This window comes from Haliotis asinina, chromosome 15, assembly GCF_037392515.1.
Source record: "Haliotis asinina isolate JCU_RB_2024 chromosome 15, JCU_Hal_asi_v2, whole genome shotgun sequence".
NCBI classification, from domain to species: Eukaryota; Metazoa; Mollusca; class Gastropoda; order Lepetellida; family Haliotidae; genus Haliotis; species Haliotis asinina.
Window position 1 is genome coordinate 16,259,118 of NC_090294.1, and position 72,089 is coordinate 16,331,206.

The 72,089-nt window shown below is 41.3% G+C and overlaps 4 protein-coding genes across 4 annotated transcripts in view; 1 reads left to right on the top strand and 3 right to left on the bottom strand.

The window, feature by feature from the left end:
• Positions 1-23,490: 23,490 nt before the first annotated feature.
• LOC137265477 (nucleoplasmin-like protein ANO39) lies at positions 23,491-40,542 on the bottom strand. Its single transcript, XM_067800882.1, has 10 exons — positions 40,381-40,542; positions 38,538-38,635; positions 37,622-37,744; positions 36,460-36,556; positions 35,505-35,668; positions 34,655-34,702; positions 29,506-29,588; positions 28,795-28,813; positions 24,355-24,411; positions 23,491-23,636 (listed from the first exon to the last, which is right to left on the bottom strand). Exons 1-10 carry the CDS (start codon positions 40,409-40,411, stop codon positions 23,598-23,600), a joined length of 759 nt encoding a protein of 252 aa, XP_067656983.1. The 5' UTR covers positions 40,412-40,542; the 3' UTR covers positions 23,491-23,597.
• Positions 40,543-44,307: 3,765 nt separating this feature from the next.
• On the top strand, positions 44,308-57,266 carry LOC137265476 (nucleotide exchange factor SIL1-like). The gene is made up of 10 exons (XM_067800881.1): positions 44,308-44,582; positions 45,150-45,338; positions 46,003-46,107; positions 47,059-47,175; positions 47,743-47,843; positions 48,335-48,523; positions 49,799-49,920; positions 50,495-50,762; positions 51,715-51,782; positions 53,849-57,266. Exons 2-10 carry the CDS (start codon positions 45,185-45,187, stop codon positions 54,135-54,137), a joined length of 1,413 nt encoding a protein of 470 aa, XP_067656982.1. The 5' UTR covers positions 44,308-44,582; positions 45,150-45,184; the 3' UTR covers positions 54,138-57,266.
• A 1,529-nt stretch (positions 57,267-58,795) lies between these two features.
• On the bottom strand, positions 58,796-59,830 carry LOC137264896 (uncharacterized). Its single transcript, XM_067800255.1, has one exon. The coding sequence runs from the start codon at positions 59,828-59,830 to the stop codon at positions 58,796-58,798; it is 1,035 nt and encodes a 344-aa protein (XP_067656356.1).
• Positions 59,831-65,809: 5,979 nt separating this feature from the next.
• Positions 65,810-72,089, bottom strand: part of LOC137264898 (uncharacterized) — a 19,235-nt gene continuing 12,955 nt past the window's right edge. The window contains exon 7 of the mRNA XM_067800256.1: positions 65,810-67,030. Within this exon, the coding sequence (XP_067656357.1) occupies positions 65,810-67,030 (1,221 nt within the window). The remainder of the gene's footprint in view (positions 67,031-72,089) is intronic.

A 72,089-nucleotide genomic window follows, 5' to 3' on the forward strand; every position in this document is an offset into this window, starting at 1 on the left:
GGGGGAGGGGGGTAGTAATCAACAGTCTGCACACACAGGAGGGTGGATGAATAACACACCCGTATGTACCACCCTCGTTGCTCTGCAGGAATCCAGGGAAGTCCTTTGATGTACCGTCAGAGTTAAGAAGTCTGGAGGTGAACTCCGTGCGCTGTTCGTGAGTGGGTTTAACGCCACTACATACACAACTGTTTGTTTTTTTGTTGTTTTTTTTGTTTGTTTTTTTTGTTTTTGTTTTTTTTTGGGGGGGGTGTTTTTGTTTTTTGTTGGTTTTTTTTGTTTGTTTGTTTGGGGGTTTTTTTGTTGGGGGGGGGGGTCTGCTGGGCGTTTGTTTGTTCACGGTGAGTGAAAGAGAGTATTTTCTCTTCTTGGTGAAGAAGGCGAGTCTGAGATTGGTGAAAGAGCCTGAGCGTTCTGGAACTGACTTTGCAGTGTCTTGAGTTACCGCTCCTTCTTCATACCTTGTTAACAGTTGAACAGAAGCAGCAGAGCAATTATTAGGTCTGTCTTTGACGCACCGAACCTCAGTTGAAATTTGATGTCCACTCCGTGTTCAAACATGGCCACAAACTGAAGAAGTGTGATCCAAATGGATTGCTCGATGCATCCCTCCAGGGATGCTCCGTCCGGTTTGGACTTGTGGTCTTCTCAAGATGTTAACTGTTTTGCCAATAGCTTTAGCTTTACTATAATAACCAGAAGCATCTGACATAAAAAGCACACATCTTTCTAGAAAGCCAGAATAACTATCAACATTGGGTGACAACACACTCACTGAAGCTAAATGGAGAGAAAACGAAAGTTCTCATCATTACCTCAAAGCGAGTTGCTGAACACCTTCCTCTACCTGACTTCCATATTGATTGCCCCAAGTCTTTGACTCCCACTTATCTCTGGATGTTCTTATTAGGTCACCTTGCAGCTCGGGTATTTGTGACAGTTTTTCTTTCAATCTCGTGGAGTTGACAGCACGTGCACCAAAACACGCAGTCGCTATGCATACGTGTCTGCAAGTCGGAGGACTACAGGACACTCCCCAGATTAGGTGGTCTCCAGGCATCCTCTTCGGGTGAAATCACCTAACGAAGGGGCAAGGGATAGCCTTGCCCCATACAATATACAAGTTGCCATGTACATTTTTTGCCTTTTACTTCAATACCAACTTCTAAATGCCTCTCAAGAATCTCGTTTTTTAACGTTTTTAACTCGATACGGAAACGTTTCTGTGTCAGCTGCCCTATACCCTTCGCTGCAAGTCTCGCAACGTCCCCACCCTGCATCTTCTTGAAACTCGTGGTGGCTAACAGCAATCCCCCAGGTGTATGTGTGCACAATTTGGTACTTTTTCCGGAAGTGAACGATTGTTACAGTCATCTGCCCCAGTAGTAGGTCTAGACTTGGCTGATAGAACTACACTCAGGCGCAATGATGACTCAGCATGAAGAGCTTGCCTCTTGGAACCCTGGGTAGGAGAACGACCAGAATCTTGTGAGACACTCTAACTGTTGTAAAATTAGGGCGAGCGTTAAGAACCGGATTGATCTCCACCACACCGTATGATATGAGTCAAACACGTGGGTTTGAATAGTTTGAATGAATCTTGCATCAACTGCCACTTTTGCGGTCGATCATGCGATCAGCTATGGCCATAATCTGTCTGACGTAGACGTTAGACATCGGCAGTTTGTCGCCCACTACCAGTTACTCTTACATTAATCTTTGTATGTCATTTTAATTAATTTAAATATGAATTATATTTATGGATAATGGCCCTTTCGCAAGTATCACTAACACACAAAGCGAGCAAGTGTTGAGTATTTACTGCAGCCAAGGGGAGTGTGTGAATTTGAAAGGTCATCCTACTATTAAGTATCACGACACAAGTGTAGGGGTCCGCCGTGCACGAACGACGCCGTTCCTACAAAGACCCACTGTAAAGCTTGTTGTAGACGTCAAGGTACATTCAGTCGCGTAACGTGAATATAAGGGCATTCCACAAACCGAAATGCTTGGTCTTTATTGTAAGACATTCTACCATTTCTTAACGGAATGTTATTCAATGCACTATCGGTTCATTAAGAGACTACCGTATTTACGCAGTACCTCTTGCGATAAAGAACCGGTAAATGCCGAAATACGCGCTGAATTTACGACAGTCTGCATCGAAGAACGGGTACATACATTTCTTCAACCAAATTCCGTTCAGACATCCGCCTCGTACCCCCTACACTTGAAGGGACGGGTATACAGTAGTGAGATTTTCCTCTAAAACGAAAATCACCTCAGACTACCGCCTTGTAGACCCTCCCTCCCAGTATACAGGAAGCGGGCATGACGGGGTGTTCATACACAACGGAATTGTAGATCTGCTCAGGCTGCCGTCTCGCAGTACTTTCCCCTTCCATTAAGAATACAAGCAACAGTTTTTAGTTAACAACGAAATTCCACTGAGAAATCCGCTTTAAAGTCCATACCCTGCTTCCAGTTTACAATAATAAATTATTATATCTCGATGTGTATCAATAAGTATAAGAGGGGATGAGAGCGACGACGATGATGTTCGTAAAATCATCCCAAAGTGTCCCCCGCCCCACTGAGACAGAGGACACAGGTTAATGTGGACACCAAGGAGATCACCTGACCCTTTGCAATGACCCCTTTCGGATCATCTGTGAAAAATAGATTTTCATATGAGACTAATTATGCTCGCATAAACTTCGTCGAACATGAGAACATGGCGTTTTAGTGGACAGTATCCAGCTGGGCTCGGTCTTTCGTAGGTACGAAGTAACAGCAGGGTCAGTGGCCGAATTTGTTACATTCCAGCCCGCGACGCGACTTGCTGTGAAACGACTAGAAGCAAACTGCGCAGGGCTGCGATCATGAATCGTTTTATTGGACAATATTAACCTCCAGCAGCGGAGGTGACCGTTGGACTGGACACTGGTCTGTCTCTGTTGAGACGAGCCTCTCAGAATATACAACGCATGCATCCTGCGGTGACTCCAATGTTCAACAGACAATGCACCGACCAGTGAATGGACAGACCCAGGTCTCCTGTCCATGTCTGTCCAATCAAGTGTGGACGACGCCCACTACAACGATAAACAAAGATGACCAGAGCTTACAGACGCTGACAACAATCACCCAACGCAGGACAATTGAAGATTCGTTACGAGGTATAGACACTGGTCATATTTTTTTCACGGATGCGCAAATCTGTTGACATCAACGGAAACTTGGCACTAATGTCCCATTTCAGTGAAACGCCTCTGCCCTCTCTACCCGCATAACTACCTATATGGTGAGAGGGGTATACAGCGTTCTTCGACCGTCCCTCTTTGCCCCATTGACCTCAATGTGCCTCTTCTCCCTACCCAGGGGGATATAAGGTTGATTAGCGCCCTCCGACCAACCCCACCAGACATTAGTTCCACGCACTTGGTCCATCTCCGCAAAATTGGGATATTTCATATAAGTGTTAATAGTATCATTATCAACATTTTTATAGCCATAATATCTGTCAAAACCACATACGCATAAAATGTCATTCAATTGGCCGTGAATTACAACGGAAATTTAGTACTATTTGAATACAAACATGACACTTTGATGTCCGTGGAGACAAGTCTTGGAGGTCTCCCTCGACAGAAAGAGATGTATGGGCAAGAGGATAGGTGTGAATCTATCCAATTACAAACAAGATAATGGGCTTTCTGTGATAACCAGAAGCTTTATAATAACAAGTTGTACCTCTTCTCTCTGTAGACAGGGCCACGGTCTATCACGTCATATTACTTTAACACTGAGCGTTCAGACTGCAGGTGCGCGGATAGCACGAAGCATGTCAGGTATTCCGTTTTCACAGCGTTTAAATACAAAAGAATAATTGTAGAGCCGACAGATGCGGTAATTTTCTCAACTAACATAATGCTGTGTCGGTTGTAAATTGTAACTTATTGCATATTACGTGTTTTAATTCTAGCCATTTGTGGACCGGGTTGCACATTTTCTGCCTCATCTCGACCACACACAAGTGAACATATCAAAAGGTATTTTGTTATGGATTCTGAGCATGCAACTGTACTAGACATGCATGCATGCAGTATGACGTAAGTCGCATGCACTCGCAGCCCTCTAGCAACAGGAGTAACCCTTAAAGGGTTTATCTATATCGTGAAAACGTTAAAATGTGTCTCTCTTTATATTATAAATATATTAATATCATGTGGAAAATCATATTCATCACTTACTCACTTACTCGGATACACACATCAGCCATGGTGCCTTACTAATCACAATACGACAATACAATCTTTCTTCAACGTAATGAAAAGTGAATTTCGCATTACACTAGAACGCAAAAATCTTTTTTAAATAGCACATGTATATTTCTGCGTCACTTCGGAGACATATGGCGCAAGGGGTTGTGAGGTAGCCAAGTGGTTAAAGCGTTTGCTCGTCATGCCGAAGACCTGGGTTCGATTCCCACTTGGTTACAATATGTGAAGCCTAGCATTCGCGGTACTTTCAATGCATTATTGCGATAAGAGGGGAGGAACTTTTGTGCAGTAGGTGACCTGGGAATAACCGGGAATAACTAGAACATGTTTTCTATGTTAAATGTTATTGGTGGTATTGTCATTGAACTGCCATTCCCGAAATATGTGTATATAATATAAAACGTCATATTTCCTTAAATCAAACAAGTTTCTTCTCAAAAAGAAGAACACCATCAGATTACTCTGTACTACTGTATATTTCATTTGTACAGTGGTCATTCCTAAACCGCCATCGTAAATGTACATACATGGCTGACTACAGCTCATTTGTCCTGTCCTCCCCAGCTACAGCCTCGGCCTCTCCCTCACAACATCTTCCTCTCCCAAGCTGGTGTCGACTTTCCCCAAGCTATAGAATCATCCCACTAGCTTCAGCGCCTCCCTAGCAACACTGCCCTGTCCACCCCGAATGAAACGTCGGCCTCTACCTTACATCATCCTCTCCCCAGCTGGTGTTGACTTTTCCAAAGCTACAGAATCATCCCACTAGCTTCACTGCCTCCCAAGCAAAACACTGTCCCGTCCTCAACAATTGCAACGTCGGCACCTTCTTTACAACATCCTTTCCCCACCTAGTATCGACTTTCCCAAAGCTACAGAATCATCCCACTAGCTTCACTGCCTCCCTAGCAACACTGTCCCGTCCACTCCAAATGCAACGTCGGCCTCTCCCTTACATCATCCTCTCCCCAGCTAGTATCGACTTTCCCAAAGCTACAGAACCATCCCACTAGCTTCAGTGCCTCCCTAGCAACACTGTCCCGTCCTCAACAATTGCAACGTCGGCCTCTTCTTTACAACATCCTATCCCCAGCTAGTATCGACTTTCCCAAAGCTACAGAACTATCCCACTAGCTTCAGTGCCTCCCTAGCAACACTGCCCCGTCCTCTCCAGTTGCAACGTCGGCCTCTTCTTTACAACATCCTATCCCCAGCTAGTATCGACTTTCCCAAAGCTACAGAACCATCCCACTAGCTTCAGTGCCTCCCTAGCAACACTGTCCCGTCCTCAACAATTGCAACGTCGGCACCTTCTTTACAACATCATCCTCTCCCCAGCTGGTGTCGACTTTCCTCAAGCTACCGTGTCAGTCTGTCCCCAGCTATAACGCGGGCCTCGTCTCCGAGGGGCCAGGTTTCAGAGAGCAGTCTCGCCACTCGAGTCCCACAACTAGAGGATGACGACGGGGACAACAATACCAGCGTTGACGGTAGATGTGCATCATGGTCGCTCCCTGTCTAGGGTTTACTGTCGTCAAGCCGTGAAATCCATCAAAGTTGGATTGTAATGTCTACACTGTTATTATATGAAATTCTCCTCCCGAGGTTGTGACAGTGTCATCCCAAGGCGATTGTGTTCCTCATCTGATTAGTTAGTTATTATTTACACGACGTCACTTGTCACATAAAGCATGTTGTGTGTTCCTGCACCGGTGTAGTGTTACCATAGAGTGAGATATGAAGGCCTGCTTTCGCCTCGGGGAAACTCGGCAACAGTGATCCCGCACCTTGTAATTGGTCTGTAATTGATAAAACGAGAAGCTGACAACTCATGGATATACTCACCCTCGAAAAAAACGTTGTTTTTATGTGTTTTGTGGTTTTTTATGAAAAAATGTCAGGGGTAAAGTTACTGATAGATGTTTTTGTTATGGGTGCCAAGGAGCGGGGAGAACGTTGACTGTAGCAAAAGAAAAGACTAACAGCGGGGGTAAAAAATCTAGAAATGTTATAAAGCCGAGGGACGCTGCTGTAAAATGCGTTTGAAAACTAAATTTATTACAGCTGTTAAATATATGTTAATACTCGTGAAACTTAAGCCATTGATACCATATCGTTTGCAATTGATAAAAACGTGCTGGTTGCGTCGCGGCGTTAAAGCCAGAGTCCAGTGATCTTGAAGTGGTTTCTACTTTCTTGGGTGTCATTTCTTGGCGAGTTCTTTGTGTGTCTGTGGGACTCCGAGATGCTTGTCTTCTATAACAGAAATACTGTTTATGAGGCCTTACGCAACATTCTTTTCTTCGCATTGCAATTTGCAGAGCTGGTTTGTCTGTTAGAGTGAGTGAGTGAGTGAGTGAGTATGGATTAACACTATTTTTTGCAATATTCCAACAATATCACGACAGGAACACCAGAAATGGGGTTGATACATTCTACACATGTGGGGAATCGAAGCCCTGTCTTTGCTTTTAACCAGTTTGTTGTGAGTATACCTGACTGGACCTTTATATCATCCGTTTTGTTTGTTTGTTATGCAACAACGCCCTGTACAAATGTACGTGTTTCTCACTCACAGATCGGGTGAAGGAAACCTTTTAAAGAAAACGGTTCTTGGCCTCTAATGTCTCATTCCATTAATGTGTCCTTTTGGATCTTACTTTCCATTGCAGCCTCTAAGATCTTACTTTTCATCAATGCAGCCTCTAAGATCTTACTTTTCATCAATGTAGCCTCTAAGATCTTACTTTTCATCAATGCAGCCTCTAAGATCTTACTTTTCATCAATGCTGCCTCTAAGATCTCACTTTCATCAAAACAGCCTCTAAGATCTTACTTGCATCATTATTGCCTCTAGGATCTTACTTTTCATCAATATAGCCTCTAAGATCTTACTTTCCTTTAACACAGCCTGTAAGATCTTACTTTCTATTAATGTAGACTCTAAGGTCTTACGTTCCTGTAATATAGCCTCCTCTAAGATCGTACTCTCCAAGAATGTAGCCTCGAAGATCTAACTTTCCAACAATGTACCTCGAAGACCTTACTTTCCAACAATGTAGCCCCTATGATCTTTCTTCCCATCAATGTACAGCGAAGATCATACTGACTCTGTCAAAGTACTCCAAAGATTATTATTCCTTCCAGAAATGTACCCTACACCATTGTATCCCCCGGGAATATACCCAATACATTCCAGAAATGTACCCCACACCATTGTATCCCCCGTGAATATACCCAATACATTCCAGAAATGTACCCTGCACCATTGTATCCCCCGGGAATATACCCAATATATTCCAGAAATGTACCCTGCACCATTGTATCCCCCGGGAATATACCCAATACATTCCAGAAATGTACCCTACACCATTCTATCCCCCGTGAATATACCCAATATATTCCAGAAATGTACCCTACACTATTGTATCCCCCGTGAATATACCCAATATATTCCAGAAATGTACCCTGCACCATTGTATCCCCCGGGAATATACCCAATACATTCCAGAAATGTACCCTACACCATTCTATCCCCCGTGAATATACCCAATATATTCCAGAAATGTACCCTACACTATTGTATCCCCCGAGAATATACACAATATATTCCAGAAATGTATCATGTACTACTGTATACTCCAAGGCATGCACCGTCAAACACTTACCTACTTACCTCTTTCAAATGTTTCTCCAACACTTAACCTCCAGGAAAGCACTTTCCACCAACGTACCCCAGACAATAGAAACTATAGAACAAAGTCCGCATCAGTATATCCTTCAGTATATGCCTGCTTTATCTACAGAACTAAGTAGAGTTACATGTCTGGATCAACTGCTGTTCTTGAACCTTATTTCGGACAAGATATGGTTACACATGTGCCAAACACGTGTACAATTCCCCTAATGTGATTATAATATCTAGACAGACCTAAAGCCAACTTCTTGCATTACATATTTCAAGGTTACAACTGAAGGTGTTTCAAAGAATAATGACAGTTTCATCAAAAAGGATCCTTTTCAGTAAAATCAGATATGTTTGTTTAGTTACCCTTTGAGAACATATGTTTATATCCCTGGATTACAAAATAACATGATCGTAATCAGAGAGGGATGAACCCTCAGTACCCCCTCCCTCTTGTCACAAAAAGTCGCGTTGTAGTCCCAGTTTACAGTGTATGTCACACGGGGGTCTCAGAGAGCGTTGACCTTCCCCTACCTACATATCATCCAACATGGGAGATCACTGCGGACTCATCCACCAACACCAAGCACTGGTTGGATCATCCAGCACAATCAACCATTGGTGGATTCAACCATGCATTGCTGATGAGATGAGTCCCTGTCGCTGTACCCGAGCCCCTGCCCCAAGCCATGTGTCGTCCTCCATCACCACCCTCAGCATCACCCTCACTCTAATAAAGACATACTCCATTACCCATTCCACAAGGCAGCAAGTTTGTATAGCTGACATAAATATTTACCGCGATTTGCCCGATTGTCATCTATTTTGCAAGCTGTTTGAAAACCCTTGGTTTTATAAGGGTCGAGAATGGAGCGGCACAAAGACAAACTGTTTTCATGTGTTCCCAGAAGAAGAGGCAAGCCTTGCAGCGTTTCGAGTGATACTTACCAGGGCAGTTGCTGTCTACCCCTCACTTGTGCATTGCTGAGGGACAATAAAGAGTGTTTGGCAATTCAGCAATGTTGAAGGGGAAGAGGAGGGCAGACTCGGAGCCGGAACACTGAATACCAGAGGAGATAACTTCTGAAATGCTTTTCTGTCGAGAGGACACTCGTTCTTAATTACAAGTCTTTCACAAGATGTTTCGAGTATGTTTTTCAGAGTATCGAAATGCCAGCTAGTTCTCATGTTTATACACCTATTCATGATCAGAGATGATGGCTCAACGAGGAAGAAAAGCTTTAGCTAACGTGCATATTTTTCTTGAGCCCGGTATTGACCAGTGTGAAAAGAGGAAGACCATACTTGCCCACAGCGATACAAAGGTTAAACTGACAAAATGAAGAAACTTCCACTATTCAACTAACGGGTCACGAAATTCACACATAAGATCACAGAAATCATGTAAGGATATTTGCAAAGTTTACAAGATGTTGAATCTGAAAACACACGATTTGACAGCAACCACGGTTACCCTTCTTCGTACTCTTCTCAATAAACGCCTCAAACCATTTTGACTTGTGATAGGCATTTTTGGGGGTATTTTTAGTGAGTCCTCCAGTGAGGCGTTGTCACCCACAACTTCATATGGTATTAAGGTATTATCATGTTAAGTATTCACAGTGATAGTAGTTGACTGATTCAACTTAAAGCTTGTGACTGGAATCATTGCTTGTCAGACTTCAATCATGGGAATTCGGCTAAATGAGGTAAAAGACGAAAATTCAAGCTGAACGCTGTCCCAGCATGCCCGGCGGTTATGGTGAGATTGATATATAACATGTGATACATGTACATTCAACTTCGTACATGCAATACAATGGCGCCTAACAGATCTGCGTCAGTCGAAAAAAAGCATTCAAAAGAAATTTTATAACAGCTTCATTTTATTATAATTTAAGCCACCTGACATAAATTTAACCACTTCCATTTATCATTATTTCAAACAAGAATGACTTGCTGTTATGATGTAGGATTATTCATTGCGTAACAATGTTTCGAGTGTAACACCTTGTTTCTGTTGACATTTCGCGGGCAGTGGCGTGCTATATATAGTACTCAATCTGACTGAGAGTTCTGGAATGTACTACGAAGCACCACTTCATTTTTTTTTTATCAACACAGTATAACCAGAGCATTATGGACATTTTCTGAACTATTACACTTTAAATAAGGACACTCTTTTACCCCCAGCCACTTCACTTTACCTCTCAAGTTACACAGAGTGAATTAGTAAATGAGTATGTGTGTTTCCGCCGCTTTCAGCAATATTGAAAATATATCACGGCTTGGGACAGAGGGAATGGGCGTCGCACGTTGTATTCATGAGGGGGATCGAACCCCCGTCTTCGGTATGACGAACTGACGCTTCAACCACTTTCAACTGGCTACCCCATCGCCCGCCACAAGAAGACCAGCAGTTTCCACATGTAATACTCAGCCACGGCCACTGTTGCAGCAAGACATTGTTCATATAATCACTGCTTATATATTATGCTTTTCAATACCATTGTTCTGATATGTAATGATTGATAAATTTAATCAATTTTACAATATAATTGTTAATTGACTCGTTTTTTTATGGTTTCACACTAGAGTTAACTGCATAGTGAGCTGACCTGTTTACATTGATACGTGAGGTAAGTCTGTAAATTATATCATCGTCATTTGCATGATGACTGCCAGATAATACTTCTTCAAGACTTTGAGAGTGAGTTGGGTTTTACGGACTTTTTACATACTCCGGCAATATCACGACGGGACGTCACATATTGTATCCATTTTGGGTCTTCAGCGTGACAAGCGAACGCTTTAACCACTATTCTACCCCACCGCGCACCTTTCTGCGGAGGAACGAGCGTCATCCTACAGTGCTGACACCATGTCCAGGAAAATTTATACTTACATAACTCTGATGCCTCATTTGGTTCCGACGCCGGCAACAAGCATGAAGATAGTGAAAAAAATGCATGCAAACAGTTAATGCAGTCCAACGCCATTCTTTTCCGCCACCCATGTCGGTGTCCGGCCAAAACAAGCGGCTCTCTACATTGAGTGAGTGAGAGAGTTCAGTTTTAGGTCGCCTTTGGCAATATTCCAGAAATATCACTGAAATGAGCCTCACACTTTACAAACATTTGGGCAATCGAACCAGGGTTTTCGGGTTGACAAGAGACCGATTTAACCACTGGGCTACCCCACCGCCCCTAAAGAATTTTTCGAAAACAGTAGAATTAAATACGTCGGGATCGATTGTGTTTTCATGATATACAGCGTATAATGTCAATAAATACATTATCACTAATTTATTGCTGCGGGACATGGCATCTGGTTAAATGACTTTGTCGAGTGGACCATACCAGTCAACAATGTTTCTAACAAAAACTGTTTCAAAACTGAAGGGCGAAAAATATCAATCTGAAATCAATGTGAAGTACCAAGAAGAAATACGATTATATTGCAAACTGATAATGTGTATCGCCCATGTGGTCACTGATATGATGAATAATGCCAACTGCAGAATATGGTTGGTGAAGATACATTTACTTGTGAAGATACAAATACAAACTTTTTAAGTAAGGTGCGAGTTGACATCACTGTTCACAAACATCGTGTGATCCTTGTCAAGGTCTGCAACTGGAGACCTGGACAGAGTGAGTGAGCTTAGTTTTAAGCTGCACTAAGCAATATTCCACCTATATGCCGGCGGTCTGTAAATAACCGCGTCTGGACCAGAACAACAAGTGATTAACAGCATAAACGTCGATCTATGCAAATGGGATACGATAACGTGTGTCAACCAATCAGTGAGTCTGAAAACCCGATCCCGTTAGTCGCCTCTTACGACAAGCTTGGAATTACTGACGATCAGTTCTAACCCGGATCTTCACGGGCGAGGAGACCTGAACACATCCTGGGTTGATCATTATCATTATCAAAATAACACTGATGTCAAAAATAGTTGTCTAAAAAGAGCGTAAATAGGGCGTTTCACTTGACAGATACACACAACGGTGGAGGTACAAATTAAGACATTTGAATAGCCATCACAGTCGGGATATCAGTCTCGGAGGCCATACCTCAAATACTCCGGAGATTATAATATCTTCCGTTGGATTGACAAAATAAAATATATCTGAAAGCTACCTTTTTTCAGTCTCTTTGGGATATGTTAGTCAGCTCTTTGCATAACATCAGGTCAACCAGAAATGAGAAAATAATGGCGAGTTGGTAACTAGAGTGACTTCCCTTTGACAAAGGGCCATTACTCAAGCGGGCTGACCGATAGATTGCCGCTAAAGGAACTGTGTGAAGGCAAACGTGTGACGTCACTATCGAAAAGTGAATGAGAATCCTGTTACGTCGCTTTTAGCACTATTCAAGCAATGTCACGGCGGGTACACCAGAAATGGGCCACCGTCAAAAAGGCAAAATTCAGAAGCAACTATACTTACTGTTGCCATTGTCATCAATGTCTGTAATCAGTCTGTCATGTAGGTAATCAAGTATGGACCAGACAATCCTGGCTCAACATCATGAGCATCGATCTACGCATTCTGGGATACGATGGCATGTGTGAACCAAGTCAGCGAGCCTGAGCAACTGATCCCGGTACATGGAGTGCTGAAGATCAATTCCAACTCGAATCTTCATTCAATTTGGTAAATGTTTCGGTGCTGATAGGGAGAAATGAAAATGAAATGAAAATACAAAAACAAACTCTTAAAAATCAGAAAGATACGGAAAATGGAGATGACATCGTGCTTGAGTGTTTCTGAAAGATTGTGATGTCCAGGATCGAACATGCACACTGTTCTTTAACAGGTCACACTTGCAGATAACATGATAAACTCCGGTCTAGTGTGTTATCGGGTTTTAATAGCGTGATTGACACCAGTGTCCCAGAGGTGTTCACGAAGTAGGATGTACTTATGATGCGTGGGCAGTGGCTGGGTAAACCGACACGGCCCAACTCGGGATTACCTCACCCACAGAACATGCCCAGCTGACGGGGATACAGACGGGGTGTTTGGCACGTGGGGATGGCATGCTTATGTCCCCCGTGTCCATAAACCTTCCACAGAACAAGGGGGGCTATTTATGTCCCATTAATACTACCCAGATCGTGAGGATTATGAAGCTGATATGGATTTGTTCTGAACCCTGTGATTAAAGGCTAGATTGTGGTTCTCCGAGTCTGGTCGACTATATACGGATCAAGATCATACAAAATGTCTCATGTTTGTTTGTTTGTTTAATAAGGCTAGAGCAGTAGTCCAGCTAACTGACGGCTAACTGGGTCAGAACCAGACAATCCAGTGAGCAGCGACGCTGCGTTCAGACACGATGGCACCCATTCGACCGACATACCAAACCTGACCATCCGATCAATCCGATGGACACTAATTTACAAAGGCCTCATCTTATTCCTACCAAAGAATGCGTAAGTGTAGCTGTACTTTGCTTTTCCCAATATTCAAGTAGTATCGCAGCGAGGGACACCAGAAACGGGCTTCACACATTGTACCCATGTGGGGAATCGAACGTGGGTCTTCGGCATGACGAGCGAATGCTTTAACCACTAGCCTACCCAACCAACCCTTCTACCCAGGATCAGTACATGTAACATCGCAACAAGCTGAATAAATCACAATTACTTAGTATGAATTCCTATTGAATGCTGTACCGCTTGTGACATGAAGCAGTTACGTTCCAAGGCCTCCTTTCACAAAGCACTAAGGTGATCGTAAGTCACTAACGTTACGTCATCACAATGTTAAAGAATGGGTGTTAAGGTTAACCTTAGTAAAGGGAACTTCGTGAAAGGAGCCCCCTGTGAGGGAGGGTTGATCGCATTTCGAGAAACACTCATTCGTTTGTAATCCCTGGTTTAACAGCGTTTAACTTATGCTCTTTAGATTAACAGTTTCCCGCGTTGAACATACATTCCATATGAATGGAACAGAAATAACATGAATCATCCGTCTGTCAGTGGCCACGGTCTTGTCAGTATTCCAGCAATATCACGGAGGCGACCACTAGAGTTGGGCTTCACACATTGTACACCTGTTGGGAATCGAACCCGGGTGTGACGTGCGAACGCTTTAACGAGTAGGGCACCCCACCAGCCCCCAATTTCTGCATACGTCTCGTTATGCGTACCTCTCGTACCCAATATATGAATGGGAAGTTGAGAGACAGATTTCGTTTTCGTTTTTTTTTCAGAAAAAAACAGTGAAGAGTTGTGAATGCGTTAAAAAACAACTAACCTCCATCAACCATCGCAACATCATAAGCACTTAAACCCATGAATAAGATGGTTGGTCTCTTCAGTGTGAACTGTAAGAATGAACGAACCAAACCGCGACGTAGAGCCAGACTTACTGAAGTGAATAAAACTACATGCTTGTCTAAAAACCCTAGGACGAGAAGCAGCGAGGCTGTAGCCCCGTATCATGTTCTGATTATGAGATAACATCGTATACCATTTGATCTTTTCAAAGTATCTAGTTATTAACACGGCCATAAATGGTCTGTGCGTAGGATAAATATTATTGTATGGTGTCCAACAACGAGGGATGGGTTTTATATGTCCTATATTACAAATTAAATGGTATTTTAGTATGTGGTTAGACGCTTTAGACCCTAGCATATGCTGTGTGACTTAATGGAATTTGCATAATCGCACCGTTGGTTATGTAGGCAACAAAACCTTCAAAGCAATTAGTAATTGCCTTTGATAATATTGTAAGATCACTTCTTAAAGTTAGAGATTACATTACAAAAGTCTGGGGTTTTGCTATTCTGAGAAGGTCAAACTGGTTTATAAGATTTGTCTATTGACACTGAGTTTACTTATATCACCTGATGCAAGTTTGGATGTTTCGTATAACACTTGATCCACGTTGACGCGTACCTGTTTCACCTGATACAAATAGGGACCTATGCCAGTTGGTACGTCAAATGTACCACCTGACATACATGTGGCTTACCCGTATTTGATGATTCAAATATATCCCAGGTGATACATATGAAGACAAACATGTCCCTGGTCATACACATGAAGACAAACATATACCCGGTGATACATATGAAGACAAACATGTCCCTGGTGATACACATGAAGACAAACATGTCCCTGGTCATACACGTGAAGACAAACATGTCCCCGGTGATACATATGAAGACAAACATGTCCCTGGTGATACATATGAAGACAAACATGTCCCTGCTCATTCATATGAAGACAAATATGTCCCTGGTCATACATATGAAGACAAACATGTCCCTGGTGACACGTATGAAGACAAACATGTCCCCGTTGATACATATGAAGACAAACATGTCCCCAGTCATAGATGTCAAGACAAACATGTCCTCAGTGATACATATGAAAACAAACATGTCCCTAGTGATACATATGAAGACAAACATGTCCCTAGTGACACATATGGAGACAAACATATCCCCGTCGATACTTATGACGACAAACATGTCCCTGGTGATACATATGAAGACAAACATGTCCCTGGTCATACACGTGAAGACAAACATGTCCCCGGTGATACACATGAAGACAAACATGTCCCTGGTGATACATATGAAGACAAACATGTCTCTGGCGATACACATGAAGACAAAAATGTCCCCGGTGATACATATGAACACAAACATGTCCCCGGTGATACATATGAAGACAAACATGTCCCTGGTGATACATATGATGAAGGCCGTTGGGTAGTCTTGTGGTTAATGCGTTTGCTCGTCACACTGAAGACCCGGGTTCGATTCCCCACATGAGCACAATATGTGAAGCCCATTTCTGGTGTCCCCAGGTGTGATAGTCCTGGAATATTGCTAAAACGGTGTAAGCGTAAACTCACATATGACGAAAACCATGTACCCGCTGATACAAATAGAGACAAACGTACCGACTAATACATGAAAAGACATATGCAAGCTTACCTTTATGAACATAAGCGTGTGCCAGCTGAAAATGTAAAGTCAAACATGTACCAGTAGATACACATGAAACCAAATATATGCCACCTTTAACGTATGAAGTCAAATATGTACCCGCTGATGATATGAATTCAATCCTGTCCCTGCTGAGACATATAAAGACTAGCGTGTACCAGCTGATACATGTGTAGATAAACGTGTACCAGCTGATACATGTGTAGATAAACGTGTACCAGCCGATACATATGCAGACAAACGTGTACCAGACGATACTAGGGAAGACAAACGTGTACCAGCTGATACATACAAAGACTAGCGTGTACCAGCTGATACATATTAAGACTAACGTACGCCATATGAAGACTAAAGTGTTGCGGCTAATACTTAGTTCGACTAATCACCCCATTCCACTTCGTATCAAAGTGTACCATCATGATGATAAACATGTAGGCAGTTGTTTACCCGCCGCTAGGTACACCCGAAGACAACAACATATCTGTTCAGGCTGCATATTGGGAGCTCAAGAGGTCATTTACCAAGCTTATATGAAAACTGACAAATATATAATCTTCTCTTTACAATCAGCCATGCTTGACAGATCAGGAATGCGCGGAATTCAATTACCCATACGTTGAAAACAGAGCAAACCTTGCATGGCGGACCGCGGGATACGAAGCGGCCGGCCGATCATATTGTCTACAGGGCTCCTCGAACAAATTAGCCCAACTGTCACTCAGGGAGTTTGATTGACTTCCCAGTCGCCCTTTAACGCGAAACTGTCCGGCACAGCTGTTCAGAGGATGCGGCGATATCTTGTCACATTACATCGTAAAGTAAAAGACCTTTGGGTTCATGTTGCAGCAAGTCTGTATCTCTCCGGGAAATGTGCCATTTGTTCGCTAAGTCAGTGAGGAATTACAACTACGGTGGTATCTCTAATATATAATTATAACAATAAAGATGACAGACCTACATGGAGGTGTTACTGCTGTCAGCTTCAAAATATTTATTGCCTCTTTTTCGATAGAGTGTGATATTTGAAGATCTCGCGATAGAGTGGACACATTCACATTCTTCATTGTGTTGATATATACATATTTCGTGGCAAACAATGCTCATGAAAAACAAGGTTGTGTCGATGTGTCGTATAACACAATCGGCTGGTGATGGAGCATCGACCATGGGCAGGTTTGGTTTCAGTCAGTTCATCTCAAGATGGGGATGTCAAAACGGACTCAAAGGTTTCAAATTCTAGTTCAAGGGCCGAAGACGTTTCCGGTACGTTTCGAACTCACCATCAATTGAATTTGGAAGTCAAGGGACGTAACTCAGAGAGTGAGGGAGTATTTTTTTTCACTCAGCTGTTAGTAATACACTGAACTGCAAAGAAACGCAACTTTTGACAAGTTTTTATAAACATAAGACATAGACATGAATGCTTACCACTTTTTTTCGAAACTTGCGTTTCTTTTGCTATCTGTATATTTAGGCGATATAACAAAATGGGACCAATGAAAGTGTATCTATGTTGGAAATCGAACCTTGATCTTCGGCGTTAACCACTAGGCTACCCTCAGACCGCTGGGGTAAAACATGAGACTACCAATTCGAAGAAAGAATGACAGTGAAGAAATGTTCAGATGCAAATCCAGTTATATATATAAAAAAATATACCAAAGGGTCCTATGATACATGACGATTGAATGGCAAACGTGTCTGTAAACATAGCCATGATTTGGTTCATGTACCAGGTGTATTTATACCAGAATATTAGGGGAGGGGAGGGGAATGGACGGGTTTACTGGGATTTATTTTACAGACTGAAATATTTTTCTCTGAAAATACCACCCAAACAATTTATTCTTTCTTTCCGAGCTGTAAGAAAATGGCTAAAATGGTCAATCCAACTCCCGTCGTTTTTCAATAATCAAAATTGTAGTTAGTTTTTCCCTTCAATTGTTTATGCATTTTGAAAATGTTCGAAGAGGCAGACAATATTTAGAGTTTTACTTTTACGAAAAAAAATTGGTTCGCAGTTCATAAACCATGTAAGAGAAACAGAAGCATCGTGCCCGAGATTTCCCACGGTGCCGTCCTTGGTGAATGCTGTGTAGTGAACGAACACATTCCATACATCGTGGACAAAGAGGCAAGGAGTCTGAGATACCATCAAAGTCATGAATGAAGCCGACAAGATGCCATCAATACTCCACGTCACTCATCCTTGTTTTGTGGGGTTTGTTCACTATAACTGAAACAGCTAACTACAATCACCGTTACAGCTTTGACAGATATCCCATCAAAAGTCGCTCGTTATACAAGATCACTGATAAGATCCTGCTTGTTACAGATGCCTTGCCATCAATGGAAGCATCATATTTTCGAGAATTTTGATAAATGAAATCAGATTTACATTTTCCAAGCTAACCTAACGATGCATAAAAATCATATTTCATACACAAATGATTTATGTACATAACTGGCGGTTGATTTGTAGGTCGGGTAGAATTGCCTAACGAGATATGAGGCGAATGTTTAAATATTTGTAAAAAATATTGTCAGAGATTTTCTGTTTGTTCCTGCTGGGAACGTATCGGGTCACGGGGTTTAGTCCAATTAGATCTTTTAATCACGGGTTCGGCTGTCCCCACACGAAGTACCTGAAGAAAGAAAAATAAATGTTACGTTGCACATTGTAAGGTGAGTGGTACATTATGGCGTCAACAACCCGAGGAATACATGTTATTAAAGGTGAGGGCCTATGAGACGCCGAGCTAAGGAGGTGAATGGCGACGGCCATTCTCTTCAAACACAGAGCCACAGTATGTAACAAAGTGATGAATCCGTCAACGCGGGTGACCAAACAGAGATACCCTCATCAATCCACTCCTCCACATGAAGTTTACCTTGGGCTTCGGGATTAGGAGCGAGGGTAAACATCAGCGTTCGACGTACCTCGCGGCTTCCTGTGGACGTTTAATTAACATTGACCAAATACCGCTAAATTGCTAGTACAGCTTAGCTGCTACAAATCTTTTGCCATGTTGGCGGTCTGCGGTCCATTCACGGGATTCCGTGTGACAATAGCGGGATCTGGTAGCGAGCCAACACTCACATGGCGATCCCTTGTCCAACTAGGCTTTGATTTAGTTCTGTGGTCAGCGCTGGTCATTTCTGGAATTTCACTTTCTGAATTCATCCTAACTCAGTTGTGACCAGAGGAAATAGAAATACCAAATTCAATAAACACCTTTGACATTCTAACGTGATTACCTAGACACATTCTCAGACAGCGTCCCGACCCACAAAGCGTACGACGTTCGTAAGCCTCTGGTAAACTATAGAGTTACGACATGTCGCAACTTTACGAACGCTTTGCAGATGGAGACCCAGGAGTGGCGTGGAACAAGTCAAACACTGTTGTGTCGATGGCAAGGTTATCTGAAAGTGAAAGGTTGTCCTTGCGTATTATTTCCTCGTATCTTATCGGTTATGTCGAATCTAGAGTGTTCACTGAGTTCCTATTTGCCTCGACACAACGGTGTTGGACATCAACCTTTCGTGAAACCGCTGTTGACATGCATCAGAAAGCAACATTTTTACAGAAATGGAAGTGTCCAAATAACCAAATTTTCAGTTTTGTTTCGTTTATTTGATGTTTTGGCGATCGCACTCAGAATTTTCCAGCTATATTACTGTGATCTGAAAGTAGTCGAGTGTGGACCAGACAATCAAGTATCGATCCAGGCAACTGAACTGAAGATCAATGAGCCTGACCGCCCAAACCCATCATCCGCCTCCTTTCAATAATGGGTTGCTGAAGATCAGTGAGTGAGTGTGTTTAGTTTTACGCCGCGCTCAGCAATGTTCCAGCTAGGTGTCGGCGGTCTGTAAATAATCGAGTCTGGACCAGACAATCCAGTGATCAACAGCATGACCATCGATCTGTGCATTTGGGAACCAATGACACGTATCAAGCATGTCAGCAAGCCTGACCACCCGATCCCTTTTGTCGCCTCTTCAGACAAGCATAGTTGGCTTTTGTATTCTATACCGGATCTTCACGGGTAGAGGATCAGTACCAACCCGGTCTTCACGGGTATAAAATATTTGAGAGTGGGTCTTAGCGAGTGTGAGGGATGGGGTTCATGATGCAGTTCAGCTGTCCAAGCATACTCATTTACTTACTGGAAGTAATCCTGCAGATTAGAGGTCAAAGAGTAGTAATTTGTAAATTAATTAAACGAGTGTCTCATTCACATGCTCGATTGTTTAAGTGGGTAGGTAGTATGGTGGCGTGTGGTTCTCTGCCCAAAGCTCAGACGACGAATCAGCTGAAGTTGAGATTTGACTGTCCATGGATATGACTGTGTTTAACAAGTTGACTTCTGAGAGTTTCTGGGACTTCTATTCTGTAACACAAAGATGCACATATGACACATGTAGTCTCACCTTAGGCAAGTGAGGTGTTCAAATTTTCAAGCAGGAAATGGGTACCTGACTGGATAAAGTCATGTGACTATAACCTTGTAGCGCCTAACATGCAGTTTGGGTTATCCGGGTAATGATAATCAGTGTTAGCGCTTTGAGCATGCTTTGTTGTGTGGAGATTAGCGCATTATTAGACTTCTCATTTTTGAGATTGGTGTGTATAGCCTTGGGTGATTTGAATTTTAAGCCACACTCAACAATATTCCAGCTTTTTAGTGGTGATTGGGGCAGTCTAGTGGTTAAAGCGTTTGCTCGTTCGATTCCCTACAATTGGTATAATGCCTGAAGTCCATTTCTGGTATACCCGCCCGTGATAGTGCTGGACAATTGCTAAAAGCAGTGTCAGACTAAACTCACAAATCATAACCGACAGTCGTTGAGGCGATGACACTCTGTGATTACCAGTCGGGTGGTCAGACTGGCTGACTTGATCGGTTCCCAGTTGCGCAGATCGATGCTCATGTTGTTGATCACTGGATTGTCTAGTCCAGACTCGATTACTTACAGACTGCCACCGTATAACTGGCGTATTGCTGCGACTGACTGACTGACTGACTGACTGACTGACTGACTGACTGACTGACTGACTGACTGACTGACTGACTGACTGACTCACTGACTCACTCACTCACTCACTCACTCACTCACTCACTCACTCACTCACTCACTCACTCACTCAGGAAAGGGGTGGAGTGGGAGGTGACTGCTCCAGCTCAGAATTAACAAAGGCTAACCATGAGTGGACTAACGATGTATAACGCTCAAATACAATGCAACATTTCGGTAACATCAGCGAAATGTGGCGGAAAGCAGGTGCGAAACGTTTAACACTTTGCTGAATCCAACACAATGACATGCCGACAAAAGCATGGATGACTTTTGGACTTGACATTTGCGGTCGTCTTCAAGGTACAGCTACTGCAACCCCACCCATCCAGGTCCAAAACAAGATCAAAGGTGTTATTTTTAAGCACTCCCAAAATATGTAACATGCTTCAGGACAATCAACAGCTGGGATTTCTCGACATTGGCAACTAATGGGATCGTGATGTCAGACTCACTAACTTCATTGATACATGGCGTCCTATCCCTTCTGTGTGGCTCGATGCTCATGCTGTTGATCACTTTATTGGCTGTTCCAGACTTTAATTTACATCAGCCGCCGTGAAGCTGGAATACTGAGTAGTGCGTGGTTTAACAATACTGAATGAGTGAATGAATTCGCTACTTGGTGTGAGGGAGTTGGGCATTATGCCGCTTTTTTAGCAATATTCCCAGCAACATCACGGCAGAAAACATCAGAAATGGGCTTCACACAATGTACCCATGTCGGGAGTCGAACCCGGGTCTTCAGAATGACGATTGAGCCCTTTAACCACATGGCTGCCCCACCGTCCACTTGGAACACGTTTCAGTTACAGTCTGTAACCAGTGTCGCCTTAATGCTGTCAGGGAGTACAAGGGCGTACAACGGGTGTTACAACTACACTTATGGTGCCGACAAACCAATATGAAAAACGAGGCGAATCTGAATTAAACCAATGAGCATACGCTCTTGCATAGTTTCAGATAATGTGTAATACGTCCTCACCCATGGCGCTCTCGTGCCTCGTAGAATCATTGAATTCGTTTTCATAAAGTTGAAACTGGAATTGTGTGTTACTGTCATGGAAATTTGCTAATCGCTGCACTAAGCAATATCCCAGCTGTCCGCATATTTATAATCGAGTCAGGATCAGACAATCTAGTGATCAACAGCATGAGCATCGATCTGCGCAAGGATGCGATGACATGCCATCCAAGTCAGCGAGCCTGTTCACCCGATTCCGTTGGTCGCCTCTTACGACAGGCATGGGTTGCTGATCATTTCTTGCCCGACTCTTCACGGACAGGACAGCGTTAACGCCTATGGACTGCCCAATCTCAAATGGATCTATGGGTATAGTGAAGTATCTGGCGAACACTTGAGCAGATCACAGCGTACACACACGTAAACTGTAAAAGGAGCGAGTGTGGCTTCATGCCGCTTTCAGCAATATTACAGTAACATGACGGTGGGTGACACCAGAAGTATGAGTGAGTTTAGTTTACGCCGCACTCAGCAGCATTCCAGCTATATGGCGGTGGTCTGTAAATAATCGAGTCTGGACCAGACAATCCAGTGACCAACAACATGAGCATCGATCTGCGCACTTGGGAACCGATGACATGTGTCAACCAAGTCAGGGAGGCTGACCACCCGATCCCGTTAGTCGCCTCTTACGACAAGCATAGTCACCTTTTATGGCAAGCATGGGTTGCTGAAGGCCTATTCTACCCCGGGACCTTCACGGGTCACCTGAAGTATGCTTCAGACATTGTTCTCATGTGGGGGAATCGAACCCGGGGCCGACGTGCGAACGCTTTAACGAGTAGGGCACCCCACCGGCCCCTATTTCTGCATACGTCTCATTTTGTGTACCTCTCTTTTTGCGTACTCAGTAAATGAATGGGGAGTTGAGAGACAGATTTTGTTTTCGTTTTTTCAGAAAAAAAAACAGTGAAGAATTGTGAACGCGTTAAACAACAAGTTCGGCGTGACAAATGAACACTTTAACCACCCAAATGTAAATTAAAATGTGCTCGGCAATTTACTCCTGAAATAAAGTTTACGTAAGTGAGTGAGTTTCGTTTTACGCCACACTCTGCAATATTCCAGATATATGGGGGCGGTCTGTAAATAATCGAGTCTGGACCAGACAATCCAGTGATCAAAAACATGGATGTGCGCAACTGGGAACCGATGACATGTGTCAACCAAGTCAGCAAGACTGACCACCCGATCCCGTTAGTCGCCTCTTACGACAAGCACAGTCGCCTTGTATGGCAAGCATGGGTTGCTGAAGGCCTAATCTACCCCGAGACCTTCACGGTTAAAGAACAACAACCATTGGTAAAGACCATGTTGCAATACCCAACCACTTCAGATTAACGAGTCCAGTGTAAACACCGAGTGTTCTTGAACTTCCTTTGGCAAGTCTGTGTACAGCAGTAAACTTGGAACTATATCTGACAAATCGAAAACACTACTGAAAAAAACACCTGCACGTTTCAGGAGGTTTATTCCGCCCACCAATGTACACAGAATACTATAAATACAGCAGCACTTTAATACAGGGTTAGACGAGGAGAGGCCTTCATTTCTTGCCTTTTTTAACCGTCTTCTTCGCGGGGGCCTGAAAGTAGAAGTTGGGAGCTTATGTCAACAGTACTGACATGGGATGGAGTCAGTCAGCAACCTTTCCCGGTTTTCTCATCAACAGTCATCTGCATAATTACCTGACCATAGAAACAAAACCTAAAATAAAACTGCTTAGCAGAGGAGTATTTAAGTGTCGGGCTACTTTTAGACCTTGTCATTTGTAAGGGAAACATTTCACCAGAATGAGTATACTGAGAAATACGTATCTACTTCATGATCAGAATCACATCGCCATACCAGCAAGTTAACATCCTATGTGAGAATTAACGACTAGTGAGTGAGTGAGTTATTTTTTACGTCGCACTCAGCAATATTGCACCTATATGGCAACTGTCTGTAAATAATCGAGTCTGGACCAGACAATCCAGTGATCAACATCGTGAACATCGATGTGCACAACTGGGAATCGATGACATCTGCCAACCAAGTCAGCGAGTCTGACCACCCGATCACTTTAGTCGCATTTTGTGACAACCATGGGTTGCTGAAGATCCATTCTACCCCGGATTTTCACGGGTCTAATAGTTGTATGTAATACGTCTGGACTACACAATCCAGTGATTGGCATCTTGGTTATCGACCTGGGCAAATGCGACACGATGGTATGAGCCAAGTCTAGACCAGAAGCATGGGATGTAAAGACCATTTTTTCTGGATCTTCTCTGATGCGAAACCAAGAAAACACTTAATACCTTTGCAGCTGGTTTCGCCTTCTTTGTTGCTTTCGAAGATTTTGCATCGTCTTTACCCTGCTTAAAATAAAAATAAAAACAGTTGGTAATGAGCGAGTGTGGCTTTAGGCCCCGTCTAGAAATTTTCCAACAATATCACGGCACTGAACACCTGAAATGGGCTTCATACATTGTACCCATGTGGGGAATTGGAAATAAATTTTTCCACAAGACAAGTACAAATTCTGACCAAATCAGGATCGACTGTCATACTGATGCCCAGACGGATTTTACAGAATGTACTGTTTTACGCCGCTTTTAGCAATATTTCAGCAATATATCGGCTAGAGGCACCAGAGTGCACTCGTGTCGGGAATAAAACTCTGTCTCTGGGGCGAACGCTTTAACATGCTACTTCTCAAAACCATATGGAAGAAGGGGAAGCATCTAGCGAGTGAGGTTTTACTTAGCAAGGTCCTACAACATCCGACCTGACACCGCTCACCAAGAAAAAGCATGGTGCTTGTATCTGTATGTGAAATCAGACAAGGGCCCTCAGTGTCACAGGTGTGACAAGCACGACTGTGTAAAACGATTAACCCAAGACCAGCTAATGTTTCATCAAAATTAAATGGAAGGCAGAAAAAAATAAAATAGAAATGAGAACAGTCACTTCAGCATCTATCAACATTTTTGTCCCATTGTTACTTTTTAGGAACATACAGTGCATTATAAATGTCATTTCAGATTCATTAGAAACTGTTTAGCAAGGCACGTGTTCAAAAAAGGCCCATGTTGAGTTTGTCTTTTGTCACTGCTGACGTTGATCGAGTCCATTATCCTCGCACACTGTATTCAGTTTTACAGAGCAATATTTTACACGTAACTGTCGACTACAACAGTGTCTCCTATAAATATACAGAAGACAATACTTTACTCTTTACGAAAAGTCCGTCATTGACGCTTTATATTTCGCAAACACCTGGCGTCAGCGATTTTCGGGGATCCATTCCAGGGCTCGATTTAGTACATTGTTACTTGCACTGACGCAACCCGGAGGGGAGTGGAGTGGGTTTAGTTTTACGCCGCACTTTGCAATATTCCAGCTATATGGCGGCGGTCCGTAAATAATCGAGTCTGGACCAGACAATCCAGTAATCAACAACATGAGCATCGATCTGCACAACTGGGAACCGATGACATGTGTCAACCATGTCAGCGATCCCGACCACCCGATCCCGTTAGTAGTTTCTTACAAGTCGAATCACCTTTTACATCAAGCATGGGTTGCTGATGGCCTATTCTACCCCGTGACCTTCACGGGTCCCGGGGACAAGAAATGGACTTCACACATTGTACCCGTACGTGAGGTATCAAACCCGGGTCTTCAGTGATGAGTGAACGATTTAACATTAAGGCTACCCACATCTTGAAACATGTGTTCTATTAGAGTGACGCTGCTTTCAGCAATAATCCTGCACGTCACGGCTTCTAGACATAGGCTTCAAGCATTACTACGGCGTGGGACGTAAAATGGGCATCACGTATTCTCCCCAATCGTCGAGAATCGAACACGGTCATCAGAGTAACAAGTCAACTCTTCAAGGCTAATCAGCGCCCTTACAGTTATTCTATGAAGACATTCGCGTTGTCTATTTATATTTCGGGGTGCTCAAATTATTGGCAACATGTACGTTAAGTTGTCGGAACATCAATACATGCATGCCTGAGGATCGCAAACAGTGACATGTCAGAAGCGGCATGAGCCCCAGGGTCGCAGCTCCTGATCCCTACTACATATCTATCTGCACGTCCCACGTCAGCCACGCAGGGAGGGGGTTAAGTAGGGGTGGTAATGAACTTGACGAAACTTACCACAGCACACACAACCAGATACCTCATTGAAAACATAAATGAAGTAGCAAAGCGCGACAGCTACCAATTAACTGTGTTGTGACAGACTTAGGGCTCACAATGCCCTTTACGGCGCGGGTGGTTGGAGTACTGCCGCTCGTCATTGGACAATAGAAGCAGATTACCAGCGATTGGACAGGGCCACAGACAGCATAGGAATGCATGTTATAATCCTGAAATGATATGCAGAGGCAGGCCCAAGCCACGCAGACTCAGTCTCAAAGAGGCAAGACGCTGGTCAAACGAGACGGACAATTGCCAATGATCAAAGGACAGATTCCAACATGGCAAACACCAATTGAAATGTTGATAGGGATTATCTCATAGTTTAGTACGGCTTCGCCCTGTCTGCGAGTTGAGACTATTGTTCCCTGCCAGCATTCTCGTGTTAGTAAACCTCCCAAATCCTACACCACGAGTTCACCCCTCTCCCGACCAGGTGTCTTCCTATTGAAAAGAGTTCGCGGAGGTTTGATTTTATTATGCGGATACAATCCTATTCAAATGGCCGTTTTGGCTTCAATGATCGGTAGTTTTATGTGTCTCTAACCCGCCGTGACTTAGGGTGGAGTTCACAGGTGGCCACGGCGGAACCCCATTGGAACCCTCTATGAAATGATCAATTATTCACAAATCGGCACCAGTGGAAGATATTACTATTCAATTGATAGTACTTCTAAAAAAAATGCGAACATGACCTACCATAAAAGTCAGCAATACTGCTTTCAGCTCACAGTGCAAAAATGTGACATCAACCTCATGGCATTGAGCTGGAGAAATATTCCAAGAACTTGACTTTTGTCAGAGGAACAGATACAGATATGCTGGTTGGGACTTTATACAACTGTGTCGCTTGTCACTTTTCAAATATACCTCTGGAGCGTATGACTCAAAACGATTCTATTAATCACATTCTATGAACTAAATACCGGCAAAAACACGATCATATGGTTGTCTGTTTTGATCAATACGTCTTTGTACGGTTGCGTGTCTCAAGCGTTGGAAGAGGCAACGGCGGCCATTACCTTTGGTACTGACACACTACCAGCAAGTTCAGCGGAATAACTGATTTTAATGTAATTATAACGAAATAAATCATCCCTCGGTCCTAGTGAAAATAATTGTTAGAAAGCAAGATGCGAGCAGATGGATGAAAGTGGAACCATTTTTTGGGACAAAAAACACGTTGCGCCCCGTTGTTCGCTACGCCAAGCTTCATATACAAGTAATATTTCATACTACACTGCCGTTGTCAAATGGCGGGTGTAAAGCGTCTGACAATGCCTTGTTGTCTGCCCTGACGGTGCCGCTTAGCCGCTTAATGCACCAACTGTCTCTATGGCACGTGCTTCCCCTCTTATCCTCATTAATTCCCCATCTTCTAACAATTGCATATTATCCTTCATATCAACACCACAAATGAGAATAGTGGGACAGTTTGTACAAATCTGCTTTGAGTATCGTAGACAGGAGAATATCAGCGCTAACACCCCCTTCTCCACGACCACACCAACGTTAGGAAGGGTATGATAGATGAGGTATGATGGATGGTCTGTTGAGGGGAGGGGAGGGGGGGGGGAGTTGAAGAGTCATTGACCCACAGCTGCCTCACTATCGGCCCCTCCCTTTCCCTTGACGGCTTAGAAAACATGACACAGATATACTAGTATATAAAGTCAAAGTGCATTCGCTAATTCCATATTTTGTTCGCGAGATTAAATGTTTATCTCCTATAGGTAGCCTCTTGACGGCTGCTTATACTCGATAAGTCGATTGAAATGGATTTGATGTGGCATTCGGGATCATTGCATATATATGACGTGCATGGGTGATTGTATGTGCAATCCACCTTGTATGTGTGTACACTAGCCCAGTTTTATGGGCGAGGTGAAACGGGATTTACCATCATCTTGGGAATATGACAATATGCACGTGTGTGGCTGCTTGTACTCGTCCAGGCTTAAGCTTGTTTTCTAGAGCAACCTCACAGCATACTGGCTCACAACCGACAAGTCCTTGTAGTACTTTTTAATGGCGAGCACCAGGCACTGACCAACAAGTACCTTATTTTAAGATCTCTCAGTATGGACGAGGACGGGCATCGAACCCGCGAGTTTCCGTTCTCCATGTGGGAGCTCCAACCACTTCACGGTGGACGTTGTTCCAGTTGGAAGAGGCGGCTAACCATTTGAAACTTAAAACTGATTACAAGGACATGGTTAGCCTTGAGACTTGAGTCTGAAGTCTGTGTTTTATTCCCTTGTGCCATCTGGGCACAAGGACACATCCCTTCAGGCCATTGACTGACCACAGGATAATGAGTGAGTTTAACTTTAGGCCGTTTTAGCAATATTCCAGCAACGTCACGGCAGTATAACCCAGAAATGGACTTCTCACATTTTAACAATGTAGGGAATCGAAGCCGTGTCTTCGACGTGACAAGCGAACACTTCAACACTACTCCTACACCCCGGATGAGACCTGTTGACCTAGACTAACTAGCACACGATCCCAATTGTCCGGAACACCGAACCAGCACGCACTCACCTTTTTGCCTTTCTTCTTTCTGAAAACAAAATAAAGACCCATGTTACTATTTGTCACCAAGATGAGTATACCGAAAGGCAAATGAAACATCGCTGGAAAATGTGCAGAGGTTCAGTGGATTGATGTTGATCTCTAAGCAACATGACCATAGCTGCTGTGTTCAGAAAACTGAACGAATGCCATGATTCAAATTGGCACTATACCCGAATGCATACATGATCCCCCTTAACTTTTTCAATGTTGTGTTTGTGAGAGCTCTTCCCTTTCCACAAAAAGCTATTTCTAATCTGAAACCAGGCTATTCGACCACCATTCATGTTTACCTTAAACTTGACTTACGGTGCATATTGAGAAAACGGGTACAGTTACTGCATGTATACTTAAATGTAATCATTAAATGTGAAGACTACGTTTCTTTTGCCTTTCAGCATAAATATATAGGGGTGGCGGTGGAGAGGTGCGGGTGGGCTGGTATTCCATCGCAGGAATCGCCTTTCGGACGCTTACCACTGTGGCAACAGCTATGAGAAAAAGAACCTTGCCGCAGACCCAACCACATGAATTTTCCGGCAGGCAGCGCCGCTGGGCAAATTGCAACACTAAGAAGACGTTAGTGACCCCTCAACACTTGCAAGAAACGCTTTACTAATAGGGCTTACCCGGCCCGTTACATTAAAACCTTAAAACATACAGAAAAACACAAAACATTACGTTTTCTCCGGTGTTTCCTCTTCCTCATCTTCGTCTTCATCATCGTCATCGTCGTCATCGTCGTCCATATCTTCTTCGTCATCCTGCAAGACGACCCGTATGTACTCATCCACCCTTATTAAAAACCTTTCCAATTTGCAAGAAGTAAACCAAACTGTAAGACGCTTAATGTCTGTGCTTAAGTATCCCGGTGAAGCATGTTTAAAAAGACCAGGTATCGGAGGGTTAAAGATTTCTCATAGAAGTCAATAATACTTCAGTACAGGTCGTATAACTATTGTTCCAGGAATTCTGGCTCATGTTAAATCGAAAGCAGAAGACACTGCAACACCAAACAATCATTTAAGTCGACATTGTGGTTACTGGGACCTCAATCTCTCCTGGACTACACTGTTCATACGTTCAGTAACTGCCCTTATGAGTGAATATGGTTTCACGCCGCTTTTAGTAATACCGGCTAAATGGGTTTCACACATTGTACCCATGTGGGGAATCGAACACGGGTCTACAGCGTGAGTAGCTAACACTTTAACCACTGGGCTATCGAACCGCCCAACTACACTTAAAGTTTTAGATAAAAGTAAAGGTTTCCTGTTGTCTGTGTTTATATAGATACATGACTCTAGTGCTGTATGTAGAAGGTTACCTACGTTGTAGTAACTTATGCCCATCCTTTATTTGTGAATGCGTTTACATTAAAATGGGCGCCTTTCCTGTCCCAGATTGTCAATGCAGATTAATATGTCAAATTATAAGAATAGGTGGCACGTCAGTCGCCGGTAAACTAAGGATGGGCTCCACAACCTAAATTAGGGATCGAACGGCTGAAGTCGGAGGAAATAACGCCAAGCACTTTAACCATTTGATTATAATAATGCGTCTTTTGAGACATAAAACGTGATTTTGATGTCAAAGTGTACATTTAAATAGGAAAACATATCCTTATCAGAAGCTGAAAGGTGTATCATTGCTATCCCTTGATCACATTGGATCCCAATCCACAAGGTGAACATATGCGCTAATACTCGCAGCAATTTGCCCTGTCATGGTGGGCTTCAGATGGGATCTAGTGGTGTGCAGGGTTACACTGTGACAAGACGCGAGCTCATCTCTGTCGTAAAAAAACAAACTTACTGGGGGTCGAGTTGCCAAATGGACTTCGAATGGACAGTAATTGGTTTAGGTGACCATCTGGAACCATTGGGACCGAGTGACCCTAACGCTAACTGTGCTGTAACGCTGTAGAAGAAAGCGGGAGAATTCAATATGACCCTTCATCAAAGTTCTTATGTTGGGTCGCAGTAGTTGTCTATAAAAAGCCAGCGCTTAGTAGGTTATACTACTTATGTTACCACCGACGGATCATCTGGACTATTATCTAGTTATTCAAAGTGACCACGCGATACCACGTTTAGTGATGCCTTACATGTGATTGATGTATTCTACTCAAAATAAGTAGTGGGCCACCATACGTATTACCATAGTGACGAGTTAATTTAGGCTTATGGTCCTTTTAGAAATATTGGAGCAATATCACGGCGGGGTAACACCAGAAGTAGGATTCACACCCTGTAGCTCAGTAGGGAATCGAAACTGGGTTTTTGCGGCGATCACCAGGCTACCCAGTAGTCTCTACGACTAGTTGAGCCATTGCTGGAATAATCGAATATGAAAGATAGATCCATCCACAGCAACCGATATCTGTGCATGTTTTTAAGTTCATAAAATACGGTAATTTCAGGGGAAGCGACACATAGATGAGGTACAGATGGGGAGTGGAGAAAGGTGTGTGTGGAGGGGGGGGGGAGGTCTTGTACAAACCACGTCTGCAGCTTGACATCGTGGGGAGGGGCAGAATACAAGCTAACAATTACTAATTTTATGTACCTGAGCGATGCAAAACTGTCAATAAACAGGACCACAGTTAAGGACCAGACGATTCCTCCATGGGACTGTAATTTGTCAGGTAAGTTGAAGTGTCAGACAAAAAAATCTTAGTTCCTTGATATTTGTTGAGTAGTATATCTATCATAAGTGACAAGAATTTTGGTCACACAGAAAACTGACACTGGGGTGCGGTCACCCATACAAACCTAGTTTGCTCGTGAGGTCAGAGCCACTCAGAGTTAAAGACCTTGGATCATGGTAGAAGTGGTTACGCCAATAGCGCGAACTAGTCTGGCACCGAGACAGGTGTGAACACATGCTGTCACATGTGAGCAAGATGGACTTAAGATGGTGTTAAGATTGGTTAAATCGCCTTCCAATGTGTCAAGGATCTGGGGCTTGCAGTGATAGGGAATGTTCCGTCAACACGCCCCATAATCCCTATTTACAAAACAGTCTACCTTTCAAGACTTAGGATCCGACATCACAGAGGGGCAGGAGTTATGAGTTTGTCCACCGCTTTGTCTCGATTCTAATCACTGCCAATAGATCAGTTCAAGACCTCAACTTTAGCATCATGGTGTCTGACAAATGTGTCATAGTACTCAACGTTTGCTAAGGATATTCTTTGTCTGTGCCACCTATCTGCTGCTACCTGCTAGAAAATAATATTGACTATTTGACAAGCATGGGTTGATGAAGGCCTATTCTACCCCGGACCTTCACGAGTGCATTAAACAGGAAGTGAGCGAGTATCGTTTTAAGCCGTTCTTAACTAGTCCAGTAATATCACGGCAAGGACACACGCAAAGGTCAGTGGTCACTTTAATATTAACTACAAAGTGGACTAAAGGGAACCCATTTGACGAGAGCCTTTTGTCAGATTTACTTCTGAAGAACCGATTTATCAATGGACTATAATACAGTTGTTAGGATAAACCCAACACATTTGGTGTTTTTGCTTGACGTCCTACTAAACAATGTTCCAGCTGTATTGCCTAATTGTGTATATAATCAAGTTGTGGGCCAGAAACTCCAATGCTTCCACTGATGTAAGGGGTTCGTAATGAGTTAAGTTAAACGCTGTTTTAGCAATTTTCAGCAAATTTTCCAGAAATGGGCTCCACACATTGAACCCAAATGGGTAATCGAACTGAGGTCTTTCTTGTAGTAGAAAGCGATATCACTGCTTATCAATCACGTCAATTAATGCATTGGCTGTCCAGACTAACATTTACAGATCGTCATTTAGCGCTGTGTTATAATCAACAAACACAGGCCATATTAGGCGTCTAAACATATTTACTCCTTAAAAATTAAAACCCATTTAAAAAACATGGCCTGAGTGAAGTGAGTGAGACGGAAATTAAGCCTAGCTAATGTATCAGCAGCTTGCGACTCTCAGGTCGCATTACATCGCCGCCAGCAGCCACGGAGTTAATCTATCAACATCTGTTCCGGGGCTAATCGGCTTTTCGAGCCATATTTCTACCTGTAATCTAAACCTACCCTGTTCCCCTGGCCCGTCTCTGTTGATGAACAACATAGGAGAAATAACCCATGGTGACAAAATAAGGATTGGGGTTTCACTTGATTGAAATTTTGTCCAAATGATAGCACTTGAATCTGATCCAAAAATTCAGAAAATGTAATACTAACATAGTATGTTGAAGTAAAGTAGTGAAATCAAAGCCTCGCATAAATCTTGTTTCAACTCAAGCGCCTGTTTTATACACTGTCCCCGCCACCAAGGACATTCCGCCATGCTGCGGGCGTCCTCGCTCGGCAGGCAACAGTTCGGCAACATGATCTGCTTGATGCTAGTAGCTATTTCTCAAATGAACTAATTAAAAGTGTTTAATTTCACTAATGACCACAAGTAACAATCTTAATCGTGACTTAACAAAATGAGCCGAGGCATTCTGGGTCTATTTAGTATGTGTCGTGCAAGATTAGTATGTCTACTTAAAAACGCAGAAAAATTTAACAGTGCTGACGAAAGCAGACGGTGGGGTGAGATCGGGTGAGATCGAGTTTAACGTGGCGTACAAGATTATTGTACTTGCATACCAACGTGTACTTGTGTCTGGCAGGTTCTTATAGTCGTGACTGAAGTTTCATAGTGATTGCCCATCCAGACACTGGAGCGGTTTAACATGAATACCTCACTCAATGTACTGACGGCGAACCCGTCCTTGTCTCACTCCTTTCATGCCAAGCACAAGGCATGGTAACAACAAGTATAAACGTATCTGTCACGTCTTTCATTATGACGTGGCTGGGGATTTCCCGTTTGAATTAATGCCCTGTTTTTAAATACGTATATCCATGGTGCTGGCAATAGAACAGTGTGTGTGCGCGCGCGCGCGTGTGTGTGTGTCAAACCGAAAACAAGAGCACCGATGCGAATGAACGAGTACGGTTTCACACCGTTTTGGCAGTGTTCCAAAAATGTCAAGGAGGGAAGCAGCAGGAAAAGGCTTCGCACATTGTACCCATTTGAGAACCCAACCGGGTCCTTTGGCCTGACGAGCCACAGCTTTAAACACTATGCTACCCCATAGCTGGGTTGCTAGCTGCTGCGTACTGTCCGCAGTCAGTGTCAAAATATATTCAATATTATTCCAAATTCTGAAGAAAAGGGAAATAAGCCAGAAGAACCAATGGCTGCCAGCCCATCCATATCCTGTAGACTTACGCCTCAAAGAAACAAGTCGACTCTTGAGTTTTCTGAAATACTATCTCAATAAACGAGCTTCCCGATATCTGAATCATCTTACCCCAGATACCGCCCCCTAAAAAATTCTACCAGGGCAAGACATGTGAAAGGACACCTACAAAACCAGTATTTGGCCATGTAGTATAAGTAAAATATTGGAACGCTGACTTTCCAAACAAGAGAGGCAAACTCTATATCACGTGTCTGACAATGTGTCTAAATTTCAGCTTATACGTGGTCCCTGAAGAAAACTGTCCTACCATTTTATTGTGGATTTATTGTTGAACATGTTGAAAGACGTACTATTGCCGCATGGCGTGGTGCCTGTTTCAAGTTCTAGACGTAATCAATTTCATGTGTGAAATTGAGACATCGTCTCTTTCTTTGGGATACTCTAAGGTTTATCTGCATCATAAAATTCAAGACAGCAAGAAAATGACTTCAGTGAAACCTACTGGACTGTCAGATGGTTACAGTATGTGTTGCTAAATTAATTTTGAGGCTGCATTTGCCTAAGAATGTGCACGGACACACTAAACTTACCTCGTCTTCGTCATCCTCGTCCTCAGCACTTACTTCCATCTTTCCTTTCTGCAAACAATTAATATACAGCATCAAAGGGGTTTAAAAAACGGGGTAGGAGATAATGCACTGACTTCTCAGGTGTAAGTTAACTGTCACTGGGGCGAGTGGGTTTATTTTTACGCCGTACTCAGCAATATTACAGCTATATGGCGGCGGTCTGTAAATAACCGTGTCTTGAGCAGGCAATCCAGTGATCAACAGCATAAGCATCAATCTACGCAATAGGGATACGATGACGTGTGTCAAACATGTCGGCAAGCCTGACCACCGATCCTGGTAGTCACCTCTTAAAGGTTTGGTTTACTGAAGATTAATTCTAACCGGGATCGCGTTGCACTGGAGTGAGTTTAGTTTTATGCTGCTTTTAGCAATATTGCAGCAATATTGCAGCAATGGCGGCGAATCCCGGAAATAGGCGTTATACTTTGAACCCAAGTAGAGGATGGAACCCGGGGTCTGCGGCGTGACGAGGGAACGCTTTATCCATTAGGCTACGCCATCACTTCTTATACTTATAAAAGTCTGGGAACCTTCACAAAGCGTTCACGGCCTGGATTTGCGAAGGTCTCTTAGCGCTAAGATAGTCTTAAGTTAATGTTAATGTATGCACTTACGACTATCTCAGCGCTAAGAGAGCTTGGAAAATCTTGGCCCAGGTTGCCATACGGATCGCATGTTTAAGTTGGACCATTTCGATACCATTACAGACTGAAGGGCCACAACAGTTTTGTGAAACGCTGATGGTGGCTAATAAAGCGTGGTTAAATCACTGAACAGTCATGGTCCCAGCAGATGATCATGAACCAACCTTCGACTTCCCCGTTGTCTGTGAGATGGCCTTCCTCTTCTGGGACTTCTTCCCCTTGGGTGATTCTTCCTCTTCATCCTCGTCATCGTCGTCCTCGTGTTCGATGTCGTCCTCGGTAAAGAACTCGGACTCGTCTTGACTCATGTTGTGTTCGGGGGGAAACTCTGGAACCGGATGGCAGGTGACAGGGGCACGTGTTAAACAAGAGGATTGATGTTGCATCACACATGCATTGTAACAGACATGTTTTCCTCTTAGCTTTGCGTTCTGGTCTAACGTGTTGTAGAACACTACCACCGGGACTTCTGTATTCTGGTCTAACGTTAACATGCCAGATATATCGTGACGTCAACTAGCATCTTGTAACTTCCTATCATACAAGGTGGCATACCAATTATCGCATCGTGACATACCGTCATACATCGTGATCTATCACACATGGAGACATACCATCATACATCGTGATCTATCACACATGGAGACATACCATCATACATCGTGACCTATCACTCATGGAGACATACCATCATACATCGTGACCTATCACACATGGAGACATACCATCATACATCGTGACCTATCACACATGAAAACATAACATCATACATCGCGACATACCTATCATATCCTACATATCAGCTAACCCAGTTAAGGGTATGTCGACATACCATCATACATCGTGACCTATCACACATGGAGACATAACATCATACATCGTGACCTATCCATACATCGCGACATACCTATCATATCCTACATATCAGCTAACCCAGTTAAGGGTATGTCGACATACCATCATACATCGTGACCTATCACTCATGGAGACATACCATCATACATCGTGACCCATCACACATGGAGACATAACATCATACATCGTGACCTATCCCTACATCGCGACATACCTATCATATCCTACATATCAGTTAACCCAGTTAAGGGTATGTCGACATACCCACTAGATGTTGGCCACCGATATGTACTGGCCCTGAACCTTCCACCAGTCGGAATGTCGTGCTACAGGCGCCGGCAAAACTCAGGTCCATCGTCAACTGAAAAATGTCCATATCAATCACAACAACCAATTATGCCTTTTGTTTGTGTGTTCGTTTTGTTTGTTGTTTTGTGTTTGTTATTTTTGTTTTTGTTTGCTATACAGTAGTCAGTGGAAAGACTCTTGACGAGATAATCCTGTGAATGATATGGTGTACAAAAACCCACTGCCTGCACAAAGACATGTAACCAAGTCACCGAGTCTGTCCAACGGATTCAATTGGTTCCATCAAATACTGCTTGTGGATTTCTTTAAGGGAATGGGTTTGGTTCATGCTATTATGATTTACACCATCTGGGAAGAAATAATCAAATAAATGCTCTGACACAAGTGTCAACATCTGCACCGAAACTTTTTTACAAACAATCGCGAAGTGGAAGGGAAAGAACGGTCAAACGGGAGACAACTCTAGTCATAGGTTCCTGTAGAGTTTTGTTGCTGTTTGTCAGAAGACTGTTCATTACTCTATCAACACTTTCAACCGAGAACATAACATGGAAACTTCGTATGAACACATCTTGAATTCGGTGGTGGGTGAAGGCATGTTAAGCTGTACTCGAGAACTTTCCATCGATACAGTAATCAAGGATAAAAGTCTTGATGAGATAATCCTGTGAAGGATATGGTGTACAAAACTCCACTGCATGCACACAGACATGAAACCAAGTCATCGAGGCTGCCCAACGGATTGAATCCGTTATTGGTGCCATCAAATATTGCAGGGGACCACTTCAAACCAGGAGTCCACAATGGGACCGGGCAGTTTTCGGGCGTGAAGTTAAGAAGGCGGCTCTAAAATCTCTACTTTACATGCATGTGTGGTCGTATGCATTTTTGTCTTATTCAAGGCCGCGTGTGCAATGATTCCATGATGGCGCTGACCACATGACTACTTTTACCTGTTAAAGAAAGATATAACTGTGAAGTCATTGACGCTAGTAGCTATCGAACAGTTATTGCAATGTACCAATATCGCCACTCAACACACCCCCCCCCCCCCCCCCCCCCCCCCCCCCCCCCCCCATGAAACTGCCTCTAGGCCTTCATTTTGAAAGAAACTTACGGTCTCCTGTCCTCCATTCCGTAACGAGAATAGTGGCTGTTTGATATCCTTATCTTCAAAACTCCTTGTCTCCACCTGCACAATATTCAATTCTCCTTTCACTGCCTCTGCTCCAAGGACAGACTGAAATAAGAATAAGGTACGAGTTCCTCCCTTTACCCCATCCCAAATGATATTTAAGACTTAATGCATGCTAAAATTATTAGGTAAGGGTTCCACCCTTTACCCCATTCCAAATGATATTTAAGACTTAATGCATGCTAAAATTATTAGGTAAGAGTTCCACCCTATTTAAGATTTAATGCATACTAAAATTATTAGGTAAGCGTTCCTCCTTTCCCACAAACCAAATAACATTTATGAAATAATATATACAAGACATCTACTAAAGGAATCACAAAAATAGCCTAAACACAAATTAAGCATAATATATAGGGTTGAACCACAATCTTCTTCTGCAGATTAACATAGGTTACACTAAGTGGTTCAACTTAACACGTACTTAATTTTGGGGCTTCTAGCTATTTTCGGGAGATTTCTATTAATTGTTGTGGTTTGGTTTTGTTAGTAATTCTAGCATACATACATATCAATTTATAAGTATAATTTGAGATATAGAAACGGATGAACTCTTACCTTTCTGTAAATCTGAGTAAGAAATATACCGATGAACAGAAGGAATAAACCTGAATATAAAAATCACATTTGGCAGTACCTTCTAACGCAGTTTCAGAATCAATCCTTGCAATATCACGACCGCGGACACCAGAAATCGGCTTCACGCAGTTTACCAATGTGGGGATAGAACCCACGTTTGGATGCGACAAAGCTTTAAGTGCTAGACTACCTCACCGCCTGATAGATATGTACTTGTAGTACACCAATAACGAGTAACTAATTGCAATAAAATACTGACATTTCTGAGGAAGAGCGTGTGTACGAGGTAGTCGGAGTCTTCCTCCTCCTCCTGAAAAGACCATGTTTGGCAGGGGGACTCCTTTGTCAATTGGCAACCTGTGAGGAAAACAGTCACATCACAAGGCACATAAAATTTCTAGTAAAATGCCAGTTACTCCTCAAAAAATGCAATTACACATACATAAACAGACATGGGAGTAAATACTCAGTTGCTTATCTGGGGCTGTTTCGGTTGGTATTTTTCATCTGAAAACAATCTATAACCTGCCTCAAAAGGCAGTCGAGTCCGACACATCCATTAGTAGGTTTTGTCGTTAGTTGGTTGGACTTTGTGGTTGTTTAACACCACAGTTAGCAATATTTCAGCTTTATGGTGGCAGTCTGTAAATAATCGAGGCTGAAAAGAATACGGCAGTGATCAATAAGATGAGCGTCGATCTGCCCAAATGAGACACAGTGACAAATGTTTCCAGAGGCCCACCCGCCCCAGTTAGCTGCCACTACCAACAAACATGGGTTGCTGATGAGCAATTCGAACCAGAATCTCCAAGGGTGACATCTAAAGGAGGCATAAGTTGATGGGGGAGAATTCTGAATAGATGATGTGTCTGAACGAAGCATGCTGATTGTACGTGGTGCTTTTGATTATAGGTTTGATTCTTACTTTCGAATGTCAGAAAGTGAAAAATGCGAATAAAAATCAAGACTGAAATTAAAATCATAATCTGCAAAGTGTGTTTTTGAAGGAAGTGCGCTAGGATTTTGGCAAGTTTAAGTTGGATCTTAAAACGCGCTTGGGGAAACCTACTGACCTATAATAGGCAAACGGGTTATTACAGGCAGTTCTGCCTATTTTGCTATAGGCCGACTGGCCAATAATTTTGATATTTATCAAATAAACTTGAAGTGGTGCATTTCCGCGTGAGGACAGTAATATGATTCACGTTTTTATGTCCAAAGATTTCCATTCAAATGCTTTTTGAAAACTTTCATCAGATAATAATAATGGACTTTTGAAATTGCTAACTAAATAAAAGGAATATAATATATCTGAGAAATTTCACTGTTGTCAGAAGAAAAATCTATGAAAGATTGTGTTCTTAATGAAACACTTTTTTTCAGGCTGAGGAGGTCCATTAAGTTTTCATCTCTGTGATCAAATAAAACCATTTTGTGCGGAAACTGATAGTTTGTGAAATAATTCGAAACAAATGCAACTACAGTCCGATTGACCTATAAGAAAATAGGCAAAACTGCCTATAATATCCCTTTCGGCCTCTTTTAGACAGATCGGTAGGTTTCCTCCTACCTGTCATAAGCATTAAAAGGGTACTTCACGTATCAGAAAAAAATGACATTTTAACATCCCTGTAATGTAAATACAGCCCAAACTTCTATAACAGTTTTGTGTATTAAATGTGACAAAACGTAGTACGATCTATTTGAGAAATCATTTCAGAAATGAATAAAAAATAGTGTTTATATACATGTACATCAATATTGGTTCTTAAGATTGTGTGTAGAGGCTAATTTGTCGACAATCCCAGACAGCACGTGTCCGTGTTTTGGGTTTTATTGGGTTTTTTTGTCATTTTTTTCATGACTATGAAATAAATAATCGATAGACATGCCAGGCCATTTAGTCATTTTTAAAAGTCTTCGTAGGAACACTTCAACTGGTCCGACATTTCCAATACCCGGGTCATCGGGTTTTGGAAAGGGGCATTTCTTCTACATGCCACCACACGCAATGTTGTAACACCCAGCGCAGATCATTTGGAACGTTCAGTTTCGAACAGAGGCAGCTTATCATATTCTACGTTTTAAACAAACTATCTCACCCCAGAAATATTCCTTTGCGTCCCTTTCCATGTTTGCTGGCGAGCAACAGGTGACCGACCAGGCGCAATCTTGTTCCGGGTAAAAAGGGCTTTTCTCGTGAATCGCGCACGAGCTACGCGAGAAATGGCCACGTGACTCAAAAATCAACCCAATCCCGCATAAATTATGATAATTACACGAGTGACGAAAGGCAGTGAAGAACGAGATTTGTATATCAAAGATTATGATAATCCATATTATGTTATTTGAGGGGAAATGGTTTCTTTGTTTGTTTATTTGTTTGATTGTTTGTGTCTTGTTTGTAGTAGCCCTCATCAATATCCTAGCTATATGGCAGCGGTCTGTAAATATTCGAGTCTGGACCTGACAATCCAGTGATCACCAGTATGAGCATCGATCTACGTACCATGACATGTATCAGCTGAGTCAACGAACCTGACTACCCGATCCCGTTAGTCGCATCTTACGACAGGATTTGTTGTTGAAGACTAAATCTAGAAACAAAAAATGTCCTTGTTAAGCAAAGTCTCGGTCTTTCGTGGTGGAGCTCTGTGGTATTGCTATTGATTGTTCGAAACTCGGAATAACTTGTCTACTTGTCCATGGGATTTGTATCTCCAATAATGACTGATCCACAGGAATGAGTTTTACTATTTTTGACGTAATTTGTTTTAATTTTAATATTTGCATTTTTTTAAAGTTGTAACTTTCAACAGAATCATTGTTTTCGTCTTGAAGTTGCTATGATACAGACGACATACACTAGGGCGAATTATGATTCATATAGGCAGACTGTAAAATGTCTAGATATTACATTCCTGTTATACATTCGCAGATCGCTTCTTTTTGTTCAGTTTCAGAATGCATACAAGTATGATTATAAAGTAATTAGGATTATGAGACCAAATATAAAGACGCATATTGGCAAGTGTCTACATACTGGTGAGTGAACGTTTACAAACCAAGTAAACTGAGCAAGTGTAGAAATTTATCGCTCAGTATTTTCACTTCGACCCCGACCTCGCTTAGGTTACGTTACAAGTTGTGACATGCAAACTCCTTTCGGCCATGATTCAAATGCATATTTAACTACCAGTAGAAAGTAGTTTTGATTTCCTAATGTTATTTAAGTTTGTTTTCACCGACTTACAAAATCAAAATTCTCCTGGCAGTAAAATATGTATTTTATTGGTGGACAATAGCATTTTGCATGACATGGCTTATAACATAACAATTTCACTGTTAGGGAGGGGGGGGGGGGGGGGGGGGGCAATATAATATTTCTTGCAATATTAACGTCACTCCCACCCCCACCTTGCGTCCGTGGAAGAAGTCGTTATGTTACAAGCTGTGTCATGCAAAATCCTTTTGGTCATGATTCAAATACGTATTTAACTTCTAGTAAAAAGAACATTGGATTTGCTAACTTGATGAAAACAAACCATAACCTCAATAATTCTAACGGGGTCCCGTGGAAATATGTGGCTAGTGACACCATCACCCGACCCCGAGGAGCAACTGACGGCAACACAACAATTCGGCATGTCTTTGGTGACGTCGAGAAATCAGCAAAATGACGAGCTTCCTACACATTTTCTATATAACTAACTAAAAATCGTTCCTTCTATGACGTCACTGCAGCTCTCTGGCGACAGAGTTACGTAGCCTGTCTGTGGTTTCGTTTGCGGTCTAGAGAGAAGCAGACGGCTTTTTAGCAACTTTTAAGCGTTTGGTATTAATTAACCAGAAGTTTTTTTGGGAAAAAAAAAGAATGGTGTTCCGTTTATGACTCGCCAGAAACCTTTCATATGCAGTGGTAAAAAGAGCACCAAAAAAATGAATTTAGTTGTTCTTTCAGTTTCTTCCTACTTGGATGATCGTGGCTTACACCATGCCTGTGTCAGTCGTTTATAATCATGTGTTTCCACTTGCCCTCAATGCTATTTAAATATAAGCTTTGCAACCTGTTGGACCTGACAGGCCGCCACCATATAGATGAAATATTGCAGACAGCGGCGTTAAACAACATCTGCCAAATTGTTATCGTTGAAAAATGCAAATCCAGAACACGTTTACGTAAATCATTTAAGACTACAAGTTGTTGTAAGGTATTTATGAAATACCAGTCTGGCTGCTTTTACCACATGCGTTCTGTGGAATGTATATGGCGTTGACAAAAAAGTAACAATGGACACTGAATTCATCGCTGTGCTTTTTTACAGCAGACGACAGAAAACAGAGTTACCTCCCCTGATCTAAACCATTCTGAAAATGTAAATCTCAGATGTCGTCTCACATAATCGTAGGCCCAGTTTCCATAATTTCAGTCCGACATTCAGGGGTTCAAAATTCCCATCGTCCGACGCCCGGGACAAGTCAATTTTCATTTCGGGCAACAATATAATGGTATCTTACTTGTCCGTGGGCTACTAGAAATTTTCAGACTGCAAAATAAACTTGAATTTCTTTTCATATCTGCTCTAAATGCTGCCATTAAATTTCGCAATGATAATAAAGTAGAGCTGTCTGTCTTTGTTCTTTTACACTTTTTGATAAATAGTCCAGGACATCAAATATCATGTTGATTAGTTCTTTCATAATTACATCATCATGATTATGTCATAAAATCAGGGCAAGTGGAAATTTAGTCAGGACAAGTTATGTTCTTAAAGTTACTTGCCCTGTGGGAAGTACCTTTTACAAAAAGTTATGCACCCCTGTTACATACGTAAGTAAAGTCGGTATTTTAAGGAAATAAGCCATATCATGACTGATAGTCTGACAGGAAGTGGTTGTGACAGCACTGGCTGTTGTATGCCATACAGACCCTGAAGAGTATATCCAAGAACGTCCAAGCAAGTCTAGAAAATGTGGCAACAGCTCAAGGCTGCTTGTCATTATATCATTTGTCTGGAAAAGATGTTCATTTCAGAGACTATTTGTTAGTCTACACTAACTGCTGCGTTATTGTTTTGCATACTTTCTTTGAGTGCCATTTAGCTTTTAGCAATATTCCACCAGCACCGCGTGGGGCACTAGCAATGGGCTTCATATGTTGTACCCATGTGGGGAATCGAACCCGGATATTCGGTCTGACGGGCAAACTCTTTAAGCATCCCACCGACCCCAGTGGCATTTCGAAGTTGGTGTACCATAAAAGACATTAAAAACCCCCTTGTCTTTGTTCGCACAAGATGATGAATACTATTGAGATTATGGGAAGAGTGGTTGTGAGTGGTCATATCGAAGGTCGATATTTTCCGCGCTTTTTAAATAAAAACAACAACAACAACAACAACAACAAAAAAAAAAAAAAAAAAAAAAAAAAACGTTTATGGACTAATATATAATGTTTGATAACATAGACTTGTACCAGTATTTATTCATTGCAGTGGAAATTACGATTATTCCCCGGTTCTTCATTTCAGTCATAATTTGTTCTACTGGACGAAGATATTTCAATTCAAAGACTGAAGATTTACACTAGCAAACCGCGGGCCACCATCAATCTATTTGTACTATAGCGGGGAAGTTTTACCTAGTAGGTGGTTATTTCGAACACTAAATGTAATGTAACCTGACAGCTAAATACATATGTGCCATAAGAAACATGTTGGGGAGATCAGCGAACATTATATAATATCAACGGGCTCGGTTTCTAAAAATAGATATGGTGCTTTCCTATTGCTAAAGATAGTTCAAGGTGTCAAAATATAAAAGGCGTCAAACACAAATTTAACGAAATAGAGCATCCCAATTATCGCTTCATTCGAATATTTCTCTTTAAATTCTTACGATTCACGGCAAATGACAATACAAGTATGTTTATCTGTACACTTAAATGATTATTTGCACAATACAAGTTATGCTATTGTCGTATCCAAGAACTATTTCGTGGTCCGTTTTATCAAGCCAGTACAGTTTTCAATTTTCCCAAAATATTAATGGCTGACGTGGCGAGACGTGGATCCGCCAAGTCGAACTCGTGGTAAATCTGATGCAAACGCTCTACGTTCAATACCAAAACCAGATATGATAACTCCACGTAACAGACAAACTATTTTACCCCGACACTGACATGTACATTGTAGACGACGAGCAAAGTGATTCTCTGTGAACATTTCAAACATTGCTCCAACCCTTGTGAGTTTAAAAAACAAGTTGAACAACCGTTACCTTGCTATTGTATTGGCTTCTTGATGTAAGTACCTTTTCACGTGGTCGTTTATCAAGTTAGGGCCATCGCGGCATTCTAGTTCTGTTTCGGAAATTTAATGTTCAGCGTAAGCACCTGTTGCCGAAAAAATGTTTGTCTCAGAATTCTACTCATTGCCATTTAATGACATTTAGCCTAAAGTTTCGGTCTGCAGAAACAGGAATATAGCAAACATGTACCATGATGATTGTTTATATTTGTGATGTTCTAATATAATTTCCTTCTCAAAGTTGTCAGTTAGGTTTTAACATTCTTAAATTGGCTGATAAATTAGTATGTAGGCTACAATTAGTATGTTAATTGTTATTTAGAGTCAACACCAGCAACAAGTTTAGTTAGTTAACAGCCGGGCAAATTATTGGACCTGAATGCTGTGTCAGGGTGATGTATCGTAACATTGTCTTTGGTCCTTATTTGATATTTGCAATACAACAGCTCGCAATATTGTCATGGTGACAACTTACTTTTTCAGCATATTTACATGTTTTTTTTCTTAACTCTCTGTTACGAAGCATGAAAGTCATCAGCCATCATTTTGCTTTGTATTTGCAGCAACATCGTCGATATCACACTAGGCAACATCCACAATGACAATGTTGCTGCAGAGCATCAAGGTAGTCAACTTGATGGTGCTGATGCTGTTCCTGGGATGTGCCTTCTACAGCTTGTGTGTGCACAGTGAGGTCCCCCCAGGCAAAGAGGGGGCACTGACCATTGTTGAGGCAGATGAGGACGATAATGGTATTATTGCTTTTGTCAGTGATTATAGGTAATAACTGATCAGACTGACAGCAAGTGTCTGTAATTGATCGTCGAGAAGCCTTTTATAATCGTCCAGTTGCATAGTTTGATGCTCATACTGTTTTCACTGGATTGTCAGGCTAGATACGATTGATTTACAGGCTACCACCATATAGATGAAATGCTGCTGAATGTTTTTATTATACAGCAAACAGATGTTTTATAGTCATGCTATTAAGTTTTCCGTAGACCATAGTCTTGCTGAGGACCAAAGTAATGCATAACATTCATAACACCCTTTATCAAACCTGAATGTTTGATGATTTCAAATACTGATCTCACGTCTTTAACTTAGCCAAATAAAGTGCTGCTGTTACAAGAAGTGTGTCAGTATATGTCACTCAGGTTGAAAACTTGATGAACATAACGTTTACTTTTTGTGAATGAGTGAGTATGGTTTTGTGCCGCTTTTAGCAATATTACAGGAATATCACTGCAGTGGCTTCCCATTTATTTTCAACGAGTTGCAAGAATCTGTGAACCTGAAGCAGATTGATTCTGGCTGCTTCTCTACATTAAGAAATTGCATCATTAGTTTGTACTTTGCTTTACCATTTAAATTTTTGTTGGAGATTAACATTCCAATGCTGTTATATGTTTTCAGATGGAGTAATATCCATAGAGGAGAATGGAGAAGACAAAGGAAGCAAGAAAGTAGAAGAATATGATGTCTTCTATCCCACTAGAGAATGGCAGACAGTCAAAAAAGGTAGCATTTAACTACACTCAGCTCAATTGCTGATGGGTCATACTGTTAATATAATACGAAACTGTGAATTTTCAACTTCCAGTGTACAGTTCATTTTCATATGAATTGAACAACATTTTGTTACCTGGTTGAATCCTCAGCGGGTCCACAAATCAAAGCAGTTTGTTATATCAGTTCATCATGGGCATGCTCATTGTAGACAGAGTTTACTTAACTTGAAGTGCATACTCATAGCATGTGCATGGGCCAAACCATTGCTTAATCTTAGGCATATATTTTAGGTAGAGTTTTGCCTCACATTAAATCTTAAAAGTCTTACCATTTTTCCAGTTTCAAAAATGTCACCAATCAGTATGGCAGGCATAAATACTCACCATGCTCTTCAACTTGTGGTCACATTGTCAACATGTTCATAACATACTTGAGCGTGTATGAGGACATCTGTTGTCATTATAAGCCATCACTTTTGTTCATAATGTTATAGACAGCCTCCATGATCTCTGGGGTGCTGTGGCAGCCTTGTGGTTTAAGCGTTAACTCATTATGCTGAAGACTCTGGTTCGATTATCCACATGCGTACAGTGTGTGACGGCCATTTCTGGTGTCCTCTGGCGTGATATTGCTGGAATATTGTTAAGAGCAAACTCAGTCAGTCCTAGATCTCTTTTGGATGTGTCATACTTAAAGACATTGAAGAGATAGTACTTGTTGCTATGTTACCCCGCCTTACACTCAGTATTAATATGACAGTACACTGTGCCTTGACTATCCATGTTATATAACTATGACTTAGTTGGTATCAAGTCATAAAGCATTGATCGCCATGATGAAAGACTGTCAAGTTTAGTTTCTATATATTGCTACATATTCATAGAGGTTACATTTAACACTGAAGTATTGTATCTATACAAAGGCACCAAGTGGAATAACTTTCTCCTCCTCATCATCCAGGTCAGGCCATACCAAAAGGACTCCACGTGAGGATGAACTTAGAAAAAGGTGTGACAGAAGCCAAACTCAATGATGATGACAGTGGAAACAAGTTCTGGCAAGCTGGTTCTCATCAAGGTGAGGGATTTGGGTTTCTGCCATTGTATGTGTTGTATCTGTCTTTGTAATTAATATCTTTGGCGTGTAGGACAAAGGGCATGGTCAAAGGGAGGCAACTCTCATGTTTGTCAAATTATCTCCCTTAAATGAGGTGTCAACAAGCATGAAACGCATAGACCCTTTCCATTTACGTCCTCATTAAACACATTACAAAATTGTGGAAGGAAATACAAATATTCCAAGAAAAGACAACGAGCAATTTTAGTTCTGATGGTATTTAGTGTTACTATGATCATATTGTGATAATCAAAAGCCAGTTCTGCTTCAGTCTGTGGTGAACCGTGACTAGTGGTGGTGATAACATTGAGAGTTGAGTGTACTCATAGTGGCGAGGTTGAGCAGTGTAAGTAGCCAGGGTCCAGTTTCATCAGCCAGTCATAAGTCTATGACAGTCACCACTCCTATATGGTTTAACAGACGCTTATGAGAACTGTAGCACTAAAGTCGCTTTGTAAACATGGTAAGGGGAGATGGTCAGCCACAATGTTTTCAAATATATCTCTCTGACTTTTATGCCATCTTCAGGCATGGTCAACACAGACAAGAAGTCATTTACCCGAGATGAGCTGAAGAAGGCGCTGAAAGACTTCAAGTCACATACTGGTACTAGTGGCCAGGATTCCAAGGTGCTGTTTGCAGAACTCCACATATTATAGAGATGAATAATTTAATTCAAACTCACACTTTTGTGTATACAGTTTACTAGTCAAAAGGCTTTAAATTATATATCAGTGATTCTCTGGGTATTTTGGTTTCCTTTGATTACAGGTGTAAATACTATGATTTATATCTTCTTAATGAGGTTTGATTCCCCACATGGACACATTGTGGGAAACTTTGAAACTAGTGAAACTGACAGATACCTAGGAACTGAGCATGTTTTACAAGATTTCAAATTTATTAATTTCATTTCTTTTTCATGAAAAAAATTATGTTTTGTTGTGCATGCTTATGTTTGCATGTATTATTTTCGTGTACAAAGTGACCTCTCAACCATATGATCATAAGTAGGACATGAAGATTTGAATGAGTCCCTTTTACATCGCAACTTTGATCAATCAAATGCCCTATGTGCTTCCACTCATCACTACTTTAATATTGCTAAATATGCTTTCAGTCAGCAGCAGAGGTTAAGAAAAAGTTCAAGTCATACAATGATTTGAAGAAGGATTTTGAAGAAATGAACATTGCCATGAAGACTGACGGTGAGATTATCCGAGATCTGCTGGAACTCTTCAAGAAGGTCAGTTCTGATACTGATGCCAAGTTCAACGTCCTCACAGAACTTGAATACCATCTACATAAGGTAGGACCATATTGCCAACAGTTTAGTTTAATTATTAGCTGTACTAATAATACTGTAAAATCCAGTACAGTGTGCTTTATGATCCCTGATTGTGTGACAATAATGATTATTGAATTGTGATGATTATGATCCCTGATTCTGTGACGATTATCATGATTATGATCATATATACACTGGACAAAATAGATTAGGGATATTGGTATTTTTATGATTGATATCTCATCAGTGTATCAATAAATAAATAGATCATTGTTCATAACTTTAAAATTTACGTATTATATTCCTAACTATTTTTGTCCAGTGTATGATCCCTGATTGTGTGGTGATTATTGAATTGTGGTGATTATGATCCCAGATTGTGTGATGATTATGATCCCTGATTGTGTGATGATTATGATCCCAGATTGTGTGATGATTATGATCCCTGATTATGTGATGATTATAATCCGTGATTGCATGATGATTATGATCCTTGATTGTGTGACAATGATTATTGAATTGTGATGATTATGATCCCTGATTGTATGATGATTATGATTATTGAATTTTGATGATTATGATCCCTGATTGAATGCCAATTATGATTATTGAATTGTGCTGATTATAATCCCTGATTTGTGCTAATTGTGATCCTTGAATAGTGCAGTGTATGATCCGAGACATATGACTATTGTGATCATTCAATTGTAATGATTATGATCCTTAGCCAGCAACTCAAATTATATCACAAATTCAAACACCACAAGCTAGTATTACAGGTTTATTGGAGTACATGTTTGGATCAAACTGACCTCATGAGGATAACTGTGATATTCATTGTTTAGTTAGACCAAGTTGGGTAGTTGGCAAATATAAGAATACGAAAATACACTGAATTAAATTATCAAACAGCATACATACCATACACAATAAATTTGAACCAGATTTTATTCAGCATTAAGCTATATGTGGATACTTACTACTGATTTAGTGGAGAACAATGTTAAAAACAAATTCTTAGAATATCTCTATATAATTTATGAAACGTAAAAAGTCTGGTAAGGTTCATACTAATTTTAGCCCCAAAATACTAATTTTTACCTCAACATTTGGCCAAAATACTAACTGGACAAAGTTAGGGTTGGTGTCTCAGCATATATTACTTCATTCACTGACTTTGCCAAGTTCAGGTTCATGTGTGTGATGCATGTACACACCGTCATCATAGCAGTGGAATTCTAGTGACTGTGCCCTTTCACTGACATCCTCAGGAACAATGTATTGTTTGTTCTCCAGATTGACAATGCCCAGCTGTTCAGCTCCATGGGAGGTATGTCACTGCTTGTGACAAGTCTTAATGACACCAGTCCAAAGATACAGGAAGAGGCAACCCTAGTTCTTGGCTCAGCACTACAGAGGTAACTGTCAACACAAAGCCATCCTGTCTTAGTTGTCTTCATCCCAAGACAATAAACAAGCATCAAGTTACCCATTCTGCTATCTGTGAAGATAAGTTCCAGAAGAGGTCATCGTCAGCTCATGCTTGGCAACTAATGGGTTCGGGTGGTTTAGACTCTCTAACTTAGTTGACATAAGTCATTGTATCTCAGTTTTGTAGATTGATGTTCATGCTATTGATCTCTGAACTGTCTGGTCCAGACTGGATTATTTACAGCTGGGATTATTATAGTGAAGTGTAAAACAACAAATCAACTCAGCTGGGCTTACTTATCTGACTGGTACATAAAGTTTCTTGAAGTAAGGGGCAGACAGCTGGTCCAATCATCTAAGCCACATCACCCTGTGCAGAGTTGCATGTCTTAATGAATCAGGATATGCTGTTAGTCATGTTGAACATCCATAGCCTGCATAACAAAGCTATGTTATTCCTGAACTTCTGTTCAAGACAACTCTTTTCCTCGACACAAGCTAAACAAAATATTGTGTGCATGTATTACAAAACCTTGTTATGATAATATCATTTTTCCTCAGTAACCCCAAAGTTCAAATATCTGCTATCGAGCACGGCGCAATGCATCAACTGATCAAGATGTTGTCCACAACGTCATCAACATCACTGCAGAAGAAGACGCTGTTTGCATTGTCATCACTTGCCAGACACTTCCCATATGCCCAGAAGAAGTTCTTGGAACTTGGAGGACTTGCTGCACTAAAGAGGCTCTTTGATGATTCCAGCACGGATGCTCAAAAGCTCCAGATAAAGGCTTTAACATTTCTCAGTGACCTGTTGGTGGAGAAGGTGAGAAACTCTTCCATGTTGAGTGATCTTTGGTGGTATTTCCATGCCTGTCTAAAAGCGATGTAAAACCAAACTCACTCCTATCCCAATATCTCTGATCATCCCATAATTTGTCCCTTCTTGTCATGGCAGATGACATTCCCAGCATGCATTGCTTACAAGGTCAAGGTCTCCAATTGCCTATGTTTAATCACTTTGTATATTTCTAGTCAGAGTAGATCCTCAATAACTCGTGCTTCCTGTCAGTGAGACTTCTAGGTGGATCACTTCCAAACCATCACATGCCTTTCCCTTTTGGACATTTGAGTCAGAATAGGACCCAGGCATCCTATGCTCGTACCTCATGGTGAGCCCAAAACAGGAGATTCCTGATACCTCTTGCTTGTTGTGAGAGCATCCTAAGACATGACAAAATTTATGTAAAGATGGCGGTTATATAGTTGACTTTGGTGCTGTCATTTTAACTGAATGTTGTTCAGCATGCTGTTGTCATATTGTCACACACTTGATAATTTAACCATTAAATATTTTGAATATTCTGACTGCTTGTGATATTTCTAGTGGGTCAGACAGTATGATTTTACAGTGCAATATTGCCAAGATAAACTTGTGAAAATTAGAATTGCAACCAGTGGTTGTTGTGTGGTCAGCCTCACTGTCGTGTCATTGTCGTAAGATGCAACTAGCAGGATCTGGTGGTCAGGCTTTCTGACTTGGTTGACGCATGTCATTGTATCCCAACTGCATCAATCAATGTTCATACTGTTGATCACTTGATTACCGTGCAAACTTGATTTTTTACAGACAACATCTGTAAATGGTCAAGTGTGAACCACACAAGCCCCTCTTACATCAAGCAATGATTGCTGAAGAGCAGTTCTTCCTCAGATCTTCAGGGGTAGTTATGGTATTGGAGAAAAGACTGATTCTAAAGATGTTGTGTATGTTTCAGGAATTAAGTGAGAAGCATACAGACGAGGACAACAGTGTTGATGTGGAGAGACTGAAGCAGTACAGACAGTGAGTACTTCTCAGTATCACATCTTGAGTACAGTATCTCAAACACATTAGGCTAAGTAAAAAAAGTGAAATGTTTCTCGGGCATTGGTGAGTCACTTTTATTTTTGCACATAACAGTTTGTTATTGCCTTTTAAAAAAATCATTTTGACGTGGATGCATCTCGATCATCCATTTGTCTACTATGAGAATGAGTGTCTGTGAGATCAAGTGTGACAGAATCTACAACTCTTTAACACATTCTAAACTTCCCAAGCTGTATATCGGAGAGAAAAAAATAAAAAAGTGCTCCTCATTTGTCACCTTTTTTCCGTCAAAACTTGAAAGAAAAAGTCCTACCCCCCTCGTCACTTTTGTGGCCGAGAAACATTTACCGGTAATTTTTTCTATGCAGCCTTAGGGTGGTGGGGTAGCCAAGTGGATAAACGTTCCCTCAGCATGGTAAGGTCCAGGTTCAATTCCTCACATGAGTACTATGTCTGGAGCAGATTTCTTGTGTCCACTGTTCTAGGATGTTGCTAAAAGTGGTGTAAAGCCCTACTTATTACATGAAGCTTTTGTTATCTACACCTTTGATGTGGTCAGGTGAAACAGTACTCAATTAGGGAAGGTGATGGACATCCTGTTTGGCAAGGTCAAAACTTAGTACAGCATCTGTAAATGGTCAAGTGTGAACCACACAAACCCCTCTTTACATCAAGCATGGCTTGCTGAAGAACAATTTGCTGAGAAACATTTAATGTTTTTGATGAGCCTTTGGGTAGCCAAGTGGATAAGCGTCATCAACGTCACTTAATCCTGTAGTCCAACACATACTCACCGAGACTGGGGTGAGACCATAGGATCCTGGTCATAATCTACAGCAACCCATGTTGTAATCTACAGCAACCCATGTTGTAATCTACAGCAACCCATGTTGTAATCTACAGCAACCCATGCTGTCATCTACAGCAACCCATGTTGTAATCTACAGCAACCCATGTTGTAATCTACAGCAACCCATGTTGTAATCTACAGCAACCCATGTTATAATCTACAGCAACCCATGTTGTAATCTACAGCAACCCATGTTATAATCTACAGCAACCCATGTTGTAAGAGGAGACTACTTGATGCATGGTGATCCATTTGCGTATCATGGGTTCAATCTATGTATTGTGTAGTTGAGACTTAATTATTTACAGCCATTATATACCTGGAATGGTGCTGAGTGTGGTGTAAAACCAGCAAATAATCTCATGATCTGGAGGTGCCTGAATTTGGGGATTGGATGATTTTTTTCTAAAAAATTCAGAAAGACATGACTTGACCGAGGTCAAAGCCAGAGGATAATCAGTAATCAATGGTAATCTATTAACATTATCCCTGTGGACATATTAGCCAAAGTAGTAATCTATCATTAAAGGTTGCTTAAAAACCCAGACTCTCTCAATATACGGGGTAAAATAACAGTCCCAACAATCAATTTGCTATGAGAACAATTCTTTGTAATCTGTTCTTAGCTGACTAAAATAACAGTCAGTAGAATACACATCTCCATTACTCTTGACACATCTGCAACAAGACCACTGGCAGTTACTGTTTTGGATTTAAAACAGAGGTGAACAGACATCATATCATATTGAGTCTGCTCACGTTCGAAAAGAAATGTATGTTGACAGAAATAGGATATATGAACATACTTTGTTTTGCTAAATTGGTGCAGCTGGATTATCACAGAGATTGTCTGTTCCGGACTGCTTCAGAGTCCGGACAAATGAGTCAGTCCCTGACAAGTCTGTACTAGACAGATTCCACTGTAAATTAATTGCAGAAAACCAGTGCTGACACCTAGTGTTCTTGAAGATTGTCAGCATGTCGTGCTATGGCAGCACTTGTCATGCATTCAATTTGATCCAAAAAATGTGAATTTGTTGCCAAATCCCACACCCATCAACATTCCTGCCATACTACATTAATATATAACAATGTTTTGATGTACTGGAAAAATGTGTTTTCAAAAACTCAGCCATCCAGATCTCTACTTTCTCCTGGCCAATCCCTTACAAAAACTGTTGTCACCTTTCAGATTCAACCTCAAGTCCTCCATGAGAGAGAGCGGCTGGTGTGAGCTGGTACCTCAGCTACTGTCCACCCCTGACCATGATGCCAGGGAGAAGGTGCTCAATGCCATGACAACCCTTGTGTCCGAGTGTCGGCCGACCTTCACCTCTGCTGTCACCAGCCTGGAGTCTCTGAAGAGTGAGTATGAGGCTCTGGCTCTTGATGAGAAGGAAGAAGGTGATGATTATTTTACTGGACTGGCTCAGCTGGTTACCACCATGTTGTCAACGGTTCAAAGGAGGGATGAGCTTTGAATGTGTGATTCTTTGAGATTAAACACACAGACGACTTGAAAGATGATCAAGAAAACTTTTCTGCACTGGTTTAGCTTGTTACCTCCATGTTGACAATGGTGCAATCAGGGACAAGCTTTATGTGTTTGGTTCTTCATAGATTTAACACGGGGGTGTATATTGACGATACAGATGACTTCTTAACCGAACTGGTTGAGCTAGTTTTTACCATGTTGTCAAATGTTCAAGTCAGGGAAAAACTTTGGATGTGTGATTGTTTGTGATTGAACACACAGAAAACTTGGAAGATGAACAAGATTACTTTTCTGCACTGGTTTAGCTTGTTACCTCCATGATGTCAATGGTGCAATCAGGGATGAGCTTTATGTGTTTGGTTCTTTAACACTGGGCGTCTACTGAAAGTGGAGATGACTTCTTAACTGAACTGGCTGAGCTTGTTTTGACCATGTTGTCAAATGTTCAAGTCAGTGAAAAACTTTGAATGTGCAGTTCTTAGAGTTGTTACACAAGGAGGTTATTGAAGATTATGACGACTACTTAAGCAGACTGATTGAACTTTGTTTTGACCATGTCAAAAGTTCAAGTCATGGACAAACTTTGATCTGTACACTTAACAGGCATGTCCCTGGATTTGTTTGTGAGTGAGGATGGGTTTATGTCACAAACATATGAGTATGACTGTTCGCATGATTTAAGCTGCTTAAAAAGTGAAAAATGTACTTAAAATTCATCACTGTATTTGGACACTGTTTTGATATTTCAATGTTTCATGTCACAGTTCATGTCAGATTTTCTCTACATTTTCATTAAAAACCTATGCTCTCATTCTGTTAGCATGTAAATGACCGATCTCAGGTTCTATCGATTTTTACTTTTGACGATGATGCTGTTCATCCAGAGAGGTTTTTGGTTTGTTATGAATGTGAATACTATGGGTGCTACTATAAGAAAAGAAGAGTGGTATAAACCAACTGAAGTGGTATAAACCAGCTGGAGTGGTATAAACCAAATGGAGTGATATAACCCAACTGGATCAGTATTATTTGAATACATATTGTCTCTACTGGGGATTGTCTCCAGAATCTAAGGAGAAAAATGGACTCTCAACAAAGAATCCTTTTGAAATGGAATTTTCAGCATGAGATCATGTAAGTTAAAACATTTCTATATGAGGTCTTTTCTCAATATAAAGAAACTGCCATCAACAAATTCTTGCCTCCATGCTTTCAAAGTAAGAGTAAAGATGCTGATCTTCAGTAGCCTATGCTTGTTGAAAGAGGTGGCTGACAGGGTCGGACGGTCATAGTTGCTGACTTGGTTGACACATGTCATCGTATCACAGTTGTGTAGATCAATGTTCATCATGTCGATCACTGGAGTATCTGGTCCAGACTCGAGTATTATCAGACTACTGGAATATTGCTGAGTGTGGCTTTAAACAACAACCAAACCAAACCATCTTCCTTTTCATGCATGAGTGTTTGGATACTTTGTCAGAAAACAGGAGGTATTATTTTACTTATCATCCAAAAACCTTCTACCAACTATTTATGTTTTTACAGTCTTCAGTGTAAAATACAGAGGGCCACTTACAGGGCAAAGATGTTAGTGATGTCACTTGTGTATGACGTCATAAAAACAAACGACATCAAAATTACCTGCAATGCACTGTGATATAACTTCTTTGTAGCAGTGGGGTTTTTTTAGATATTGCTTCATCTCACACTGTCAGTGTCTCTTGTGAAAGCCAGTTTGAGATGATAATATTCAATGTGATTGGTTTTAAAGATGAGTGTCATGTAAGGACAATCAGTTTCTTAGCTTTTATCTTACATCTGATGTTTCACATTCCAAAAATCACATTCCGTCCACTGTCTGTTCATGTACAGCTACTTTGACTCTTGCAATGACCTTGCTATTTATTAACATTTGATAATGTTAAACCGAACTCTTGAATTCACATGGATTGACTGATTGGTTGACATTCCTTTGTTAAACTGAAATTTTTCATAACTGTTTCAACTATTGGTATTTAATAGTTATGTCAAATTTTGATCCTGTTTTCATTGATGTTCATAGTTTGACCATTTAAGGTTACCCAGTTCTTTCTCCATATGGTATTGTTTAAGTACAAAAATTAAACTGTGTACATCAGTTCTTATAATCATATATATTCTTTACATCTAATTGTTGAGTTCTTTTTCAAGAGCAAGGAAATATTATAGATACATGCTACTCAAACACTGTTAAAGAACACCTGATTCTTCAAGACTTTAACACAGTTTATGAAGTATATATGTTGCAGTCAATTTCTCAAACGAGTCAGCTGACCAAACGATTTTAGTCATTTGGTCAAATTACTGAAAGGATCAGTCATTTGGTCAAAGTCATGAAAGGATCAGTCATTTGCTCAAAGTCATGAAAGGATGAACTATTTGGTCATATTCATGAAAGGATCAGTCATTTGGTAAAATTCATGAAATGATCAGTCATTTGGTAAAATTTATGAAAGGATTAGTCAATAGGTCAAATGACTTTGCAGGAACAAATCATGCATTGATTGAATACTTGCGAGATTCTGTCTTGTGTGAAGAATATAATGTAATTCAAGTTGATAAACCATGTTGTAGGGGTTCAAATATTTTTTAAAACCAACTTGCCACAGGGCAAGTGACTTCAAGAAAGTAACTTGTCCTGACTAATTTTCCACTTGGCCTGACTTTATGACACAATGTTTGATGTTAGTGTTTCTGGACTGTTTAGAGTGACAAATTTCAAAGAACGATAGCTCTAAATTACTATTATTGCGAAATGTAATAGCTACATTATGAGCAGATATGAAATGAAATCCAAGTTTATTTGCAGTGTGAAACCATAGGTGGAAATTATCTAGTGGTCCACGGACAAGTAAGATGCCATTATCTGATTGCTCAAAATGAAAACTGACTTATCTCGGGCATCGGGCGATGGGATTTTTTAACGGCTGATGTTTTGTTTATATTAATTTAGATGAGCCTTCTTATGTTTATGTGAGAGCAGATAAGCTTTGTGTGACAGTATGCTGTTTAGATATGATCATTTATGCACATGTGAGTTGTAAATATTTGAGTGAATAAATTATTGTAAAGATGTGGTTTGTTCAGTTTGAAATCGGTGAGCAGTTGTATGGTGTTTGTGAAACCAAGGATCATAGTCTGGGTGCATCTGGGTTTCAAAACTCCAAGCCTACTTAAATGTGGCTTAACTGATTAAAAAGCCACTCTTCTTTCAAGTGCTTCACACATTACCAGTTAAAGGGGCACTAATGCGGAACGAATAATGTTTCTCACCAACGGTCTAATTACGAAACCAAGCAGCAAATTGGTCTGCACCCGCCCCCTCGACCGTGACTAACAAATGGAGTGGGCTCCTGTCCACATTAGCAGAATATCTTCACCCTAAAAAGTGAGGAGGCAGGATGCCCACCACATGCCGTTATTTAAAAATATTCATGGTATCCCTTATCTGACTGTAACAAAATATCCGAGCAGTGTAGTTTTTTTTATGATGCCTGGATGCTATGGTGACTGATCCAATTTGATCCTATTTCTGTGTTTTACCTGGATATTTCATCATGCCATGTGAAAATATGATGTCTACATACACGTAGCTTTGCCATTGGTAGAGAAATCTGAAAATTTTCTTGAGTGTAAAAAAACTGATTATACCCATTTACCCAAGTACACAGCAAACACCTATGTGCATTTCTTATGTAACAACGAAGTTCAGTTGGTATCCTCAAAACATTATGCTCCCAAATCATGTGAAGGGTGGCGAATCACTCGATTGTGTGGCCCAGACTTGATTTTTTTTCACAGATCGCAGCCATATAGCTGGAATATTGCTGAGTGCAGCCATAAACCACAAACTACGACATATTGGTAAGAAATGTATATAATGTCAAACCGACAGGTCTCCTGGAACGTGTGCTTATAGCAATAACTTTTATGATAGTAATATTCACCAAGCATCACGTGGTCAGGTTTCCAAACAAGGCCTAAAGTGAAAACAAAGTACAAAACACGTTTAAACCTTTAATGCATTTCGCATGTTATAAAAAATACAATGTATGTGCCATATCAAATTCAAAGTGTTATAACACAGTTCGATATGGGGCCGACACAGGCCGGACACGCATTAGTGACCAGCGTGATCTTATATACGACAAAATGTTATGGATGTCAACTTCTTCTTTATTGTTTACACAACGTTTCTAGGCTATTCCTTGCCCTTTTGTCAGGTGGACGAGTTCGACATCCACCTGACGAAGGGGCAAGGAATAGACCACAAACGTGTAAACATAAAGGAGCTGACATCCATAACATTTTGTCGTATATTAGAATACAGACTACCATATGCCTCTCAAGAATCTCATCAGCGTGATCTTGATAGTTAAACTGGTGTTAACCTAAAACAGAAGTATGTCTAACAGCTCCGAACCGCATCAAATTCCCCACCGTTCTGCAATGTTAACACCCGAAATGAACCAAGTCTACATTGTTCTGATTCTCCCATCTCACGGGGGCTCCTTTTCAATTTTAGAGGAATTATTTGCTTTTGACAATTGTAGTTCAGAAGTTTGTTGAAGGAGGATGCATCTAGAACCAATGCCATCGATCCTATTCCTTAATAATGATGAGGTAGTTGATGCAGAGGTCATCTCTGAAGACGTCTGGATTCATGCTTGCAATTCGTTCCTGAATGTCGCCATATAAATCATTCACGATTTCCAATCTCTCCTCTCGTGAACGATCGTCGGAGAGGCCGTCCATGAAGATGCTGTTGCTCCAGTTCCTGTGGGCGGCCACATACGCTCTTGCGAATCCATCTCTGTCATCAACACCTTCCAGGTCCCTCTTCTCCTTCCAGGCGGAGTAGAAGACGTCATTGTTGATGACCACGTCAGATGAAACCAGGCGTAGGCCCGATTCCCTAACTGCAGATGTGCCATTATCAAAAGGTGCCTTCAGATCCCTCATATTGTAATGACAGTATGCTATATTGGTGTCGATGAATTCCTTATTGGTTATCTTTCCCGTGTCTCTGTATTCCCGCCACAGGTCTGTCATTAGAAACACAAGGTTCTGCAAGGTAAAAGAGATTCGACCGCTTGTTTCACACGACAGGGAGACAGCCAGTATTCCACCCCTTCTTAGTTCTCTACCTCTCATCAGCAAGAACGTCTCCCAGTCTGAAAGACTCTGGTCACGAAGGGCCTTTATTTCGTCTGCAGAACTGTCAGGGTAGATATACAGTGATTCCTTATACGGAACCGGTGTCCTGGACAGCCAATGGGCAGCGAGCATACACATGATGAAATGCATTGAGTTGGACGGTACACACTGTTTATAGAAGTCTACACCTGTTGCAAGAGCGAATACATTGTCCATCCTCAAAAGGTAAGATGGAGGATCTGGGATAATGCCAGAAAGGCGTCTGAATAAAGAATTGAAGTCGTTTAAAGACTGGTCTTCATAGATAACTTGGAACTGCCTTTCAGAACCATGGCGTGCCTTCAGAATATCCAACAAGTCCTTCAGGAACGTCATTGAAGTGGCTCCATCTCCTGTCCCGTAGTCACCAATGTTGAACACATGCTCTTTGAAGGGAATTTCTGGCACCAGTTTCAGTAGCTTGTCCTTCACAGGGTTCATTAACTGGACTGTCTGAAGGCTCAGCGTTTTTCCATAATTTCCACACCCTGTTTGACCATAGGGTACATAGCCCTTCCCTTGAGTGTTGTATGTTGTGAAAGGTACAAGTGGCCTGATACTTCTCAGGTGTTGTAGACTGCAGTATATCTTTCGTGAGAACATATTACGTGCGGTCTTACAGGACAGTGATCTGTCTGAAATGTAGAATTAGTGTTTCATAGTAACTGTTTACATTTTACCTGCTTGTCTTTGTCCCTACTGGAGCGGTAAGGGAACCCAGTAATTAAAGCGTTAGATCTTCAGGCCGAAGACCTGGGTTCGACTCCCAACACGGTCTGAGTGTGTGAAGCCCATTTCTGGCGTCCCCTGTTCTCATATTGGTGGAATATTGCTTAAAGCGGCGTAGAATGTTCTTAAATTGTATCCACAAATAAGTGCCGATCGTCTTAAGTGAGTGAGTGAGTTTGGTTTTACGCCGCTTTTAGCAATATTCCAGCAATATCACGGCGGGGGACACCAGAAAATGGGCCTCACACATTGTACCCATGTGGGGAATCGAACCCGGGTCTTCGGCGTGACGAGCGAACGCTTTAACCACTAGGCTACCCCACCGCCCCCCGATCGTCTTGAAGGAGTTACAGAAGTACATAGATATATCATATCCTGGCCTTCACCGGTCTGACTCTATATGTAATGTTACTGTGTCACTAAACTGTGTGTCGTGGTTGGGTGGTTGTATTGTGTAGATGAGTGAGTGAGTTTAGTTTTACGCTGCACGCAACAATACTCCAGATATATGGTGGCGATCTGTAAATAATCGAGTCTGCACCAGACAATCCAGTAATCAACAGCAACAGAATTGATCTGCGCAATTGTCAACCAAGGCAGTGAGCCTGACCACCCGATCCCGTTAGTCGCCTCTTACGACAAGGATAGTCACCTTTTATGGCAAGCATGGGTTGCTGAAGGACTATTCTACCCCGGGCCTTCACCGGTCTGACTGCATATGTACTGTTACAGATTCACGGAACTGTGTGTCATACTATTGTTTAGTGAATTTCGTTGGAGAGATCGGTTTTGATGTGTTAGTCGAGTGAATTGAAATGACAGTGCATGGTGAATGTCATTTAGCGTGCATTCTTCCCTTTGTCATTCATGTAATACTGTAGTCAACTGACTAAAACAGCTACATTTTAGCTTACAGTTTTGCTGTGTACGGATATACAAGGATGTTTGTAATACGTAAGATTCCATCTGATGTTGAACAGAGATGCTATGACATTACAACAAGCACGACGGTGTAGTAAACATTTTGTATCAGATTATTTTCCGTTTTAGTTTTTGAAATTCTTTACTTAAAACATGTCTCAGTGGCCCTCTTCCGTATTAACAATGAATACAGGTACAAACCATCTTCTGAATCACATTGATACAACTTACCAAGCGGTATCCACAGGTACTAAAGACGAAATGCGTGGACGTAAAACTTCATGACTGTTATATACATGGTTGTACACTCATTCAATGGAGTAAGTAGGCTGGAACTGTAAAAAGTACACGAAGCCTCGCAGCAAATTGCTTCTTTTGTCAACCGTGAAGTTTTTTCCAACATTTATACTCCTAGTCATCCGCGCGGGATGCACGGCAATGTGACGCTTGTCACAATCCCCGAACAATCATGACTTTTTATTTCTTCTATGCTCCTATTTCATGGTCCAGAGATCATTTTAAATGAGTACCCGATGACAGGGCCAAGTGGCCAAGATCGGTGTCATGAGTCTATGTGCCCAACAAAGGGAAACAATTCAACCTTATGTACCTGCATGTGGCATCAGTGGCGATGATGATCACTAGACGTAAAATTCCTCATGACATCAATCTAATTCGTGGACAGCATAAACTGGAAAGGGTGTGAGTGTTCAAGTTTCTTGGTGTGTATTTTGATCAAAGACTAACATGGTCTTCCCACATCACACATTTGTATAACACATGTAACAAGATCAACAATTTATTAAGGTGTATTTCCAAAACGAAGTGGGGTGCTGATAAGTCAAATATGTTATTGCTGTACAAGGCCCTCATCTTGTCAAGACTTGATTATGGTTGCGAGGTCTATATGTCGGCAGCTAAGTGTCACCTTAATAAGCTTGACCGAATTCAGTCTAAAGCTTTGAGAATATGTACTGGGGCGTATGCTACAACTCCACTCTCAGCGCTTCAAGTTGAGTGTTCAGAAATGCCCCTTCACTATCGAAGACAACAGGTATCTTTGAATATTTTTTTTAAAATGAAAACTAAAAACAAACACCATGCAGTCACTGAGATTGTTAATGATTGTGTGGAATATGTCATGTGTGACTGGACTCATGGCACATTACCCTTTGGCTTGAATATACAGAGATTGGCTGATCAACATGGTATTTACAACTGTAACCTAGTTGATCCTTCTGCTCCTCCTGTTACACCACCGTGGCTTCTACTGAAACCTGGACTGAATGATGAACTCAGTTCAACAGTGAATAAGAGAATGGACCAAAACATAATAAAAGTGATAACGCAAGACGTTCTTTCTGAAAATTATTCTAACTTAACACATATATACACCGAAGCATTGACAGAGCCATCAAATGGTCGTACTGCTGGGCTCTCTGGATTCCCAATATATCGATCAGTAAGGTGTTCAGATTCCCTGATTATCTTTCTGTTTTTGCAGTTGAACTTTTGGCCATTTTGCAAGCATTGAGATGGGTAGATGAACATGATCATGAAGCCATTATCTTTACAGATTCCATGGCAGCGATCAAAGCTATAGAAGCTGGTGCAATTGGATCTAGAGATGACATTGTTCATGAGATATTAAAGTTAGATATGTCTTTAAATATGAAGTACATTGCATGCGACATTGTGTGGGTCTCAGCACATGTTGGAATTCATGGGAATGAGATGGCAGATAACTTAACCAAATCTGGATTACAGTTCCCACAAGTTGATTTGTCTGAATTTCAACCAGTCCCCAAAGATTTTGAAAATGTTTTATCGAAATCTGTTTCAATGAGTTGGCGATAGATGTGGGATACGGGGAATACCGGACGTCATATGTACAAACTTAGACCATCCTTGAATGCTGGTCATAAAATTCGTCGTCGTAAAAGGCGTGATGAGGTTATTCTTTCACGACTTAGACTTGGATATTTAATCATGCCATGTGAAAATATGATGTCTACATACACGTAGCAAGCCATTTGTTTCATATAAGTCCGAAAGATTGCAAAGCTTTATATTTAGATAGTTTTGAGGGTTGGTCCAGCTGTCATAGCAAACATCATACGTAAATTTGGGTAGCTACGACCCTGGTTTATTATCTATGATAATAAAAAAAGCACAGTTGATTTATCTGAATTCGGAAACTAATAACAAAGACTTTGCCATTGGCAGAGAAATCTGAAAATTTTCTTATGTGTAAAAAAAATGATTATACCCATTTACCCAAGTACACAGCAGACACCTGTGTGCATTTCTTATGTAACAATGAAGTTCAGTTGGTATCCTGAAAACAGTTTCGGCCCAAACGTGTTTTGAAGCTGCATGCGACACAGAGATTACATCTTCCTTGCTGTATCTCGCGTTTGATAGTATAAACCTACACGTGTTATTTGTCATCATTGACTAGATGGTCAGTTATTGAATTTATAACGGGTATAAATAGTGGTAACACCGCTAAAATTACTCGACATAGGTTCCCATTTGGCATTTCTTCTGTCTGTAGTAAATACTCAACATTATATTTGTTTTAATTTATTTCTTGCAGCATTCAGCAGAGTCTGTATTACAGAAAACATGCACTAGGTCGCAAATAGGGTGTGTGAGAAATATGAATCACGCTGGCAATCTATGCAATGTTTAGATATTAAAATCATGTCCACTGTAAGTATAAGCAGACCGTGTGGGCTTTTTTTAACTTTCAAAATGCATACAAATGTGACAAGGAAATAACTATAAAGACCTACACTGACTTCGTTATTTTTCAGTCCTAACATATTTTTTCATATCACTGGCAGATGAGTAAACTTCAAGGTGTTTGATTTGTTTTCATAATAACGAAGTAAAATGACTTCATCTTTGTTGATCACTCTACACATAAACTATCAATTGCGCATATGGGAGGCGCAGCAGAGATCACGAACCAGTCACAAATTCTGGGATATCATCCGGGTACTCACGGGAGATAAACAATAACAAAAGAATTCAGATATTAGGAAAATATAAATACACAGTATTAGTTTTATCATGTATTAGTAATAGCTTAGACAAAAACTCCTGTCAAAAGTAGTAAAACTTATCTCACAGACATTCTATTAAAAAAGGTGTAAGTTCTGATCACAAAATTTCACAGAGTTAAAATCCTAGCCTTAGGTAATCAGAACTCCACTGTAAGACAAACCATTCGCTAAGACAAGGGTATGTCTAGACAGGTTAATAAACTGCTTTGATGAGGTAAACATGCTATCACCTACAATAAAATAACACTATGCAAACACCAGTTAAGGGTCGTTAAAGATCCAGCCCAGAGTAAGCAATCAAGCATCCAGTAAATGTGCCAACAAGATTAATGCCTCTTAGAATAGGATTAAAAGATTAAGTACTCCCCGTGTCTGGTCATTGAAGTTGTTCTGGTAGGACACACCCCATTTTGTTTATTCTGTATTTCACTGGCTACTGTAGGTGACACCCATTTTTGTATCAGTCAGCAAATCATAATCTTTGTATTGTTTCAATTGTAGTTAAATAGTCTCCACCTCCATTTGTCCATCAGTAGGGTTTAGGCTCCCAACACAGGTTACCTCCAGCCCTCAGCCCAGAGGGTTGTACCGACTCTCAGTGGCCACCCTTGTTATTCTATCTCTTGTAAATAAAATTGTCATAAGCTTCCTGTGACTTCGGACTGAGCCAATTCCCCCAAAACAGACTAGTTCGCCAGTTAGATCAAGGATTTCACTGGAACCCTCACTTGGGCCCAAGACCCATATCATAACACCATTCCAAATTTTTACTTTAAAAATTCATGGTTTTGGAGCAAGGCAAAATAGCAACCTCCAGTTTGTACACATGTACTTGAGGGGGAGCAATTTTCTACGGTACATTTTTGAAACATTATGCTCACAAATCATGGGAAGGGTGGCGAATCACTGGATTGTGTGGTCCAGACTTAAACCACAAACTACGACATGTTGGTAAGAAATGTATATAATGTCAAACCGACTGTTCTCCTGGAGCGTGTGCTTATAGCAATAACTTTTATGATAGTAATATTCACCAAGCATCAAGTGGTCAGGTTTCCAAACAAGGCCTAAAGTGAAAACAAAGTACAAAACACGTTTAAACCTTTAATGCATTTCGCATGTTATAAAAAATACAGTGTATGTGCCATATCAAATTCAGTCAAAGTGTTATACCCATAACACAGTTCGATATGGGGCCGACGCGGGTCGGACATGCATTTGTGACCAGCGTGATCTTATATACGACAAAATGTTATGGATGTCAACTTCTTCTTTATTGTTTACACAACGTTTCTAGGCTATTCCTTGCCCTTTTGTCAGGTGGACGAGTTCGACATCCACCTGACGAAGGGGCAAGGAATAGACCACAAACGTGTAAACATAAAGGAGCTGACATCCAAAACATTTTGTCGTATATTAGAATACAGACTACTAAATGCCTCTCAAGAATCTCGTCAGCGTAATCTTGATAGTTACATTGTTGTTAACCTAAAACAGAAGTCTGTCTCACAGCTCCGAACCGTATCAAATTCCCCACCGTTCTGCAATGTTAACACCCGAAATGAACCAAGTCTACATTGTTCTGATTCTCCCATCTCACGGGGGCTCCTTTTCAATTTTAAAGGAATTATTTGCTTTTGACAGTTGCAGTTAAGACGTTAGTTGAAGGAGGATGCATCTAGAACCAATGCCATCGATCCTATTCCTTAATAATGATGAGGTAGTTGATGCAGAAGTCATCTCTGAAGACGTCTGGATTCATGCTTGCAATTCGTTCCTGAATGTCGCCATATAAATCATTCACAATTTCCAATCTCTCCTCTCGTGAACGATCGTCGGAGAGGCCGTCCATGAAGATGCTGTTGCTCCAGTTCCTGTGGGCGGCCACATACGCTCTTGCGAATCCATCTCTGTCATCAACACCTTCCAGGTCCCTCTTCTCCTTCCAGGCGGAGTAGAATACGTCATTGTTGATGACCACGTCAGATGAAACCAGGCGTAGGCCCGATTCCCTAACTGCAGATGTGCCATTGTCAAAAGGTGCCTTCAGATCCCTCATATTGTAATGACAGTATGCTATATTGGTGTCGATGAATTCCTTATTGGTTATCTTTCCCGTGTCTCTGTATTCCCGCCACAGGTCTGTCATTAGAAACACAAGGTTCTGCAAGGTAAAAGAGATTCGACCGCTTGTTTCATCAACGTATTCACACGACAGGGAGACAGCCAGTATTCCACCCCTTCTTAGTTCTCTACTTCTCATCAACAAAAACGTCTCCCAGTCTGAAAGACTCTGGTCACGAAGGGCCTTTATTTCGTCTGCAGAACTGTCAGGGTAGATATACAGTGATTCCTTATACGGAACCGGTGTCCTGGACAGCCAATGGGCAGCGAGCATACACATGATGAAATGCATTGAGTTAGACGGTACACACTGTTTATAGAAGTCTACACCTGTTGCAAGAGCGAATACATTGTCCATCCTCAAAAGGTAAGATGGAGGATCTGGGATAATGCCAGAAAGGCGTCTGAATAAAGAATTGAAGTCGTTTAAAGACTGGTCTTCATAGATAACTTGGAACTGCCTTTCAGAACCATGGCGTCCCTTCAGAATGGCCAACAAGTCCTTCAGGAACGTCATTGAAGTGGCTCCATCTCCTGTCCCGTAGTCACCGATGTTGAACACATGCTCTTTGAAGGGAATTTCTGGCACCATTTTCAGTAGCTTGTCCTTCACAGGGTTCATTAACTGGACTGTCTGAAGGCTCAGCGTTTTTCCATAATTTCCACACCCTGTTTGACCATAGGGTACATAGCCCTTCCCTTGAGTGTTGTATCGTCTGGAAGGTACAACCGACCTGATACTTCTCAGTTGTTGTAGACTGCAGTATATCTTTCGTGAGAACATATTACGTGCGGTCTTGCAGGACAGTGATCTGTCTGAAATGTAGAATTGGTGTTTCATAGCAACTGTTTACATTTTACCTGCTTGTCTTTGTTCCTACTGGAGCGGTAAGCTAAGGGAACCTAGTGATTAAAGCGTTAGATCTTCAGGCCGAAGACCTGGGTTCGACTCCCAACACGGTCTGAGTGTGTGAAGCCCATTTCTGGTGTCCCCCGTTCTCATATTGGTGGAATATTGCTTAAGAAACTTAATATTGCGTAGAATGTTCTTAAATTGTATCCACAAATAAGGGCCGATCGTCTTGAAGGAGTTACAGAAGTACATAGATATACCATATCCTCACATAGTTCCTCAACGTCTGAACTGCAAATGTGAGTGAGTGAGTCAGTGAGTCAGTTTGGTTTTACGCCGCACTCAGCAATATTCCAGATATATGGCGGCGGTCTGTAAATAATCGAGTCTGGACCAGACAATCCATCGATCAACAACACGAGCATCGATCTGCGACAAGCATAGTCGCCTTTTATGGCAAGCATGGGTTGCTGACGGCCTATTCTACCCCTGGCCTTCACCGGTCTGACTATATGTAATGTTACTGTGTCACTAAACTGTGTGTCGTGGTTGGGTGGTTGTATTGTGTAGATGAGTGAGTGGGTTTAGTTTCACGCTGTACGAAGCAATATTCCAGATATCTAGTGGCGATCTGTAGATAATTGAGTCTGCACCAGACAATCCAGTGATCAACAGCAACAGAATTGATCTGCGCAATTGGGAGCCGGTGACATGTGGCAACCAAGGCAGTGAGCCTGACCACCCGATCCCGTTAGTCGCATCTTACGACAAGGATAGTCACCTTTTATGGCAAGCATGGGTTGCTGAAGGACTCTTCTACCCCGGGCCTTGACCGGTCTGACTGCATATGTACTGTTACAGATTCACGGAACTGTGTGTCATACTATGGTTTTGTGTATTTTGTTGAAGAGATCGGTTTTGATGTGTTTGTCGTGTGAATTGACATGGCAGTGCATGGTCTATGTCATTTAGTGTGCATCCTTCCCTTTGTCATTCATGTAATACTGTAGTCAACTGACTAAAACAGCTACATTTTAGCTTACAGTTTTGCTGTGTACGGATATACAAGGATGTTTGTAATACGTGAGATTCCATCTGATGTTGAACAGAGATGCTATGACATTACAACAAGCACGACGGTGTAGTAAACATTTTGTATCAGATTATTTTCCGTTTTAGTTTTTGAAATTCTTTACTTAAAACATGTTTCACTGGCCCTCTTCCGTATTAACAATGAATACAAACCATTTACTGAATCACATTGATACAACTTACCAAGCGGTATCCACAGGTAATCCACAAGACGAAATGCGTGGACGTATAACTTCATGACTGTTATATACATGGTTGTACACTCATTCAGTGGAGTAAGTAGGCTGGAACTGCAAAAAGTGCACGAAGCCTCGCAGCAAATTGCTTCTTTTGTCAACCGTGATGTTTTTTCCAACATTTATACACCTAGTCATCCGCGCGGGATGCGCGGCAATGTGACGCTTGTCACAATCCCCGAACAATCATGACTTTTTATTTCTTCTACGTTCCTATTTCATGGTCCAGAGATCATTTTAAATGAGTACCCGATGACAGGGCCAAGCGGCCAAGATCGGTGTCATGAGTCTATGTGCCCAACAAAGGGAAACAATTCAACCTTATGTACCTGCATGTGGCATCAGTGGCGATGATGATCACTAGACGTAAAATTCCTCATGACATCTAATTCGTGGACAGCATAAACTGGAAAGGGTGTCAGTGTTCAAGTTTCTTGGTGTGTATTTTGATCAAAGACTAACATGGTCTTACCACATCACACATTTGTATAACACATGTAACAAGATCAACAATTTATTAAGGTGTATTTCCAAAACGAAGTGGGGTGCTGATAAGTCAAATATGTTATTGCTGTACAAGACCCTCATCTTGTCAAGACTTGATTATGGTTGCGAGGTCTATATGTCGGCAGCTAAGTGTCACCTTAATAAGCTTGACCGAATTCAGCTTTGAGCTTTGAGAAAGCTTTGAGAAATGTACTGGGGCGTATGCTACAACTCCACTCTCAGCGCTTCAAGTTGAGTGTTCAGAAATGCCCCTTCACTATCGAAGACAACAGGCATCTTTGAATATTTTTTTAAAAATGAAAACTAAAAACAATCACCATGCAGTCACTGAGATTGTTAATGATTGTGTGGAATATGACATGTGTGACTGGACTCATGGCACATTACTCTTTGGCTTGAATATACAGAGATTGGCTGATCAACATGGTATTTACAACTGTAACCTAGTTGATCCTTCTGCTCCTCCTGTTACACCACCGTGGCTTCTACTGAAACCTGGACTGAATGATGAACTCAGTTGAAGAGAATGGACCAAAACATAATAAAAGTGATAACGCAAGACGTTCTTTCTGAAAATTATTCTGACTTAACACATATATACACCGAAGCATTGACAGAGCCATCAAATGGTCGTTCTGCTTGGCTCTCTGGATTCCCAATATATCGATCAGTAAGGTGTTCAGATTCCCTGATTATCTTTCTGTTTTTGCAGTTGAACTTTTGGCCATTTTGCAAGCATTGAGATGGGTACATGAACATGATCATGAAGCCATTATCTTTACAGATTCCATGGCAGCGATCAAAGCTATAGAAGCTGGTGCAATTGGATCTAGAGATGACATTGTTCATGAGATATTAAAGTTAGATATGTCTTTAAACATGAAGTACATTGCATGCAACATTATGTGGGTCCCAGCACATGTTGGAATTCATGGGAATGAGATGGCAGATAACTTAACCAAATCTGGATTACAGTTCCCACAAGTTGATTTGTCTGAATTTCAACCAGTCCCCAAAGATTTTGAAAATGTTTTATCGAAATCTGTTTCCATGAGTTGGCGATAGATGTGGGATACGGGGAATACCGGACGTCATATGTACAAACTTAGACCATCCTTGAAAGCTGGTCATAAAATTCGTCGTCGTAAAAGGCGTGATGAGGTTATTCTTTCACGACTTAGACTTGGACACTGTGGGCTGAATGCTTACAGGAGAATTATAGACAAGGTGGTCTGTTCTAAATGTGGCCATTGCAATTTGGAGACGCCAGAAAATATCGAACATTTTCTAATTACATGCCCTGGGCCCAATAACATTCGACACAATCTCAAAAATGCTGTACTTGAGGTTGATGATGTATTTTCATTAGACACAGTTTTGGGCCCCAGTATCATGTATGGATTTTGTCTCGTCTTCTGGTAAATATGATGTTGTCTAGACCTTCTCTCGAATGGCTTAGATGTAAGTCTATGATTTTAAAACATTTTAACACTCTGTCATATGAACCTACTGCCTTTTTAATGAACAAGTATCTCGTCTTTCAGAAATGAAAGTGGTTACTTAAGGTTTTAATCCGTGACACTAAGCAGAGGTTTTAGTCGATATGCTTATTTATCTATCTAAACTAACATTGATACTGTTGCCGTTTCTTTTATTTTAATTAAACGATTCCCTTTGAAATTACAATGCGGTCACATACGGTTGTTAATTTAAATGAAGTCAAATGTGTTGGGCGCAAATAGGCTTTTTATTGGCCCATGTCGCCCTAAAACTGTAAAACCAACCAACCACCAACCTGCATGTGGTGGTTCAAAGCTAAAACTAGTACTAATTCTAGTATTCATTCATTTAACTCCGCAAAAAGCGACTATATTGAACTGGGTCACCGTTTTTTTACCTGTAGTTGTTATAACCGGTACTTGACTGAACGTCGTTTTAAAAAAAATTGCAACAAAATAAAACGGTACAGAGTTTTCAGTTTCTTTGTTATTTAATGCCGCACTCAACAATATGCCAGACAATCCAGTGATCAGACATCCCGGTGAACAATAACATGAACAATCTGTTGTGAAATCTACAGGAAAGGATATCAACACATCCGTAGAGACTTCTTTGACTGGCATTCCAGAAGTTTTGTAGATGAAGAATGAGGACTAATTTTATGGGCATGCAGCTTCTTTATTACGTATAGTCAGACTCTTGTGAAGCAATAAGTGAGGGGATGTTAAACAGGGGGAAATGTACGACGGTTGGGTAGGGTCAAATGAACATTAATTCAGCATATGATGATAGGCCTTGGGGATGACCTATCCTTCGTCACTGTTGATAGCTAGGCAAATCTTCCCTATGTGTTCAGCTTCAAGTAGTTTGAATTACTGTGGAACATCACTTCACTCCTGGCTTCCCAACATCACCCATGTAAACAACCTATGTACATCGTTCCCACCTGACTTCCAATCTGCATCCTTAATCTCTCATATATGCAACCGTGTGCATCTTCTCTACTGGCTTCCAATCAACCTACTTAATCGTGTATACCATCTGTATTATCAACCCGTTTTATTGTATAAACAACTCATTTTCGCATCATCCCTCATCTATTGTCCAAACATCTCATGTATATACATGTACTTCACCAAAAACAGTCAAAGTAAACTTAGCAGTGTTATACGTTACACTCGTACACTGGGTCTAACAAAACCTAGTAGGAGGGCGTGTCAGGTGACCTTTGAGATTGACCAATGAGAGCACAACTCAAAATCGCGAAAGTGGACATTGTAACATATATTTTGAACTAATTGCGACTTCAAGATCCCTGCACTGGAAAAAATATTGCATCAGATCAGCCGGCTCTTAAAACAACAAGCTAACATTGACACAACCTTCTCAGCGTCCCCCAGTCTCAACAACCTCTTGCATGCTAACGGAAGAAAACAACCCACTGTCAACAACAACAGCCTTAAATGTGTTATTTATAAAATAAACTGTGATTGTGGACAAAGATATATTTGTGAAACATCACGACCCATCAAAACGCGAGTCAAAGAACATCGCACCTCTGCTACCAATTCGGACAGCAAATCAGCCATCTCGGAGCACATCAAAGAAAGTCCTAATCATCAAATAAAGTGGTCTGATATCAAAATCGTAGCCAACAACCAAACGGA

Coding starts and splice junctions, on each gene's coding strand:
- LOC137265477 (XM_067800882.1), bottom strand. CDS start 40,411: ATGGAAAGGGACGCAAAGGAATATTTCTGGG. Junction 38,636..40,380: donor CGCAAAGGAATATTTCTGGG/GTGAGATAGTTT, acceptor TTTTCCTCACAG/GTTGCCAATTGACAAAGGAG. Junction 23,637..24,354: donor AGGCGAAACCAGCTGCAAAG/GTATTAAGTGTT, acceptor TTCTACTTTCAG/GCCCCCGCGAAGAAGACGGT.
- LOC137265476 (XM_067800881.1), top strand. CDS start 45,185: ATGACAATGTTGCTGCAGAGCATCAAGGTAGTCAACTTGATGGTGCTG. Junction 48,524..49,798: donor TTGAATACCATCTACATAAG/GTAGGACCATAT, acceptor TTTGTTCTCCAG/ATTGACAATGCCCAGCTGTT. Junction 49,921..50,494: donor CTTGGCTCAGCACTACAGAG/GTAACTGTCAAC, acceptor ATTTTTCCTCAG/TAACCCCAAAGTTCAAATAT.
- LOC137264896 (XM_067800255.1), bottom strand. CDS start 59,830: ATGAACCCTGTGAAGGACAAGCTACTGAAACTGGTGCCAGAAATTCCC.